Source organism: Choloepus didactylus, chromosome 2 (assembly GCF_015220235.1).
Source record: "Choloepus didactylus isolate mChoDid1 chromosome 2, mChoDid1.pri, whole genome shotgun sequence".
NCBI classification, from domain to species: domain Eukaryota; kingdom Metazoa; phylum Chordata; class Mammalia; order Pilosa; family Megalonychidae; genus Choloepus; species Choloepus didactylus.
Genome location: NC_051308.1, coordinates 140,163,416 through 140,224,363, shown reverse-complemented (window position 1 = coordinate 140,224,363; position 60,948 = coordinate 140,163,416). Strand labels below are relative to the sequence as shown.

General features: G+C 40.5%; 1 long non-coding RNA gene and 1 pseudogene across 1 annotated transcript; both read right to left on the bottom strand.

The window, feature by feature from the left end:
• Positions 1-5,075: 5,075 nt before the first annotated feature.
• Positions 5,076-15,845, bottom strand: LOC119526951. The gene is made up of 3 exons (XR_005215291.1): positions 15,801-15,845; positions 13,794-13,906; positions 5,076-5,127 (listed from the first exon to the last, which is right to left on the bottom strand). It is a non-coding gene; the product is annotated as an uncharacterized LOC119526951 (long non-coding RNA).
• A 14,115-nt stretch (positions 15,846-29,960) lies between these two features.
• On the bottom strand, positions 29,961-32,219 carry LOC119513475 (annotated as a pseudogene).
• Positions 32,220-60,948: the final 28,729 nt, after the last annotated feature.

Below are 60,948 nucleotides of genomic sequence, written 5' to 3'. Positions count from 1 at the left end.
AAATGACCAAGTCCTAGTTCCCTTGCTGTGCTGAGTCATTGACTGGGAGCTGCCCAGGAAGAGCACAGAAAGACTTGAAAGCATACGAGACTCCTGAAGTTGCAGACATCTCTAAACTGTCAGCTAACTACACTCCTGTAGTTGGCACAAGCTATTTTTCAAAGGGAGATCTGAGCAGCACAACTGCAAGGCTGGCACTGTTGTTGAGAGGCTTCTTGCTCTTTTCAACCCCACCTTTTCATCTTTGGGTTTATTCAATGTCTTTATTCATAAAGTGTGGTAAAAAGAGCATTGGATGAGTCTGGAGACCTGGGTGCTACTTCCTATTGTTTTGATGAAAAGTCTGGGACCATGGACAATCCATGCTACCTTCCTGTGTCTCTGTGAAACTGCTAAGGAACTTCCCAAACCACAGCACCTCAGAGTTTAAGATTTGTTCTGGGATTGCTAGGGTTCAACAAAACACAACTGTGGTATCTTTCAGGAAGCATGGCTTTTCTTGCATGGCCTGGGGGTTGAGGATTGTGATGTTTCATGTCCTTCAAATGCTCTTTGGTCTCACCTACTTTTGCTCATTTTCATTTTATTTGGATCTGTTATGTAGAAAATCTCCAATCCACGTCCCTTAATTCACTCCTTCAAGATTTATATATTGAGCACCCATTATGTTCTAGGCCCTGTGCTAAAAATGAAGGTACAAAGATGAAAAAGACATAGTTTCTGCCCTAAGGAGAGACCCCTGTGAACATGCAATTGCCATACAGAGCATTTAGGGCTGTGACAGTGGTTTGCTTGGGTGCTGTGGGAGCCTGTTAGGATGGGTTTCCAACTCAGTCTTGGGGTGGGGAGGATGAAGGGAGGCTGTCCAGAGACAAAAATCATGGCTGAGTCCTGATGGATGAGTTGTCAGACAACTGTGGTGGTTGGAGGCATTGTTGATTGAGCAGGTGAAGAGAAGTCATTACAGGCAGAAGACATGCAAGTGCAAGGTTTCAATGGGGAGAGAGGAAAAACTGTGATTATTTAGAGCATAAAGTGACAAGAAAGGGGAAGTCAGGAAGTGTGACTGCAGCCCTGCAAAAGAGCCTGTCCTGAGAGCAATGGGGAGCTACAAAATGGGTGAAAGTAGCAATCACAAAGATTTGGCTTTCTCACACCTGTTACTGTACACTGGATTGTGGGGAGAAAATTTACCACACTGGTGGCCTGTGTTCAAATCCACCACAGCCATGGCCTGATTGTGCTTTTGTGTCTGTACTTTTGTGATCCCACATCCAGATGAGAGGCGTTGCTGGCTGGGGGGTTAAGGCACTTGAGACCTCATTCATGCCGTGCCATTTACTGCCTTGCATCAAACGCTGCAAGTAGAAACTTATCTTCAGTTTACGCCATCTCCCACCACCCTTTCTGCTCTAGAATAAGGTCCGATTGAGTAAAGCGCCCTTCTACGCTCCCCAGTGCCTTGTGTACTTGGTAGTAGTTCTAGGAGTCCGGAGCCTCACCAGCCAGAGAATTTGTTAGCTATGCAAATTCTCGGGCCCCACCCTAGACCCACTGACTCGGAAACTCGTAGGGTGGGGCCCAGCAATCCTGTTTTCAAGAGGCCTCCAGGTGATTCTGATGAACGCTAAAGTCTGAGAGCCACAGATTTGGGGTAAACTTTCATAAAAACTTGCTGCACCAAACCTGAGAAAATACAGGCTTTCTCATCTTCCTCTGCTCGTTGCAGCGTCGGAGTATTACCAGCAGAGGGCGCCGACGGACCTGCCTTTTTTCTTGCTTAGTCGCCGAGCCCGACTAGAGGGTAAACACCAGCAACAGTAAGTTCTATTGCAGAAGTAAACTGCAAATATATGAAAAAGGACTTCAAAAGGCTGCGGTATCAAAGTGGCAGTTAAAGAGAAGGCAACACTCAGAATCGCAGCTGCAATCAGGTGTCCCAAATTCCGAAAACATCTTGGGCTGAAGCATTTCTTTGAGCCCTTTGATATACACGAGCCTTCCGTCTTTCCTTTGTTCTTTTTTCGCACGTCAGGTTTTATTGCTGACAAGCTCCCCCGCGTTAAAGGCTTTAAATCTGCAGGCTGCACCCCTCTTCGCGGTTCCGCATTGTTCTGCAGCCCTTTGCAGTGTTCATGGCCAAGTGTGAGCTGAGAATACGCCCCCACCCCGCAGCCCCCACTTCTTCAGTCGGACCCCGCCACCTTTAGTCCTGCCGACCACCTTTTGATCTCCTGTGTTGCGTCTGTGTCCCGCCTCTTATTACTCTAGGTTGGCTTCCTCCGTGTTGGGCAATTCCTTGCCGGAATTCCGGCGCAGTGGTGTTTTGCAGTGAGTCGTAGAGGCGATGGGGACCAGAACTAAATCCCTCCTTGAATACTGGGGCGGAGGGTGGGCGTTAAGACAAAGAAATCCAACCCCAGGCTTCCCTTTCCCCGCTGCCTGATACTGCATATCCGTCTTTTACTCCGTCACACCCGCATCAGGAAATCTGGGGATGGGGTGGTGGGGACAGAATGGCTTTGGGTTTGCATTTGTCTTAGCTACCCAAAAAAGAGAAAACATTAACTCTGGAAAAGAAAAGATTTGATATATAAAAGAATTTGCACTGTCTGTGCTAGTAAGCAATTTAGAAACCTTTCTGCAATCGTGTCTGGTAGATTTCATCCCAACAGAACTTAAAAGACTGCATCTTCCAAAGCAGTGTAATTCAAAATAATGAGGCTTCATTAGTTTTCAAATGTTCAGAGTATCTACTCTTGCAGGCAAGGAAGGTGATCCTGTGAGGGTCTATTTAGGGCCTAGGAAACACTGCCTACAGATGTAAGAAACACATTTATAATTTTAAGAATATACAAGGGATGCCATTTGTCAGTTTACATGGAGGTGTTCATAAATCTATTCTAAACAACAAATTCAAATGGAAAATGCTCCATGGCTCTCCACAAGTGGAGGAAAGATAGGCAAAAGAAGGGTGAAATCATTTAAAGCATGCTTTCATGATGACAGATTTGACGCAATGAACTCATATGATGTTTTGCTCCTGAGGGCTGGGTTGTCTCCAGTTTGCAGTGAATGTATTTTTAAATGATGGTTTGTAACTGTAGAGTTGTTATCCTGGCTTTAGAATAATGAGACAGAAAATATTGAAGACTCATGGGCCACTCCACAGCTCTTTTTGATTTGTCATTATGATATAAATGAATTTTGGGTTGTTGATTTATTTATATATTTTGACAGTTCCTCACTATAGTCTAAAATTCTGATGTTATTTTTTTTCATTTTCTGGTAACAGGGCACCTGTTCTCTTTACCCCATTTTATTTTCATTTCCAACATGATGATTAAAACACTTTCCCTCTACCTTCACTTCCAAAATGGTGATTAAAATACTTTCCTTTGTCTTCATGCCAATGAACCAATGCTTACCACGGCATCCCCAGGAAAATACCTGGCATGTAGTAGTAGCTCAATAAATATTTGCTAAACAACCTGAAAGATTGCGCTCTTGTGACTGTACCAAATTCCTTTTGCATCTTGATGCTTCTCATATGGCAACATTTATTTTTTCTGAGGAGGGATGGCACCCCTTCCCTCTCAATAGTTACCTAGAGGGGAATTGTCCTCTCAAGAGTCAGTAGATTGTGCTGCTTGTTCAAGACCCAGATGATGTTTATTGTGTGGCTCTCAGCAGAGCTCTCTGTCTTGCTTCCTCTTTTTTTTTTTTTATCTTCATTTTATTGAGATATATTCACATACCATGCAGTCATACAAAACAAATCGCACTTTCGATTGTTCACAGTACCATTACATAGTTGTACATTCATCACCTAAATCAATCCCTGACACCTTCATTAGCACACACACAAAAATAACAAGAATAATAATTAGAGTGAAAAAGAGCAATTGAAGTAAAAAAGAACACTGGGTACCTTTGTCTGTTTGTTTCCTTCCCCTATTTTTCTACTCATCCATCCATAAACTAGACAAAGTGGAGTGTGGTCCTTATGGCTTTCCCAATCCCGTTGTCACCCCTCATAAGCTACATTTTTATACAACTGTCTTCAAGATTCATGGGTTCTGGGTTGTAGTTTGATAGTTTCAGGTATCCACCACCAGCTACCCCAATTCTTTAGAACCTAAAAAGGGTTGTCTAAAGTGTGCATAAGAGTGCCCACCAGAGTGACCTCTCAGCTCCTTTTGGAATCTCTCTGCTACTGAAGCTTATTTCATTTCCTTTCACATCCCCCTTTTGGTCAAGAAGATGTTCTCCGTCCCACGATGCCAGGTCTACATTCCTCCCCAGGAGTCATATTCCACGTTGCCAGGGAAATTCACTCCCCTGGGTGTCTGATCCCAAGTAGGGGGGAGGGCAGTGATTTCACCTTTCAAGTTCTTGCCTCCTCTTAACTGTTAAAATATCAGGGAGATATCCTGGCTGTTTTCCCTCCCTAAATCTTTACAGTTGAATGTGTCTGTCATCTCATTGCTCCTGTTGAAGTGTGGAAGATATGGCTCCTAGGTGCTTGTTGTGCCAAGAGAAAGCCAGATGAAGCTTCATTTGGAGGATCAATTAGGAAAGGTTAGTTCACGTGGCAGCATCAGAAACCCATTTGTTGGCAGTAGGTTCCTTGGGCCCAGACCTTTGAATATTCCCAGTGGTCTCACTCAGATTACTTTTAGAATTTCAGTCCCTTGTGTTTCAAATGTCCTAGGTCCTGTGGCACAAACATCGGGGGTGGAGGATGGGCTGGCTTAGGTGTAAGCCTGTGCTGGTGATTCAATGTAATATTCTGTTTGACTGCCTGCACCTCTCCCACAAGCCCAGGGAGGGACACTGATTCTCTGACTGAAAAAATAGGTCAGTCCAGCTTCAGATTCTAGGGACATATTGTCTAGAACATTGGGGCAGAGGGAGCCTTAAGCTGGGAGGTTGATGCTTCTGCACAAAGCCATCCTCTGCGGGCTTCTCTTTCACTTTAGAAGACTCTAAGACCCAGTCCTAGGAACTAGATACTTACCTCATTCTTTGTGTCCAACTTCTGCTTACACCTCTGTTCTAGTAACCCAGTCCTGGTGCTGACTCCCCATAGGGCCTGATCTGTTGACTTCTTTCTCTGCTCAGTACCTACAGATAAATTAAGGAACTTAAAAATCACCTTCTCTCACCTGCTCCATGCCCAGTCACCCCAAGACTAGAGTCTTGCTCCAGAATGTTGGATGCTACTCTGGGTGCCTGCTCCTGGGTCCTCCTGATACAAATTGCTGCCCAGATGCAATGCTCCAGTTGCCTGCTTGGACTTTCCCCTGTTGGGAACAACTGGACTTCATGATGTTGAAACCCTGAAATTCATACCTCTTCCTAGTATTTACTTCAGCCAAAGAGATCTATATGCTTTCAGGTTCCAGCTGTCCTTGGTTTGGCCCATTTCTCTAGCATCACCCCTTTCAGAACTTCTTCACTCAACCTCCAAAGTAACTTCCTAAAGACAAAATCTGATACTATCTCCATTTGATTTAAAGGTTCCTCACTGCCTTTGCAATAAACTTCAAATCCCAAGTCACAGTAGTCACTCACTAGACTGTAGTATGGTGCAGTCTGGTGTAGTGTTTCAAAGCATAGACTCTGGAATCAGACTGCCTACATTCAAATATTGGCTCTGTCACATGCTAGTTGTGTGATCTTCTCTCTTGGCCTTGGTTTCCTTATCTGTAAAATGGGGATAAGATATTTACTCATAGATTTGCCATGAGGATTAAATGAGTTAATATATCTTAAGATTTAGAATAGTTTTTGGCATTGGATAAACACTATATAGGTGTTAACTATTATCAGTACTCAAGTTTGGGTCTCTAGCCATTCACTTTTACACTATACTCCAACCAAGCTGAAACACCAGCTATGGGTTGTGTTATGTCCCCCAAAGATATATTCAAATCCTAACTTTCCAGTCCTGTGAATGTTACCTTATTTGGAAATTGGGTCTTTGAAGATGTTTTAGATAAGATGAGGCCAAACTGGATTAGGGTGGAATCCAATCTAATATGATTGGTGTCCTTATAAGAAGAGGAAAATTGGGCACACACAGACAGACAGAAGGAGAACACCATATGATGAATGAGGCAGAGAATATCACGGATTGCCACAAACCACTGCCAGAGGCCAGAAGAGAGCATGGAACTAATTCTTCCCTACAGGCTTAAGAAGAAGCAAGGCCCTGCCAACATCTTGATTTTAGGCATTTAGACTCCAGAACTGTGAGACAATAAATTTATTTTGTTTTATGCCACCCAGTGTGTGGTACTCTGTTATGGCCGCTCTAGGAAACTAAGACAATCTTCTTGAACATTTTATTTTGTGTTTGCAACTGTGTTTGTACTGTTCCCCCTGCATGGAACACTTCTCTGGTTTCTTCAACTAGCCTAACTTATACTCGCCTTTCAAAACCCAGTAGGATTTCACCTTAATAAGTCTTCCTTTGCCCTTCATGTGATTTAGAAGAACCTACCATAGTGTACCAGTGTCACCTAATGTCACAGTTATCACACTGTTCTTTAGCCTAGCATTTACATATTGTCTCACCGGCAGGATTTAAAGCATCTCCAGAGGCAGGGAAACTTCTCATGTTTCCATCTCCCAAACATAAGGAAGTGATTATAGGGAGTAAATACTCATTCAGTGAATGAATCCCATTGCTTGCCTAGTTCTGGCTATGACACTGGTGTCCTAGACTTTCACAGGAGCCAGGCTTGACTTGTCTTTAGTGTAAACCCAGACTAGTTCAAGCCAGAGGCCTCTCTGAAACTAACTGAGTCCCTGGGTGATGAGAACTCATTGCTGGGGTTTTACCATCCAGGGTTTCTCCTGATAGTAGGAGCTCCTTAAACGTCCTACCTTTCATTGGGCCTATGATTCCAGTATTACCTTGGCTGGGGGAGACAGTGCTTTACCTTGGGGACAAAGAACTCGACAAAGTTAGGCTTGATGCAAAGTGTGTGACCCTGACTGACACAGTTGAAGGGGTTCATCAGAAAATCCAAAAAGAAATATCCTGACTGGCAGAGACTTCTAGTTAATTAAAATGATCTATTTCTGCTTTTTACATGGGCTGTGAGGACGACCTCAGCTTAGAGGTGGAATGGATAGCAGAAAGGAGCCTGGGACCCCGAATAACATAAAGCCACCACAGCAGCCCTGTTCTGCCAAACTCTGGCTTTTGCCAGTGCTCTTTTTCACTTTCTGCCTTATGCAGCTATACCTAATCCAACGGATCGGGTGTGTGATTTGTTTTTGTCCTAGCAGGGACAGGTGGAAAGCTGTTGAATGAATTCTGCCTCAGATTAAGCCTCAAATCCACTCTTCTGTCTATTCTGGGATTCTGCAGAGCTCCAGCCCAAGGAAGCCTTTGGCAATCTCCTTGTTCTTGCCTATGTGGACTCCTATCTTCTTCTGTGTAAATCCTAACCTCACGGCAATCTGGTTTCATCTGGCTTTAACTTGGATCTGACCTCCTGCCTGGTGACAGATCTACTGCCCAGCTTGCACTATCCATGACTTCACCACCAAGCCCTAAGTTTCTGATACTGGCTACTGCTCTGTATCTGCAACCCTTAGCTCTTCTTAGTCTCAAGATTCACTAGTAGGATTAGCATAGAGTGGGAGAAAGACACCCCCACTCCCACCCCTGTCCCCCCAAATTCTGCTAACAGGAATTTCTTCTCCATGAACCCATGGGAACAGCATTTTTACATGAGCATAATATATTTAAGGCTGCAGTGTCATATCTCTCAGATGCACACTTTCTGGTTGGGTGAGCCACCAGGGACTGCCAGTCATTTAGAGCTCACTGCTGAAGGTTGGGGGTTACTATTTCATGTTGGCCTAATGATTTATGAGGAAAACCATTTTGCAGCTGTCTTAAAAAGACCGTAAATTGAAGGAAAGCCACAGCCACGTGGCCTTGTACTCTGCTAGCATGATCTTTGGCAGCCCAGCCTCAGCTTTGGGACGTTTCCTTTCCTAATGCTAACCTTAATCACCAGCATAATTACAGTCTCATAGAAATGATTACATCCTTCCACGATGAGAACTGATCCCATCAGACTGTGGGTTTCACGCCTTGCTCCCTGCAGCAACCCATAGGACCACCCAGGTACACAAAGGTTACAACTGCCTCATTAGACCTCAGCGAGGGGAATTTGGGGTTGAGGACCTTGTCTTCCCCAAAGTATTCTTTCATTCAGGGTTATATTTTAATTAACCCTCAATCCCAGGCAAATATTTGACAGCCTACTTGAAGGGTGTATACAGATTTGCTTGTTTGGCAGAAATTCAGTGGCTCGCTTTTAAGCTCGTCAGTGTTTCTCAACCTGGGACCTTGGAAAATAGCCAAACAGCAGCAGCAAGCCGCCTCCTATCTGCTTGCACTAAGGTGGCACATATTGCTGTTGTTTCTATGACAACTGATTAATTTTTCTCATTTTTTTTTTTTTCAGTTCCTAAAAGCTGCCTATGTGATGGACAGCAATGTGTGGAAGAAATTTGCTAGGCAGTGAGGAGCCTGGTAGATCACCGAAGCAAACGTAAACAGCGGCTTTATTGTCTTCACAGTGCCGGCTCTTTGTCTCTGTATTCTGTTCCATTGTTTGCCATGCAAGTCACATCGAAGCAGGAATAATAGCTGCTAGGCTGAAAAAAGAGAGACCGCAGCAATTTGTATGCACTCTCGTTTGAACTCTTGGATTTTGGGAGGCAGTTTTGCTGCGTTTTTTTTGTTGTTTTTTTTTTTTTAAATTTGCTGTTCAGCTTCTTGTGCTTAATGAGGCCTTTCAGAAGGGAAAACTAGCAAACAACAAAACAAGAGTTCTGCCCTTTAAGCAAATAATTTCTAAATTCTTCATCAGAATACAGTTGTGCTAGGTGTGAAACAGTGACTTTTAAAATACAGCCTTAAAACTGTAAGCAAGCAGGAAATTCTAAATTAACCTTAAAATGTAACCTAAAGCAGCTTTTAAACGTAATCTTAAAACAGGAAGTAGGCAAGGGGTGAAAACCTTTAGCCTCCCAAAAGAGCAAGATGTAAAGTCTGCAAAAATATCTAAATGTAAAGTTTGCATCTCCACAGGTGTCACCTAGTTCCTAAAGGAAATAGGAAATAACTAAATTACTGAAATTCCCCAATCCTTTGTTACATGTTAACTAAAACGATTAATTCTCTTTGTCCAGCTCTAATGGGTTTAGCCAATTAAGGAATCAGGTTTGGGGGAAATTGCCCCAAGCATCCCAGATATAGACAAACCTTTCATCTGTCACTCTTGTTGCATGTTAATTAAATGATTGTCTCTCTTTGTCTCTGAACCTGTGTAAAAGCCAACTGAAAAAACACTTCAAGGAGGCAGATTTGGGAAAGCTTCCCCTGTCTCCTGCGGGCATAAATAAACCCTTTTTCTTTCTCACCCTGGTTCGGTGTGACTTCTATTGGCTGTGCCGAGTGATGAACCCAGATTTGGGAAGTGCCCCTTCTACAGGTGTGCTAGGAAGGTGACTTAAGGATCTCTATATTTGTAATCCACAGTGCCTACATCAAATAAGACCAATTTTCCGTGTGGTTCCTTTAACATTCCATTTCATTAAATGAGGAAGCTATAGGAAAAATTAACTTTCTGAGGATAATTACCCAATTAGTTAAATAACTCTGGTCAATGATTCCCAAACTGAGGGCTGAACATCTTCAGAATGGTCTCAACATTATTGCAAGGAGTGGCAAAACTATTAGACAATCAGTGTTGCCCATAGTTGAATAGATGCTATTCCCACAGATTGTTAATTCTATTTTTCTTCTGTGTATAGATGCTATTCCAAATGCAAATTTATTCTAAAAAGCAACTAAATTAGTAAAAGATTTTGGTCATTGTTTCCCCAGTCAACAGATACAAAATATGTACCTGCTATAATGGGGAAAGGGTGTTAATGTTTTCAAATGATAGATGAGGGTTCTCATGGTAAAAATATTTTAGAAAAGTCTCTCTATAATTTTCCCAGTTTGGTAGAGAAGTTCCCGGAACATTTTGGAGACTGGGAAGTCAGATATCTGAAGAGACACTTAGAGATTACATAAGCTTTCTGGGTAGCAGTATTGAGATCATTTTATAGAGAAGTTTAGGTACAGAAAGGTTAAGTCCTGGGTTCAAGATCACCTAGCCAAGAAGGGGCAGAGTGGGGACCAGTTTTGCATCTAGGTCTTGACCCTCAGCAGATGTAAAGGCTTGGATGATAGGGAGAGAGAACCCAGAAGTTGAAGGGGCTTGACTTAGATGATCTCTCTGAGTCCCAACTTTGATATTCTGAGGGTTTGTCTCATAGAACAAGTGGCTTGAAGCTATCTAAACTGACTGCTTCAGAGAGCTGCAAGTGCAGGGATAATAGCCAAGTTACCCCAGGAAGCGGTACCTACACTTGGCGAGAGAATTTGTTTCTTAGGATCCATCCAGTGAGCTTCATTACATCACAGTGGATTGGGAATTTGCTCAGAAGGAGCCTTCTTTTTTTTTTTCTTTTCTTCTTTTGATTCATAATTATATTAGTAGTAACAAGCATTGCTTGAGGGCTCAGAATTGGCAAAATTCTCAGTTCTGTTAGAAAGGGTTAAATTTAGCTTTCACATAGAGACAGCAGGAATAGGGAAAATGGTGGCAGAACCAGCTTAAACAAGCCCTGTGGTAAAGGGAAGAGAGAAAGAATCTGCGCCAGCTCCTTATATGGAAAAGTAACCATGGTTACTGGAATGTAAAGAGATATGGGGTAAAATCAGAGGTGGGAACTCCCAGCAGGAAATTTAAACTGAATGAACTCTCTTGGATAGGCTGTACAATTCAAAATCTCAGTAATGAGCTAGTTGGCTCTCTCGGATAGGCTGTACAAATTAAAATCTCAAAGACGTGCTAGTTAGTTCTCTTGGATGGGCTGTAACCTCTGTAGTACCCAGCCAGTGGGGAAATGGGAGGGACTTGCACATTAGGAATAGGAGATTAAAAGATCACCATGTTCTTCCTCTAGCACGCCAGCCCACCATATTTTTGGCTGTGTGCCCTATCTTGCAAGATCATAAATAAATTCTTTTCTCCTCCAGAACCGAATGAGTGTTTATTCCCTTACAGGTACCACTTTATTTCTGACAGTTCCAAGAATGCACAGTGGATTCCACAAAGGATGGAGGCTAAAAACATCTGAATTATGGAACAGCCTTTGTTTATCTGTAAAATGGGTTTGAAGCTAATGATTTCCTCTTTAGGTTAGTGATGGTGACTAGCATCCTATGACTTAAAAGCAGTTTGCTTAATAATTGATTGAATTTAAACCTAATAGTCTTAGGTTTGTGAAACCAGTTCAGTGTAAATGATAGAGCAAATAAGATAGTTAAAAAATGGATTGCTACTTTTGTTAGCTTTTTTCTTCAAAGAAAAATAATCATATGAATATTAAATTCAACTGACTTCCTCATATAACTCATAAGAATTGATATAAAAGATAATTGACAGTTCATCTATTGAATTGTTAAAACCTTCACTTTGCCCAATCTTCCCCTATAATTTACATTCTAATTTGTTCTTTCCTTTCACTGGCAAACATTTAAAATGAGTGGTATATATCCACTACTTCCAATTTAAATTTAATTTAGTTTTATAAATGTTTATACATGTATAATTTTTTTCAAAGCATAAATGCAATAATATCATAGATTTTTTTTTAGTGCAATTTTTTTTCTTTTTCTCTTTCTTTTCTTGGCTCCTCCATCCCCGTGTCACCCTCCACCATGTCAACAACCTAGTATGTATCCTTCTATATACACACAAAAATATGCAAAAATATACATCTGCCTTTGTCAATTCATATACATGCCTGGATTTTGAGGGCATCTCACTCCTCCACTACAGAGAGGTTCTGTCCTCCCCACTTTTCTGTGATGCACTGTGCCGGTTTAGATATATTACATCCCCCAGAAAAGCCATATTGTTTAATGCAGTCTGATGGAGGCAGACTGATTAGTCCATTGATTAGGGTGGAACCTCTGATTGAATTATTTCCATGGAGGTGTGGGCCCCACCCATTCAGGTTGGGTCTAGATTAGTTTCCTGGAGTATTTAAGAGAGCTAAGAGTCAATCCAGATGCTTGCTGACACTTGGAGATGCATGGAGATGTGAACAGAAGGATGTTTGGAGATGCTAAGCTAAGAGATGAAGCCCAGAGTTTGCCCCAGAGAGGACCTCCAGGTGCTTACAGAGAGATGCCCTGGGAGAGAGAAGCAAGGATGCACAGGGGCTGTGAGACAGGAGCTAAGACAAAAGCCCAGAGACCTTTTGGAGAAAGCCACTTTGATTGAAACCCAGGAGCAAAGAGACAGCAGACCCCAGCCACATGCCTTCCCAGCTGACAGAGGTGTTCCGGATGCCATTGGCCTTCCTTTAATGAAGGTATCCTCTTGTTGATGCTTCAGTTTGGACACTTTCATGGCCACAGAACTGTAAATTTGTAACCAAATAAACCCCCTTTATAAAAGCCAATCCATTTCTGGTATTTTGTATGACAGTAGCATTAGCAAACTGGAGCTTCACTGATATCTAGTCCCCAAATCCAATGGCTCTTTGGTAGTTCACTTCTTATAAAAAGGAGAGCAGCTCCCATGATTGACAGAACTTTGTGTCATATATTATAAAAGGCAAAAAAGTACCTAACAGAGATCTTTAATGATTTTCTTCCATGGTCAAATACTGTAACAACATTATAGACTCTAAGTTGAAAAATACTGTGATCTCTTTCAAATGTATGATGATCCCTCTCAAGTAACCTTATTTAGGTTCACTAGCTTATGGCTGTGAGTTCTATCTTCCTCTCCACTACCTGAGTATCATAAGGTCTCATTTTCCTTCCCTTCTCCCCTTCTGAACCAAAGGCAATTCATGGGGGGGTTGGGGTCTTAGGTTGCGTTCATGTACAAAATAATTTTGTTCTTTTGTTGTGTAAAGAAATTTGGGTGTGGTAACCCCAGACTCTGGCTGGTGAGCATGGGCCTTCTTCCATCCTACAATTCCATCCTTATTCCCCACCCCCACCCCCCAAACTTGACCACCTTCTTCTTGAAGCTCTCTTCTCACTAATCTTTCATGATGTTTCACTCCTTGGTTCCCTTCCCACATTTGTGGGTATCTTGCCCCTGCCTCCTCTTTACAAGCACTTGGGAGCCCAGCAGAGACTATGATGTTAACTATCATCATTTGCAGCAGCACCCAAATATTTATGCTATCCCTGACCTATATTCCCCATAACATGAGCCACTCAGTGGATATTTCAGTTTAGCTGCTCCACTATTGCCTCCTTTTCACTTATTTTAAGCAAAATCATCATCTTCTGTTCCAACTCCCACTTCTTTATTTACCCTTTACTAATATCCTATTAAAAATGGCCATTCCAGGCACTGAGGTGCAAATCATTAGCATGATATTTCTAGCTTAATACTATCTCTACGTCTGATTTGTTGCTGATTTAATGCTAATTGTGATAAGAAGTAATAACAGCATGGCTAATGTCTCAAACATGACAGCAGTTCTTTTCTCAATTATATGGAGTCCCAAACAGGTATTCCTGGTCAGTATACAACTCTCCTCTGAACACTGTGCAGGGACCTGATCCAGGCTCCTTCCACCCTTTGGCTCTATCCTTTCAGAGGCTTCGTGGTTGCCAGAAGTAGGGGAAAAGTACAGGGAAGATCATGTGTGGGAAGCTTTTTGGATAAGACCTGGAAGTGGTGCTGCTCAATTCTGTTCACACTCTTTTGACTGGAACTCAGGTACATGGCCAACATAGCTGCAAGGGTAGCTGGGAAACATAGTTTAGCTGGGTATCCTGGACCTGGAAGAAAAGCACATGCAGAAAAGCTGGCTGGTCTCTGTCAGTTTCCAAATCCTGCTGATTGCTCTTTTGTAGTGTTTCTCACATCCATTCCTTTTGCCTATTTCCATTACTACTGCCTGGGTGCAAGCCATTATCCCATCACACATGGAGCACTGCAATATCTGTTGAATTATTTGTCTTTCAGATTCTCTCCCTACTTCCAGTCTTTTCTCCTCTAATGAATCTTGATCTGACAACCAAACCAAGCTTTCTAAACTCCTCAATGACTCCATCATGCATGGCATTTGAAGAACCTCCACAGTCCCCCTTTCTGTCCTTATCTTGGGCCCATTCCTGTAGTCAAATCTACCTACTTAAAGAAGATTGTTTTCCTGTTCTTTCTTACTCAGTTTCAATCCACCTAACATTAAAGAGGACATAGGACAGCAGAGTCAAAAGACTGACTTAGGAATCAGAGTATGTCCAAATTGTGACTCTGCCACTAATTAGCTGTGAGACTTCTCTATGCCTCAGTGTTCCTTTGAAGGAATTGTGAAGTAAAACCTACCTGTTGTGTGTCTTGAAATAGTAAAGAGCTAGCGTAGGTAATGCCCCGAGTGGATTGCCTGATACCTAATAGGTACTCATTAAGTGAGTGACTTGCAGATATTAAGAATGCCCTCCTCTATCTGTAACCACTCAAACCCTGCCCTTTCAGCAAGATTTTGTCTAAGCATCTTTAAAATTGCAAAGCCTTCCCAGTTCATTCTAATCTACAGTGATGTCTTCCTGTTCTGAACTGTCTCATCTACTTATTTGGTATTTAATCTTGTAATGTTTTATGAGATTTTTGTGTGCATGGGAATTTTATTTACAACTTTTTCTGGAAATAACTCTCCTGTGGAATTTCCTCTGTGAGCTTCTGAGACTTGTGACTGTGGTTTATATCCTTTAATCTCTAGTGCTGCACAGTGATGGTTTCTTGGTAAGTATTTCAATAAAAGGTGTTTGATTTAATAAACATGCTTCTGGTGTTGACTGTTGTAGTCATAGACATGGAACAAAGGGATCCTGTTTGGGACATATAGATATTCATTTGGGCAGGTTTTAAAGAACCTGTTTAGAAGGTATTGCTACTCAGAACCCAAGCTCATGGTTATGAAGGAATTGATAGAATGTGACAATTCCTGTTGACAGCCAGGCACCCCTACCAGGAACTTTTGAACACTTCACATTAGTAATAACTTCCTTGCAGGGTAGTGGGGCTCCCCATGAACAGTTAATTAGGGGGAGCTGTTTCATTATGGCAAAGTGGTTGCATTTAGAACAAGCTAAATAAGAAGATTAAAATCATTTTCAGAAGAAACGTTTCCTGGATATTAATACATTAGCTGTAAATAATGAAAGATAATGAGAACATTAAATCCTAGCAACAATATATTAACTGCAGGGGAACTAATTTGTAAATGAGTGCTTTGCTTCTCTCTGAGCAAATTTTCATCTGCTGAATGGAATGCTGTGAATGACCACCTAGGAGAGACTTTTGGTAGTTTTTATAGCTGAATTATCTCAGGCTTGTTGCAATGTTTGGGGTTTGACTATTTGGTAATGAACCCCCCCCCCCCACTTTGGTGAGGGGCAAAGAGACGCTTTTTCTTTTTTTTTTTTTTTTTGAATTCTCTTAAAAAAAGATTAAAATTTCACTAAATGCTTTCAGATAGTATATTTTTAAGTCATGCCCAGGAATGGATTAAAAATGCAGTGGGTTTCATTGACATCCATAGATGGGGCATCCATACATAGGTGGGAATGAGCCAGGGGAAACATTGCTTGGAAAAGCCACTTTTCCAAGACCTGGCTTACCCTCTCCCTTCTGTAATAAGGTGGCTCTAACAGTAGGGGAGCTACTTACGGAGCGGAACCCAGAAGGATGTCAGATGAGGCACCAGAATCTTTTCCTTGCCCTCAATTTGCTCCTGAAATCCCACTGTGCAGGAAGAATAGGGGAACAGGCAGTGAGGAGAGTGAAGGGAAACACGGAAAACTCACCGACGCTCTTGCTTCCTGCGGCTGGGTTTTGAAAATACATTATAATGAGTATTTAAAGGCTGGTCTCAGGAGACTAGCAAAAGAACAAGTAGTGTTTTGTGGAATACAGTGTCGGCGGGTAAGGGAAAGTTTGGATTCTCTTTGACATTTACCTTTCTTCCTTTTTTATTGACCTCAAATTTGAGTTAAATTAATATTATTTAACCTACTCCAGATCTTTGCTCTTGCTAAATATGCCACAACATATCCTTTTTAATTTTCTGGGAAGAGAGCTGGAGACACTAAAGTCTATTACTGACTTACTAGGGCTGAAAATTAGTAGCAGAGCCAAGAAGAAAATAGAAAACTGGGGATGAACAGCTATTTGCTTTAACTATTATATTATTTCCTTTGTTCTCAGTGAAGAGCTTATTATGTTGCTAGGATACATTCTGGTCACTGCTGAAAGGCATTGTTTTATGTACAATGAAGACACTTGGCTTGATTCATTGCCTTGGAGTATTAATAATCATATTATTTCTTTCTCCAAGTCAGAAAATTTTATAATTCATTGTGGGTGTTATAGTCAATTAGTAAAAATTAGGACGGTCCTATAGATTACAGAATTATTTTCTGCAGGGCCCTCTTTAGTGATTACAAATCCAGTTTCGGTAAATCTTGGCACAGACAAAACAATTATCTCAAGCCTCTAAAAGACGCTATGCTTCTCTCATTTTTTCTCTATATTGGCCAGTAAATTCATTATTATTATTCAAATGTCAAATTGCATTTTTTAAAAAATTGTACACACTCCAATATTCATGTATAAACTTAGAAATTTAGTAATTAGAGTCTTTCTCTAATTAATCAGCTTGCAGCTTAAATACCCAAGCAAGAAAAACTGGGAAAAGAGCACTTCCAAAACCAGCATTGCATTTTTTTTCTTGCACAGAAATTCTAATGTTAATTTCTTCTGTAACCAAATTTTATTGAAATATAATGCAGCTTGGCATATGATCCTTTAAAAAAATACTATTAACTGTTTCTTGTTCTCTGTCTACTCCTTTGTTAGGTAATGAGTATTAGGTAGGTTTTTTTTCTCCTTTTTAAGCATAAGGGCAGAGTGTTTCAAGCCTGTGAAAGTGTTAGTACCATTTAAAATCCAAAATGTGAAAGGTTCAACATAATTAACACAGAGTAACAGTTTGCTTCACAGCATTTTGAAATTGACATATCATAGACAGTTGTATTGCTCCTCAGTTTGGTAACATTAATAAACTAGTGCTTGTAATTTAAGAGTAATTATGAATCCATCCATGTGTGATTTTCTAATGAACTCAAATGAAAAATCAGCAGTTGGGACGCATTCTTTAGTTCTTAATTGGGAACAAATAGCAAGTTTAACAGTCTTAATTTTCATCAATTTCTTTCCATTGTATCGCTCTTATGTAATGGTATGACAAAGTCATTGCATTTAGAGAACGCTGAGTTTGACAGCTCAGTACTTGGGGCTGTGAAATCCTTTTCTCTGTCACTTTATGAAGCAGTGCTGTTAATCATGTAATAAATTTGCACTTGACAGAAATAAAATGCTTTGAGATCCTCGGAGAGAAAGTGCTGTAGAAAATTATAGCACACTCCGTTCTTCCAAAGACATTGTGAGGAAGACACGTGGCAAGTATTATTGGACTCATTTAATATCTAGAAATGTTTAACATTGTAGCTGACTTACCCAAAGCCTCACTATAAGATAGGAAAAGAATGTAGGTACTGGATTCTTGACACCCCCAAAAGACCAATGAGAATATTGGTAAATAGATAGGGTACAGGGAAGCCCTTTAAGCCGAATACTCAAAGCCATCTCTCTGATGGGAACTTAATGTTTTCACCACCCAAGAGATGAGGGAAATGGCTCCCTGTAGGCTTGGTTCTTTGGCCCTCGGCCCTTTACCTTGGGTTCAACTCTTGTCCTTTGCATTTCTGGGTTTCCCCTCCTCTGATAGGTCTTCTTAATGCAAGGGATGACAGGCAGTCTTCGGGTATGGGGTTAAGTACCACAAAGGTAAGTTGCCCTTATTTGTTCTTGCTAATGGTTTCTTGCATTATTTTATTTAATCCTCACAACAATTCTGAGTCATATGCTATTATTATGATGTCCATTTACAGATGAGTAAATTGAGGTTTGACGATTTCTCTTTAGGTTCTGATTTATCCTTTGGACCTAGGTTCCTGCTCTTGGTATAATTTCAAATCCCTTTGACTTCTTGTTACTCTGACCAGATCTTAAAATTTTCCCTTTACCAGCTTGGCTTTCCAGGTGTACAGGCTCTCCAAATTAATCTTCATTGAGCTCATTCTGCTTCTGCAAACTACTTTGTAGAATTTTCCCAATGCTCACAACTCTTCCTTTGAAATCAGTTGCTCACTAGAGCATGCTGGCTATTTTCCCTCTCTCCTCCATATAATTTCCCTACCTCTGCTATTTCTTCATTGGGATTTTGCCTAGTCTTAGAGCTAGCCCAAGTTCACCTTCATCAGATACAATGTCTTGTTATCAGGACCAATTAAACAAGTGTTAATATATCCTGCAGCCCTTGGTACAGTACAAAGCCAATTATATATCTGGAAGGTGCCTCGTAGGATTAGGTAGCAGTAGTATTTCTCACTTTTATGGCTTTTTCACACTGATGAGTAGACAATTTACTAGCTTATTTTATGGGGTGTGGGGCCATTACACTATGGCTTGCTATGGTCAGCATCAGTGGGATATAGAATTTGTGCATTAGTTATTATTCTTTTGATTTCAAGTTAGTACTCTTTTGGTTTTGGGTGGCAGAAACCCAACTCGAACTATCTTAGGCAAAGAGATAAATCTATTGGCTCATTACATCCAAGAAAGAGTGAAGCAATTCTCATTCAGGCTACTTTTTCTGCATAATGGGAAAATTGGTTGTCCATGGATATCAAGTTTTACATTTACATTTTAGGCTCCCTGTTCTAAATGGAAATATAAGAATAGATTCTAGTTGGCCCAGCTTGGCGCGGGTGCCCATCCATATTATAACCAATATTGTCTAGGAAGGTGGGATCCAGTAAGAATATGGCAGCTCCAAAACACCGTTTCTACCTGCTTAAGAGAGTACTTCTCTGGATGCCAGCCACATGCTGGCAGGATGGAGAGGTGGCACCAACTGATCCCATCACTCAGACCATTATTCCATGAGTTGCAAGAAGGAGGAGTCACCTAGAAGCTTCCACACCATCAAGCCCTGTTTTTAGGATCATAGATTGAATTTTATTGTCTTCCTTCTCATGAGCCGCTCAGGATTTATCCTGTCATGCCTCAGGTCCCAGTTTGCTTACTCCCTGCTGTTATTCCAAGGGCGTGCATTCTCATATATGGAATTGATCCCCAACCATCCATCCTCTTTCCTCTTCCTCTCAATTCTTGTGTCTTCTAGAATTCCTGATCTGTGATCAACAACCTCCATTTCTTTGTGAACATTCCCTTCATGTCCTCACTTTAATTGGAACCTACTTTGTTCTCTTCTGACACCATTTTCCCTGCAGCCCCCTCCAGGGGAAGCTGTTTTTCTTCTTTCTTTGTCTCTCATGCCTTATGAAAGGTATAAATATCCTTCCGTGTGTCTCATGATAATATTTAAATAATTTCTCTTCCATTTTTCATTCAAAGCCCAAGTTCCTCATTTCTTATCAAGTTCAGCTACACCACCCACTAGAAGCTTTCTAAAATTGACCCCTGATCACTCATTTGTTGAAGGCTTCAGTTCCTTCATCATTATTTCCATCTGCATTCTTACTCCTTCCTGTCTTTCTCTTTCCCAAAATATATTGTATAAAGATTTACTTCTTCATCTTCACTGCTACCGCATTAGCTCAAGTTACTTTATCTCTGCATGAATTACAGCACTAGTTCATTAGCTGGCCCCTTTACAACCCTTTTTATCCCCCATAGTTTCAAAAATGAAAATCAGGTAACGTCACCATTCCACTTCCAACTAATACAGTCTTTAAACGGCTATATGTAGCTCTTTGAGCAAATTACAAGCTCCTTACAATAGGCTTCAAAGCTCTGGGTGATTTGACTCTTCCCTGTCTCTCCAGCTTTATCCCATATGATGCTCCCTAGTGCCCATCACTTCCTAGTCACATTGCTCTTATTTTCCTTGTGGAAGATGAGTTCTTTCATTCCTCAGAGATTTAACACAGGTTGTCAGCCTGGAACCCTCTCTCCAATGAATTACCCCTCACATTCCCTTTGCATGGTTGGCTGCTGCCTTTTTTTAAAAAATGCAATTTTATTGAGATATATTCATATAACATACAATCATCCAAAGTGCATAATCAGTTGTTCACAGTATCATCATATACTTGTGCATTCATCACCACAATCTTTGAACATTTTCATTACTCCAAGAAAATAAAATAAAACTTAAAATAAAAAAGAACATCCAAAATATCCCAGTCCCCTCATCCTCTCATTATTCATTTATTTTTTAATACAGTTTTATTGAGATATATTCACACACCCCACAGTCATCCACAGTGTGCAGTTATTCACAGCACCATCATATAGTTGTGTGTTCATCACCAGAATCAATTTTTGAACCTTTTCCTTACTCCAAAATAAAAATAAAAACAAGAAAGAATACCCAAAACTTTCCATCCCCTCCACCCCACCCTATCCTTCATTTAATTTTTGTCTGCATTTTCCCACACATCTGTCCATACACTGGATAGAGGGAGTATGGATAGAGGGAGTATTTCCTTCTATTGGCTGCCTCTTATCTTTCTCATCTAAACTGTAGTGTCACTACTCAGAGAGGTCTGCTCTGGCCAGTCTATCTGAAGTGGCTGTGGTGGACTGAATTATGTACCCTAACTTGGACATGTTCTTGATCTCAATGTGCATTCCCATGGGTGTAAACCCATTGTAAATAGGAACCCTTGAAGATGTTATTTTAGTTAAGGTGTGGTCCAACTGAATGAGGTTGCCCCTTAATCTGGATTACTGGAGTCTTACAGAAGCAGAAGAAATTCAGACATAGAGGGAGAAAGCCACAGGGAGGAGCAGGAATAGAAAGAAGAGGACATTGCCATGTGACAGGAAACCCAAAAAGCCCAAGGACTGCCAGCAAGCCAGAACACTACTGACCCCAGGAGGAAGTCTTGCAGCATCAAAACTGTGAGCCAATGAATTCCTGTTGTTTAAGCCAATGCATTGTGTGGTGTTTGTCTTAGCAGCCTGGAAAACTAATACGGTGGCTGTGGCTTTTTCCTCCCCTGTCACTCCTCTCTGTCACCCTGCCTTGTTTATTTCTTTTATAGCAATTTCACAATCTATAATTACCTAAATGAATATAAGCTCCATGAAGGGAATATCATGTTTGTCTTGTTTTCAGTCCTCCATTACCTGCCCAGGCCTAACAAATAGAAATTATTGAATAAATATTTGTTGAATGAATTCTATTTATTGTGTACCTACTGTGCTCTTTTAAATTAATATAGTCTATCATATGCCCTCTGAGAACTGAGACGACTATTAGGTATGTGAAGGGGCACAAATAAAGTAGTGTTATTGGGCCTAAGAGCAAGGCACCTACATTATAGGAAGGTGGACAACTCTTCATCTTTCTGAAACTCATCTGCTTTGTAAACTGAGAGGATTAGACTCAAAAAAGATCATGACCTTTTATTTCTTCCGCACATTTATGGTCACAACACATTCTCATTGGTAGCTTCTCTCTGAGCATGGTGACTGTTGTTGGGGGATCTCTGCTGAGGAGGTTTCAACTTGGTTCAACAGATTCTCCATCCCTTTCCTTAAAATAGAGGACTTGGTCATCCTCCAGTGTCCCGGACAGTTGTGCTTCATTTATGACACCTGCCTTCACACAAAGTTATGTGACTCATCCAATAGCCATTATGGAATATTTTATCACAGTTTCAATGACAGAAGGATAAATATAGGTGAAATAGTTTTACGACATTTCTTTATTGAATGTATATGTGTTAAATGACGTTATGCACTGAATACTGAGTTAGGCTCCTTGGAAAAAGTGGTGAGCCAAAGCACATCTGGATCTTATTCCTATGGAGCTTTCAGGCAGGTGGGTGAGATAGATATTAAACAAATGACCTCAATAGATGTGTAATTACCTAAATTCTTATGTAAAGAATTTGATCTTTATGATTTGTTGGAAGTCAGTGTGGCATTTATAAGGAGTAACCTCACCAGAGTTTGGATGTGAAAGTGTCACTCAGGCTGCTGTTTGGACAATGTGCTGGAAGAGGGTTAGGGTATAGAAGACCAGTTTGGCAGGCTATTGTAAAAGTCTTTGTAGGAGATGATGGTAGTGTTGACTGGGGGGTAGCAGTGAACATGGTAAGCAGTGGGCGTATTGGAGAAATATTCAAGCCAGATTCTGACTTGTGGTACCATTCACTGAATCTGAGAACACTGGAAGAAAATTAGGTTTTAGGGGGATCATGAGTTCAGTCTAGTACACATTGAGATCAAGATGCCTTGCCATTCAATTGGAGATTTCACAGTGGGGAGTAGAACATATTGTTTGGGAGTTTAGAAGAGAAGTCAGGCCTGGAGATAAATATTTGATGGGCCATTGGATCTATTGACATGTAAGTCAAATGCTATTTCAGTGGCATGTTAGCTCATGAAACAGACTGAAGTGAGTTTATTAGTGAGTAGGAGGTGACAAACTGAAACTGTGTGTTGGACTACACTTTCAAGAAATTAGATGAAAAGGGCAGCAGAAAAATTGAGCATGTATAATTGTTGATGGGAAAGAGCCAAGTAAAAGGGAGATGATTTATATGGGGGAGAGAAGTTTCCAGAGAAGGGGGCAAGTGTAGGTTCCAAAGTATTAGTAAAAGAATTGGTCTCAGGGAAGAGGGTCATCTCCTTCAGTATAAAAAGAATGAGGCAGAATATGGGTACACGTTTGGGAGTTCTTAGGTTGTTTTTTTCCTCATAATTATTCAGTCTTTGTAATTCTTCCAATCCTAAACTATAGATGAGGGAAGAGATTTCCCCAGTATTTTGCTTTTGTTATTATTCACTTTATTTTAAGGACCACTTACAGTTTCCTTAAACCTTCTATTTCCTTTGTTTTGCTTCTCAAACAGCTTCAGTAACATTTTCCTTTATTCAAATTCTCATTTATGACCTCTATGTAGGACTGAGACAGATTGGTTAACACCTGAAAATGAACTCCTCTAACAAGGTATTTATGCTTGTTTCAAAAGAATACAAGATAAGAAGGGTCTATACGGCTTTTTCAGAAATTGCATTTACTTGATAAATGATTAAAATATTATATTTGTAATCATTATCTTTAGTTCCTGGATTAAAATTAGCAGTCTTGCTGGTTATAGACAAACATAATTAAGCATGCAACTTTACTGAAAGCAACTGAGAATTTGGGAAAGGACAAAGGAAGCAGAAAACTGTGTAATTTCAAATGCATAATACTTCAGTCCTTTGTGTTAGTTAAGTCTCCCTAACCTCCTGTGAAAGGAAATCTGCCTAGAATTCTAATTACTCTTGTATCCAAAAAAAACTGTCAGGTATACAGTCCAGCCAGAGCATTATTTGCAATTTGATTGCTGAACAATTGATCAGTTCCATACAAGGGTGAACGATTCTGTCTCCAAGGCAACAAATAGTTAGACTTTACAATTATTGATCCAGTCACTTTGGCTACCTTTGGTGAATTTATATTGATAGATCACAATCCAATAATTGTTTGGTGATTCCATTTTAGTGTTAGTCTTCCTTCTTTATGGGTAACAGTATACAATCCCTAAACCTTGGGGGCTAAGGCAAATCCTTTCTGCTGATCATCTTTATGGCAAAAGCATTTGAATTCTAATATCGTTTCCTTTCTCCAAATTCAGTATCTGCAAAACACAACACAGGGAGTAAAAATGTCCTATTTCTTAGCTACTCTTCGTTTTCATCATCAACTCCTATACAGACAGTTTTCCTTTAAAAAAAAATGAACTGACAGAAAGAAAAAACAACACAATTATTTAAGGAGACACTGATTTCATTCCCTTTCTACTCTTGACAAACTGTGTTGTGTATTTCCAGAGTTCATCAGTCCACAGTTTTATTCTTTGGTGCCTTCTTAAGCATCTGACATTTGCATGAAGGTGCCAGGTTTTTCCCACCTGTCCTTGTACTTTTACACAGTTAGTTGACTTGGGAGATTGTTCCTGGTTATTTATGCCAATAGACGGTCTTGTTTCTTTCCTTTCTTTTATGTGACTGTATATACATCAAACATCTAGTGGGTCTATTGTCTGCTTGCTCTGGGATCAGTCTGATGCTACATGGTGAGGTAAGGAAGGAGGAGAGCAACTGCAAGTTATGCTCCCAAGGAACAAAGCCTCCAATAGCAAATGCAATTATGTGGTATTCAGTGACAATACTTCCCACACCCAAACTGGGGACATGTGATCGGATGAAAGATTGTTTCCTGATCTGTGAATTTATTTACCAGAAAAGTCTTACAGAATTATATAAATGAAATTGCAGTAATATATTAATGAATTATGTTCAGTAAAATAAAGCAGTTTAGTGAAATTGAGATTTTCCTGAAAAAAACTGGGTTAATTTTATAGGTTGAAGTAAATCTAATTTATTTCATTTCATTTCACTTCATTTTAATTCAACATACATTTCTTGACTACTAACCCTGCACCTGGTACAAATGTGAATGCAAATCCCTCATCCAACTCACTGTCTCTGGGGAAGAAAGATAATTAAACAGCTACATGGCAATGTGATACTTGCTGTGCCAGAGGAAAGCACAGGATGCTTTGGGACTGAGGACAGGGAATGCCCAACTTTTGGAAAAAGAGGCTTTTTTTTTTTCAAAAAAGCTCCAAAAAGGGAGGTAGCACCTGAATTTAATCTTGAAGGGTGAGTGAGAGTTTGCCAGGCTGAAAAAGGAGAGGAAGAGAGGAAAAATATGTAAAGGAACTGAAGCACGTATGTTTGGAGAATTCCAAATCACTGGCCATGGTTTCAGGCTGGAGGTCCTCTAAGATTTTATGAATGGGGCGGCTCACCATGATGTGGAGTTACAGAAGAAGCTTTCACAGAGGAGATGCAATTTGAGTTCAACCTGTGCATAGACAAAGTGAAGATAGAGAGCATCCTAGATGGAGAAACAGTATGCTCAGAATATCCAGTATAGGAATGGACATGACATGTGGGGGAGGCAGCAGATAAACCCAGGTTGTTTGGACTGGAGGAGTTGGGATAAACCGGGAATAGTCGGTGTTCTCTTGAGTGCTAACCAGAGGTGACTAGTAGTGGCTGTCTGGAATGTTATACTGAGAGGGATTCTGAAATGGACTCGGGGAACAGCAAGAATTTGTGCTGTGATTACTTTGTAATGTCTGCTAATGGCAAGAAAAAGCGAGCTATTGGCATATATGCCATGTACTTGATATTCCTGCTATAGGTATCCTATCAATAGAACTTGTATATGGAGGTATGCTCTTAGGATATTCTGGAGAAAGCTTAGTGATGTGTTTCCTTTTTCCACTTCTTAGATGATTGGAAAATATTGATAGTTATTTTTTCTTCTCTATGCTTCATTTTCTGTCTTTATCAAAGTCATTTTAAAATACCTTACCATAGAAGATGAGGTTTTATTATGTTCATATATCTACATATGAATCACTGTAATGTTCTCTTTGTTCTTTGAATGAGTTCCCGTTATAAGTTAGAAAATCACAACATTATTTTTAGAGCAAGAAATAATTTAAACAGTATTTTACTCTACCACTTTATTTTACAGATGAGAAAACAAGGCTTAAATTAATCAATTTGACAATATATATAGTAAAGTTGAAAATTCACTTACCTTAAGACCTAGCCATTCCATACCTAGATAAGTACCTTGTGGCCATGTTTCTCAAAGCTTTTGCCATCATGACACATGTTGAAAATGCTAATATTCCTGTTGAATGCCCATTCCCCAAATATCACCAACACCACCTGATGAGATAAAGCTGAGTTTTTTGTTTATCACACCAAGGAAGAATGTGACTTACACAGAAATTTGGCAGTAACTTGGAGAGAGGAAGGCAAGATGAGAATTTATTGAGAATTGGAAGTCTGGTTTAAGGTGTACCTTTCAATGTGTGGACTTGATTAGAATTGGGTAAGGATCCTGATACAATTGTTCAGGATTAGTGGAAACAACAAGGTAAGAATTTTGAGGCAAGAAATTCGAAGAATCTTAGGTTGCTTTCCATTGAAGAGTTGAAGGATTTTTCAAGACATTTTTATAATGAACAATCAAATCATTTTCTTGGGCAAGAGACCTATGGCTAAGTAAAGTAATGCTAATGAAGACAATGAAATAGAAAAATCATGTTAATGTAGACAGTAAGGAATGCTCTCCATTCTAATCCTGTCTGAGATGATTTCAGGTCTTCAATTCACAGCACACACTAGGATACAATGCACAGGGTGAAGCCATGGACCAATGAGAGGCTCTGTCACCCCAGGCCAGTCTGAGGGCTGGAGTGACATATTCCTTGGCACACCCATAATCCATTTGTGGCCTAAGTGGTCAGCTTACTGGTTCACAGTCTCTGTCCTAGATAAATGCTCATATATACACACAAAGAGAAAAATACAAGAGCATTGTTTGTAAGAGCATAATATTGAAAATCACCCTCAGTATCTACTGACAGGAGAATGGCTAGATAAATTTTGGTATATTCAGATAATGGGATGTTGTACAATCATGAAGATGAATGAGATATAACTACACATAACAATATAGATAACTCATTAACATAATCTTGGAGGGAAAAGGCAAATTGCTAATGAATATACAAATGTACCCTTTACACATACTGACAATGTTGAATTTAACATAAACCCTATAATCCTGGAAAACAGGTACAGGTTAGGAAAGCCCCCATGCTTTGTGTTACTGACTGTGGTAGTTTGGAGGCTATATGTACCCCAGAAATGATCGTGTTCTTTTAATCCATTCCTGTGGGTATAGACTTGTTGTAGGTGGGACCTTTTGATTATGTTATTTCAACTGAGATGTGACTCATCTCATTCAAGGGGATTCTTAATCCTCTTACTGGAGTCCTTTATAAGAGGATAAAACACATAGAGATGAAATTAAAAGAAGCTCACAGAGAAAGCTCCCCAGAGAAGCTAAGAGAGGACCCACAGAAAACAGAGGGGAAGCCACTGAAGTCAGAAGCTGAAAGCAACGAAACCTGGGAGAGAAGGACCAGTAGACACTGGCCTTGTGCCTTCTTCCCATGTGACAGAGTTATCCTGGATACCAGCAGCCTGTCTTCAGAGTCATCCTGTTTTGGCCTAAGAACTGTAAATTATAAGTTAGTGAATCCCCATTGTAACAGCCAATCCATGTCTGCTTCATTGTATTCCGACAACTTTAGCAAACCAAAACATTGACCAAGACAGCCTTAACTTCTCCTTGGCTTGACTGAACTTTAGGAGACTTCTTGATTCTAGGCCCCTGACTTCCCTCACCTCAGTGTAAATTCAGGAGATAACATCATGTAACTGACATGCTCCACCTCTTGACCTCCTACTCTAGTCCTCTTTCAGTAGCCCATCCCAGTCCTTAATAACTCTCCTGCCCTCTGCTTCAGCTGAGTGGAGCCCTCTATTCTCTTAGTCTTCCAGTCTATTTCTCTATCACAAATGCCTTCTGGTCTCCCTTCTGTACTGAACATAGCTTTGAACGAAGTCATTCTTGCCTGTTTCACATTTTCCGGGTCAATTTTTAATTTGATTATACAAAATACTTCTGTACATCGATTAGCATAAAAACTTATGAAAAAATATAAAGAAATACATGTGAAAGATAAATAAAAATTTGGGGATATTGGTTATTGTGCCCGTTTCAATGTATTATGTCCCCCCAAACACCATTATCTTTGATGTAATCTTGTGTGGGCAGACCTATCAGTGTTAATTAGATTGTAATTCTTTGCGCCCCACCCAACTGTGGGTGATTACTCTGACTGGATAATTTCCATGGAGGTGTTGGCCTGCCCGTTCAGGGTGGGTCTGAATTAAATTACTGGATCACTATATAAGATCAGACAGAAGCAGCAAGCTGCTACAGCCAAGAGGGACACTTTGAAGAAAGCACAGGAGCTGCAGATGAGAGACAGTTTGAAGATGGCCGTTGAAAGCAGACTCTTGCTCCGGAGAAGCTAAGAGAGGACAAATATCCCAAGTGCAACTAAGAGTGACATTTTTGAGGAACTGCAGCCTAGAGAGGAACATCCTGGGAGAAAGCCATTTTGAAACCAGAACTTTGGAGCAGATGCCAGCCATGTGCCTTCTCATCTAACAGAGGTTTTCCGGACACCATTAGCCATCCTCCAGTGAAGGTACCTGATTGTTGATGTGTTACCTAGGAAACTTTATGGCCCCAAGACTGTAACTGTGTAACCAAATAACCCCCCTTTTATAAAAGCCAATCCATCTCTGGTGTTTTGCATTCTGGCAGCATTAGCAAACTAGAACAGTTATCTTCTCTATCTGGGAGGAGTACAGGGGGCATGAACTGCAATGGTTATGCTGTTTTTAAAGCTAGGTGATGATTTCACAGGTGTATATATTATATATTATATATTATATATATATATCCATTTTATATATATATATTTTAAATGCAATTTTATTGAGATAAATTCACACACCATACAAACCATCTGAAGTATACAATCACTGGCTCACAGTATCATCATATAGTTGTGCATAAATCCCCATGATCAATTTTAGAACATTTTCATTACTCAAGAAAAGAAATAATTATGAAAAAGGAAACCCAAATCCTCCCATACCGCATATCCCTCCATAGTATTGGTGTCATATTTTTAAATACCTTTTTGTATATCTTAAATATTTCACAATAATTTTTTAAACATTTAAAAAATTAAAAAAGATACTGAAGCTCAGATGAATGCATGATTTTCCCATGGCTTCACAAATCAGACCAGGATCTGGGATTTTGATTCTCTGGGGAAAAATACCATAAACCCTAGGGGTTACCAAATGGATATTTTCTCCTCTGGAACCAGGGTGAATTCCTCTGGATATGGCCTTTTGTTTTGTGTTTTTACAGACCTTGATGGCCTACATAATGGATGGGGGGCAAGAGAAATGTAGGGGTAAAGGAGCATGTGCATGGTAATTCAGAAAACACTGTTGCTAACCTCTTAGAGCCGGATTTTTGTACTGTCTTCAAGTAGCTGCTATAAGGGCTGGTAGTTGCTGCCATTCTCTGAGAATAGCCATCCTGGGAAAGAGGTGGAGAGAGATGTGAATAGAGGAGGCAGACCATAGAGGAAAACTCAGTTTTGCTGGAGAACCTGGTGGCTGCCTGGAAGGGAGATTTGAATCCACTATTATTTTATGAGACAAGACCATCAATTTCTCCTTGCAAATTGAGTGAATGTTCTAATATTGGGGTCTGGGTGTATAGATTGCTTGAGAGACAACTTCTCAGGTCATGAAATCAAGTTAAGGTAGCCACAGTCAAGCTATAAATGCAACAATTAAATAATAAACATGAATAAAACAGGAAGAGCTCCTGGGTCACATTCAAGTTTTCACTTAAATGTCCAGTGGAAATGCCTGCTGGAGTACTATTGATTTTAAAAATGAGTTTGGTAGTGTTTATCAATGCCATCCTTTGGGTATAAAACTGCATCTTCTTTATTTGCACACTTTAACTTCAAGAACAAAATAAACAAAAAACACCTCACAATATGCAACATCCAATCCCCTTGCCAAATGGGATGAGGCTCATGGCTCTTGCATCCTGCCTTAGACACAACGACAGGAGAGAGGGGGGGAAAAACCCACTAGACATCAGTAGATGGAGCCAAGTGGGAACAGTGCCACTTAGGCTGCTGTGGGAGCCAGGAGCACACTATACACTGGGTACAAGGTTTGTGGATAGAAACTTCTACTCTACTTCCATGCAAGAAGCATGTTTGCCACTCTCAAGGGGAGGTGGGGGATCTTACCAGGAGCAGAAGCACTGGGTTCCTCTGCTGTCACTTTGTCTTCATCAAAACCCAAGCCTAACTTGATCACGTGGTAGATGCAATTTGAATGGGTCTGGGGATCCTTGAGAGAGAAGACAGAGGAGAACAGCTCAGTTTCAAACAGCAGCACCACCAGGTCCTCGACTGCCTTGTCATTCTTGTCTGTCTCAACTTTTGCCACAGCATCTTAACAATAAGGTGGTCAGGGTTGATCTCCAGGTCCTTTCTGGCCATCAGGTAGCCCATTTGTAGAGTTGTCCCCGAATTCCTGGGTTCTGCTCCATGTTGGCTGTCCAGCTTTACATGCTAGTTACAATGAAGCAGGGGAAGATACAAGCCTTTGGAGATTGTCACCTTCTCAACCTTTTAATCCAAGATTTCTTTCAGGAGCCTGCAGAGGTTCTCAAACTTGGCCTTGCTCTCCTCTGTTTTCTTCTTGTCTTCCTCCTCATCAGTAGCTCCAAGCCCTCCTTGGTAACTGAGACCAGGTTCTTCCCATCAAACTCCTTGATCTGCTGCACATAGTGCTCATATAGGCTCAGTCACATATGCCATCTCAAAACTCCACTTCTGCACTTGCTTCTCAAAAGCAGAGTTGGCCACCTGCTCTTTATTCTCACCAACAGATGGACTTCTGTGTCTCCTTCATGTGAGAGACATATTAAAAAAGAGAAGGCATCTCATCTCCAGACTGGGAGTTTGGTAGCACAGCAGCTCAGAAAGGTGTCACTGGTTGCTGGAGTCTTCATGGATTCCAAGCTTCAGGTTTTTAGAGAATGCCTCATAGAATTTCTTGTAGCTGTCCCTGTCTTCTACCAGCTCAGAGAAGAGCTCAAAGCACTTCTTAACAATGTTTTTCAAATAACCTTCAAGATTTTGCTCTGCTGCAACATTTCTTGTGAGATGTTCAGGGGCAGGTCCTCAGAGACAACCATACCATGAATGAAGTTGAGATATTCTGGTATCAGTTCATCGTAGCTGTGAACTGATCCATGAACACATGACAGACATAAAGCTTGATGTTGTTCTTTTTCTTCTTGTTCTCAGAGAGGTCCAAGGAGGCCTGGTTGGGGATGAACAACAATGCCTTGAATTCTAACTGACCTTCCACGGAGAAGTGCTTGACTGCCAGGTGGTGTTCCCAAACACTGGTAAGATTCTTGTAGAATTCTCCATATTCCTCCTGGGTGATATCATCAGGGTTTCTGGTCCAAATGGGCTTGGTCTTGTTCAGTTCTTCTTGATCAAGTTATTTCTCCTTAATCTTATTGATTTTCTTTTTCTTGTCCCTACCACTCTCATCCTCTTCATCTGACCACATCTTCAATCTTCGGCTTCTCTTTATCATCCTTACCTTCTTCTTTCTCACCTTTCTCTTCCTTGGCCTCATCATTACTGATTTCCTTCTCTTGTTCCTTCTCCAAATAAAGGGTGATTGGGTAGCATGTGAACTGTGAGTGCTTCTTCACCACTTCTTTTACCTGCCTCTCCTCTAAGAACTCTGTCTGGTCTTCTTTAAGGTGAAAGATCACTTTGGTAAACTGGCCAAATAGGTAATCTATGGTCATAACAAAGAGTGAAGGAACCCCCTGCAGAAGACTCCCAGACATATTGCTCATCATCATTGTGCTTTGTGATTATAACCACTGTCTCTGCCACCAAGTAGGCAGAATTGAAGCCAACATCAATCCCCAATCATGGAGATGTCTGCAGCAGCCTGTAGTGCCTCCATAAATGTTTTGGCATCTGACTTGGCAATTGTTCCCAAATTATTTATGAGATCAGCCTTGGTCATGCCAATGCCTCTGTCCACCAAAGTCAGGTACATTCCCGGGGGTTGTGGATGATGTCAATTTTCAGCTCCATACCACTGTCTAACTTGGAGGGGTCTGCCAGGCTCTCATAGCAAATCTTGTTCAAAGCATCAGAAGCATTAGAGATCAACTCCCAAAGGAAAATTTCCTTGTTGTAATAGAAGATATTGATGATGAGAACAAAAGTTGGGCAATCTTTGCCTGGAAGGTGAGAGTCTCCATGTCCTCCTTTCCATGGTGCACTTCCTTAGGCATCTTGAAGGGAACAAGCTGCAAGTACCAGAGAGCAAAGTGGGAAGGTAATGTGTCCTGGTTGCATTTGGTAGAAAGGCTGCTTGGTGACTCAAGAGCTATCGATGCTATTTTAATTCAATGAATCTGCTACTTAACTTTCTACAGCATAACAAAGGGGATATAAGTTAGTGTTCATGTAGAGATTGGCTTATATCCCAATTTGACATGGAAAAAACTCTGGATGATTGGGAGCACATGAACAAAGCAATTATTTTCAGTGTCTACTCAGAAATTTTCTTAAAATTAGAATGGGCAATGGAAAGATTCTGGAAGAATTGTGAGATGCTTGATAGAAAAGGCCTAGATTGCTTTGAAGAGACTGTTGGTAAAAATATGGACTCTAAAAGTTTTTCTGAGGAGAACTCAGACAGAAATGATGAATGTGTCATCACCAACTGGAGGAAAGGCAATCCTTGTTTCAAAGTGGCAGAGAACTTGGTAAAATTGAGTCCTGATGTCCAATGGAAGGCAGAATTTGAAAATGATGAGCTTAGATATTTGGCTGAGGAGATTTCCAAACTAAATGTGGAAAGTGCGGCTTAGCTTCTTGCAGCTTATAGTAAAATGGGAAAGGAAAGGGATAAGCTAAGAACTGAACTCCTGGACCCAAAGAAACCAGAAATTCATGATATAGAAAATTCTGAGCTTCCAGAAAGTGAGCCCCAAGAGAATAGTGCCTCATGTGAGGATTTAACTGAACATGGAAGAGCCAGCCAGCCATGTCAGTGGGAGACAGGATTGGAAATGCAGCTATTCAGAAACAGTTTGTGGAAAGTTCTATTGTCTGATGCTTGGGACCCCTGCGTACTGCATGCGAAACCAAGTTTTTTTTGTGAGATCTGTGTAAGTGGAACCACTGCCAGCCCAGACTAAAAGGGACAGATTGAAGGAAAAATGACTTAAAGGCAGAACTATATAAGCTGAGATCTGGATCAAAGACATCTTCTCTGGGGAAGAAAGTGAACCCATACATTTATGTGGAAAGGATTTGCAGAACTTGCAGAGGGCAGGCTTTCTGCCTGTTTGTTCAGGAAGACTGCTGCTGCTCCAGTCTTCAGAGGGGGTAAAACACATTCCCCAGGGATTGGGGAGAGTCTGGCCATCATCCCACTCTTCTGAAGGTGTCTAGCCTGTGTGCTGGAGATTGCAGAGTCTGGCTGCCACCGCAGTGCTTGAGAAGGGTAGGGCCTAGAGTTCAGCTGCTACTCCAATTCTGCTTAGTGAGGGTGGAGCTGAAATCATGACCATCACTCTAATGCTTGGAGACATTGGGGCCCTCACCCCAGTGTTTGGAGAGGGCAGAGCCACTGCACAAGCCATTGGAAAGGGTTGGGCTGCTGCTTCATCAAGCCAGAAGACAAGGCATCATTCTATGGATGACTCTCAGATCTTGAAATCTAATGAAGTATGCCTTGCAGGGTTTGGGAACTCTTTGGGATCCATGACCACTGTTTTCCTCCCAATTTCTCCTTATGGCAATGGGAATGTTTACTCTATAACTGTCTCTCCTTTGTATATTGGAAGCAGATAACTTGTTCTAAGTTTCACAAGGTCCACAGTCTGAGGAGAATTGTGCTCCTGGGTAGACCACACCTGTAACTGATTTTGATGGGACTTTGTACTTGATATTGTTACTGATCTGATTTAAGACTTTAGGATATTGTGATGGAATGAATGTATTGCATATAGAAAGAACATGTCTTTTTGGCCCCAGAAGGTGGAATGTGATGGTTTGGAAGCTATGTGGACCCCAGAAGATCATGTTCTTAAAGCTAATCCATTCCTGTGGCTGAAAACTTACTGTGGGTGGAACTTTTTGATTAGATTATTTTAGTTGAGGTCTGCCCCAAGTGGGTCCTGATCCTTTTACTAGAGCTCTTTATAAGAGGATGAAGTTCAGAGAAAGACACAGAAGCTCAGAGAAGACAAAGAAACTGAGAAAGAAAGCCACAGATGGAGCAGCCAGAAGCTGAGAGCAAAGAAGCCCAGGAGAGAAGGGAGAGAGTAGCAGATGCTGCCACGTGCCTTGCCATGACACAGAGGAGTCCAAGATTGCCAGTAGCTGGTCTTCTGGGAGAAAGCATCACCTGCTGATGCCTTGATTTGGATATTTTCAAGGCCTCAGAGCTGTAAGCTTGTAAGTGAGTAAATCACCATTGTAAAAGTCAAACCAGTTCTGGTATATTGAATTTTGGCAGCTTTAGCAAACTAAAACAGATAATCAATTCCTAATTCTTTAGTCAATATGAAAAAACCTCAGACATAGTTAGAACTAGGCTAACCCTTGAAGCGTGTGGTGGTGTGGAGCTATATACCCCAGAAAAATGTATTCTTAAGCTTAATCCTTCCCTGTGAGTGTGAACCCATTGTAAGTAGGATCTTTTGTTGAGGTTAATTCAATTAAGATGCAGCCCAACTCAATCAGTATGGGTCTTTTTTTTTTTTTTTTTTTTTCCCCTGTAGATGTGAATTTATTCACTGCCTTGTGAGAAACATACATAACTCATCATTGGTGATGCATTGAACCACTGGTCCCATAACACAACTCAAGCATCAGAATCTCCTTGGGAAGTTATTAAAAGCACATTTTTTTATCTCCAAGTCCCTGGCATTCTGATTCTGCCTGATGTGGGACATAGGAATCTGCATTTTTAAAAAAAGTTTCCCAGGTGGCTTGAATATGTAGCCTGGTTCAGAAACCACTGCTTAACCTCATTGGAGATCTACTTTTTTTAAAAAAAAAATTCAGTTTCATTGAGATATATTCACATATCATACAGTCATCCATGGTGTACAATCAATTGTTCACAGTACCATCACATAGCTGTGCATTCATCACCCCAATCTATTTTTTGAACATTTTCCTTATACCGGAAAAAGTAAAAATAAGAATAAAAAATAAAAATAAAAAAGAACACCCAAATCACCCGTCTCCCACCCTATTTCTCATTTAGTTTTTGTCCCTATTTTTCCACTCATCCATCCATACATTGGATAAAAGGAGTGTGATCCACAAGACTTTCATAATCACACCATCTGTCACCCCTTGTAAGCTACATTGTCTTCAAGAGTCAAGGCTACCGGGTTGTAGTTTGATAGTTTCAGATATTTACTTCTAGTTATTCCAATACCTTAAAAAAAAGTGTTATCTATGTAGTGCATAAGAGTGCCCACCAGAGTGACCTCTTGACTCCATGTGGAATCTCTCAGCCATGGAAACTTTATTTTGTTCCATTTCACATCCCCCTTTTGGTTAAGAAGATGTTCTCAATCCCATGATGTGGGGTCCAAATTCATCCTCAAGAGTCATATCCTGCATTGCCAGGGAGATTTAAAATCCCATGTAGGAGGGAGGGCACTGAGTTCACCTCCCAAATTGTCTTAGCTAGAGAGAGAGGTCCACATCTGAGCAACAAAGAGCTAGTCAGGGGGAGACTCTTAGGCATAATTATAGGCAGTTTTAGCCTCTCCTTTGAAGTAACAAGTTCCATAAGGGCAAGTGTCAAGATAGAGGGCTCCGTATACCAAATCATCAGTCCTCAATATTTGTGAGAACATCAGCAACAATCCAGGTGAGGAAGTCCAACACTTCTGCATTTTCCCCAGCATCTCAGGAGGGAGGTGGGGCCCTGCATATATATTTTCATTCTCTGTCCAAATTACTTTGGGATGTGTCAATATTTCACACTAACCTGAACAAACCTACCAGGTCTCACTTCCTATTCAAAGTTCCATGTAATTATGGTGTTTGAACAAACCATAAGCCAACAAAATACCATTGTTTAAGCCAATCCATTGCATGGTATTTGCCTGAGCAGCCAAGAAAACTAAAACACAGTGTTATTCTGAAGCTTTCTAAGTGCTTCAATTAATATTTGCTATGCCAAGTGACTTAGGCCCAAATGAAGTACAAAGTATTCTAACATTTTTACTAAGATCTTGCCCTGTAACTTGGTTTTGCTTTTAAAATAATTAATTAATTTTAGTCTACTAAAATTTTGAAAACCACAGATTACATCGTTATTTGCGTTACACTGGTGGTTTATCACAGATAGATTTGTTTGGATACACGTGTAGTTGATGTACATGTGAGAAAAAAATTTTGTTTGACCTTTTAACCTACTGTTCTAGTTTGCTAATGCTGTGGAATGCAAAACACCAGAGATGGATTGGCTTTTATAAAAAGGGGGTTTATTTGGCTATACAGTTACAGTCTTAAGGCCATAAAGTATCCAAAGTAACACATCAACAATCGGGTACCTTCACTGGAGGATGGCCAATGGCATCCGGAAAACCTCTGTTAGCTGGGAAGGCATGTGGCTGGTGTCTGCTCCAAAGTTCTGGTTTCAAAATGGCTTTCTCCCAGGACATTCCTCTCTAGAAAGCTTGCTCTTCTTCAAAACGTCACTCACAGCTGCACTCCGTTCTGTCTCTTTGAGTCAGCATGTTTTATATGGCTCCACTGATCAAGGCCCACCCTGAATGGGTGGGGTCACACCTCCGTGGGAGTATCCCACCAGAGTCACCACCCACAGCTGGGTGGGGCACATTGCAAGCAAATCTAACCAGCACCAAAACGTCTGTCCCACAAGACCACAAAGATAATGGCATTTGGGGAACACAATACACTCAAACCGGCACACCTACACAAACTTCCATCTTTCATATACTATGGATTTATGATCTGAAAGATCCACACATATGGCTTTATAGAGAGAGATCATCTGGGTTCTTGGAAACGACAGAAGTATGTTTGACTGAGTGTTTGAAGTCAAAGAAGGATGACAAATGTAAAGTCATTGCTTGCTATTCAAGGGCTGCTACCCACAGTGACTTGTAGATTTTTTGACTCAGGATTGAGGGGTGCAGGTGGGATGAAAATATCATCTTCACAATATGGGTTACTTTAGACGCAAGATGATTTGCGAAAAGCTGGATGTCAAATAAGAGTTATCAAATAAAAATCATCTAAGTAAAGGAAGACATTTCCTATAATGCTCTTTTATTTAGAAGGGGAGTCAATGTATCATATAATACAGCATTTTAGAAATATTTAGCCTGGATTAACAAAGACTGGTAGTAACATTGCATACAAAAAGCTTGAAATCCCTAAGCAAAAAATGGTACAATTCATTTGGGAGAAAATGCATCACTTTTGTGACATTAATTACTAATTTCCAAGTTCCAAATTTTTGTTATGTGCTGCCTGTCAGTGCAAGCCCCTAATTTCCCAGTTGCTTAATGTGGCATTAGTAGTTTCTAACTTGAAATTTGTTCATGTGATTTTTATCTTTAAGTAAATAATCTCTTGACTGCAAATCACTTTGCATATACTGTTTCTTTATTAAAGATTTAAACAAATTTTACTTCTCTTCCTTTTCTTTCTGTCTCCCTTCTTTCCTGTCCCTTCCTTTCCCATCCCTTCTCCCCCTTTCTCATTTTTTCTCTTTGGGTTCCATAACCAATAAAATCCCAACTAGCTAGTAAACTCAAGTTTCTAGCAGGTACTTACTCTTCAATAAACAAAGTTGGGTGTGGGGCTGAGTGGGAATAGCTTCATTTAGGAAGGTAATGACTTTCTGGCTAAGGCTCCTCATTTCATGAGGAATATCAGACAAAAAGCAATATATACATATATATATATATATGTATATATATATATATGGAGTGGTGGGGGGAGAAGGGCAAGATGGATATCTCTACTGGAGTCTTGGTTTCTCAAGATTACTACTGTCTGTAGCTCTTGTAAGAAAGCAGAGTGTGTTTGATTGTGGACTCTTTCCATGCAAACCTCACAAGGGCAGGCACCTTATCTGTTTTCTTTGGTATCTGTAACATTGTATTGCACTAACAGGGGCTAAAGAAGAAGGTTGCCTTCCTTGGTTCCCCGGATCATGGAAGCCCTGGGAAGGAAGGAAGCCCCAGTGGTAGCTGGTATTGTACTTGCCTGTCCAAGTGAGAGGGAAAATGAATCTGGATTTGATTAGATTTAAAAAAATTGCCATTTCTGTATTTTGGTTATCAGGGGACAATTTAATATTTTTACATGCATAAACAGAACAAAACCTTGTGGAGTTGTAGTTTATCTATGGACCTCTAATGCACCTTGTTTCATTACTAAGACAATCTAAAACTTGGGGCTGCAAACACTCAATATCAGCAAATAATACAAAAGGTGCCTTCTCCTGACAGTGTAATTTCTCCCTGATGTTTGTTAGGATTCCCTTAGTGAATACTAAAGCTACATTTAGATCAGAAAATGTAAAGCTTATAAGCAAAACACAGTCTTTTGCCTTTTTTGTAATGGGAGAGGAATAGTAGTTTTATTTGATTGGTTTTACAGTTTCTGAACAGTCATTGTCCCTTAATATATATTTAACTATGATTTTGGGAATTAGGAAAAAAAGGGACATTTTAGGAAGCTTCTTATTTATTACTGCAGAAAGATCAGCTTGTTTCAGAAATGGGCTTGCTTTGGCATTTTAGATATTTTGTATTCAGTCATCTTCTTGTAATTTAGTCATTGGGTAGACTATATTAGAGATAGAAGACCTAAGCAGTAAATTTAGATCTGAAAAGTACTAGCACAGTTAAGATACCTGTGCCTGGAATATGGCAATAGAAGGACATGCCTTTGCAAAATAAACAGGTATAATAAAAGAAGTTATATATACAAGTGGAAGCCTTACAGTGAATTATCCAGTATCCAGAGTAATTCTTCAAAGTTGTAAATGTAGTTTCATTCATTAAAGCAACTTAGACAAATTGATAACAAGAACGTGTCAAAGTTTAATTTCAAACTTGCAGGAGAGAATAAGTTTCTGGAAAAGCCAATTCAAAGATTCTCTCTTGGTAAAGATATTTTACATGAAAAAAAGTGATAACAATAAAAGAATGTTATCAGGCTCCTTATAAGATTTATAGTCAGTTGGGTTAGTGTGTGTGACTCCCTTGAGGAGGAATTCTTAATTTCAATGAAGTCTACCAGAAAATTGTTTAAGTATTTTTATCAAAAATGCTATTTATTACCTATAAGGAGCTGTGTATTATATCTTATAAAAGCCAGGTTTGGTACAATTTTCTCTTAAGTCAGTTCCCTACTTGTAACTCTCAAATTGGTTCCTGTACTACTTTAAATACTTAGAATAAAATCCAAACCCTCTCAAGACCCTATACCATTTCCTATCGCTTGACTTCTCCTGCTCACTGTGCTTCACCCTGTGCTTCCTTCTCGCATCTTGACTGTGCCAACATTCTTCTGCCTTGGGTCTTTGCATTTGCTGTCCCCTCTGCCTGGAATGCATGTCTCCCGTATAACCACATGCCTTGTCCCTCATTTCATTCATGTCTCTATTCTAATGTGGTCTCATCTAAAATGACAATGCTCCCTGCTTCTTTCCCTACTTTGTCACCCTTTATCTCATTAGCCTGCTTAAGATTCTGTACTAGTCAGTGTTCTCCAGAGGAACAGAATCAAAGGATATCTATCTCTGTCTGTCTATCTATCTATCTATCTATCTATCTATCTATCTATCTATCTGGTCTCTCTACCTATCTACACACACACACACACACACTCTCTCTCTCTCTCTCTAAGATTTATTATAAGGAATTGGCTTATGTATCAGTAGGGGCTGACAAGTCTGAACTCCATAGGGCAGGGTGCAAGCAGAAGTCCTTAGTTGAATTCCGCAGGGGAAGCTGACTGGATGGAAATTCTGGCAAGAGCCAATATGAAGTTGAGGAAGAAATTCTTCTGACCTCTAAAACCCTCAGCTCTGGCTTTTAAGATCTCCAAATGATTGGATGAGGATACTATCCACATTGCTGAGGGCAATCTCCTTTGTTGATTGTAGATGCGATAAACTGACTATAGATGCATATTCCATCTATGATATATCCTCACAGTAACAAGCAGGACAGTGCTTGACCAAAGAACTGGGCACCATAACCTAGTCAACTTGACATGTGAAATCAACCATCACAGATTCCAAATGCTACTACCTGGCATACATTTCCCACCAGAGCATAAACGTCATGAAGGCAAGGACTTTGTATTCAAGGACCTAGATCAAGCCCTGGCACATAGTACATATGCTTAATAAGTATTTTCTGAATGAATAAATAAATAGGATAGAACATTTTGTAAGGATAAAAGGTAGTGTTAATGTTGAACACTTCGCCAGAAAAGGAGCCTAGATGGTCAATTCTCAATAGAAACTTCAAGATATGCCTCTCCATAGTCACTGGAGCTCTAATCTGGCAAAGCAGAGCATCTAGTGGTAGCTGGATAAGTAGAAAAAATACTCAATATAGTGTTCAGTAGTCCAAAAACCCATTTATTAAGATCACTTCACTCAAGCAGTCTTGAGTTGTTCTAAGCATAAAAGGCCCTTGTTAAAATAACTTGCTGTTGCTCTAATCTCAACAACAACAACAACAACAAAAAGTTACTCTGTTTCCAGGAACTCTCCCAGAAATGCTTGCAGAAGGATGCAGGGGTATCGCCATATGGTCTGATAATCAGTGCCTATTTCTTGCGAAACAAGCCTGAATGAGGGGAGGACTTCAAGGTAACAGCTTTTTCTCCTCTATTTTTTTTTTCTTTTTCCTCTCTGCTTTCTTCTGGATCCAAGCCATTTCTTTGTCTGTTTGGAGTTATAAAAGCCCAAAACCACTCTTCTCACTCTGAACTGGTCTTGGAAAGTTATTTTCCTTCCAGTTCCTTGTTGCTGCATCTTCAATAAACTCATCTGCTAACCCAAACAAAGAGACTTGTTTCTCTGTATGATGCAGGATCAGGTGGGCCTGATTATTTAGGACCATGTTTTCTGATAGTAACACTAGTACACTCATGTCTTGAAGATAATTTCATCTCTTATAAGTTTGAGAATACAGTGCATCACTAACTGGGGTTTAACTATGACTGTTTTGGTTTGCTGGAGCTGCTGGAATGCAATATACCATTTACACTGGGGTTTTTTGATGGGGTTCTATTAGGTTACAAATTAGTTCCAAGGCCATGAAAATGTCCAGATTAAGGCATCAAGAGGAAGATATCTTCTCTGAGGAAAGGCTGCTGGCATCTGGGGCTCCTCTGTCACATGGGAAGTCACATTGTGACATCTTCTTGTCCTTGTCTCCTTGTTCTGGTTTGTCTCCAAATGTCTCTGGGCATTTCTCTTTCTTACACTCATAAAGGACCCCAATAAAAAGGATTAAGACTCACCCTGAATGAGGTGGGTCATATCTCAATTGAATAACCTAATCAAAAGGTCCTACCCACAATAGATCTGCCCCCACAGGGAACGATTAAAAGAACATGGCCTTTGTGGGGTACATAACAGCTCCAACTCAGTACAATGACCAACAAATAGAGAACATATTGGTAAAATGATGGTGCTCAGAATCTTAAGGAAAAGTGACCCTATCATCTTGGAGTTTGTGGTGTTCAAGGATGGTGGTTATTGTCAGACATAAACACTAGATTTGGGGAAATGAGACTAAAAGACATGAAGAGAAAAGATAAGTATTAGCTCCAGTGTTAAAGACTAATTGGGAAGAAACACAAGTAGGTCTAAAAAACATAACTGTGACACTACAATCGTAACTGTCATCAGTGAGGATCTAAAGACGAGCTCATATAAAGGATCCACAGGCAGCATATTCACAAAACCCTGAAGGAGGGCCACACAGCTAAGAAGGAATACAAAAGAGTGGCATAAATCAATAACACCAGTGTTGGGAAAACTACAGGCAACAAGGTACTGAGACTCCCCAAAATGCTAAGGACAGCAACATTTTAATTTTGATTTAACTTGTTGGAGACACAAAAACAAGGAATGTTTCTGACCTGCCTGAAACCTGCTTCTTGAAACAGAAGTTGTAATGTTAACTGCTGATGACAAAGAGAAAGCAAAACTACTCAACTTCTATGTTGCTGCTATATTTTTCACTCACAAAAATAATTTCAAAATGGGAAAGTCCAAATAAGCAACATTCAAGAGGAATTCCAACCTAGATATGCCAAATGATCACAATATGATAAGCCCAAGTCAACAGTAGTCCTGAAAACCTTAAAGAATACCCAGATCCCTATCTGAGACACTATAAAAGTTTCACTCACTAAGTTTATTCTTCAGAAACTTAAATCCTTCAGAGTACCTCTTCAAGAACATCAACTAGATGTGTCCCCTTTGCTCATAAAGTTGACATCCCTTTTCAACATGAACAGGTTAGGGTGGTCACTGCCTAGACATCCTTGAAGAACAGGAAAGTGATTAAACTAGAGGAAGGGGTAGCAACAGACAAAATGGAATTTAACAAAGGATTATGAATACTGAATCTTCATATAATTTTCTTTTTCTTAGTTGCTAGGGTATTACAATAGCTAGAAGGAAAGAACTGAAATGGTGGAACTGTAACATAGCATCCTTTGAAAATTGTTCTATAGCTACTTGTTAAACTGTAATTTGAAAGCTATACCTTTTTGGATGTATGTTATATTTCACAATAAGGAAATAACCAAAACTATGGTACTATAACTCGTAACAACTTTGGAAATTTCCTATGTATCTGTTTGTTAAGTCACACTTTAAAAGATATTTCCTTTTTGTATATATGCTATATTTCATGATAAGGAAATAACTGAAAGTGTGGAACTGTAACTTATAATATTCTTTGAGATTTGCCCTCTAACTACTTGTTAAATTGTGCTTGGAAAGTTATCACTTCTATGTATATCTGTTGTATTATACAATAAAAATATGATTAAAAAATTTATAAGAAGAACATATTCCTATATAACAAGCTCCACAAAGTTGCAAATTGGGCCACAGTCCACATGGTTTCATCCTGATTGCTTTATGAGGAGAAAATATGGCAAATGGAACACCTTTCAAATACCTCATGTTCAAAGCACCTTGTCATCACCCACCCACTATTGATTTCGCTAGGATTTTTTTTTTGGTAAAGGGAAAAATATTTGCTTTAGGTATTTATTATATATATATATTTAAAATATGATCAGTATGCTTTTTGAAAGGAAATTTGAAAGTTTGTTTAAAACTAGAAAACCTTTTTAACTTGAATGTACATTGTGGTTTGGTTGTACATTGCTAGACAGCTGCTGTGTCACCTCCAAACTGCTTTTATTTAGAAGATTATTGCCATCATTTATTTTTCTAGAATTTTAATGTGTTTTAATGTTGGATGTGTCCCAGAAATTCCGATGAAAATATGGCAAAATGAAAATATTTGTAATTATTACACATATAACACTGCTCTGAACTTATACTTTTATATATAGCCTATGAAGTCAATACAGAAAATATATATGTAATGTCTCCAAATATTTGAATGTTGTTTTCATGCATATATACATGGACAATTATGCTTTTTTTTTTTTTTTTTTTTACCTGAGAATGTCTAATTCTTTCCTTCATTTTTTTTTAAATCTTCATTTTATTGAGATATATTCACATACCATGCAGTCATACAAAACAAATCGTACATTCGATTGTTCACAGTACCGTTACGTAGTTGTACATTCATCACCTAAATCAATCCCTGACACCTTCATTAGCACACACACAAAAATAACAAGAATAATAATTAAAGTAAAAAAGAGCAACAATTATGCTTTTAATCAATAAAAGTGTTATTTATCATAAAATTAAAAAAAAAATAAGGAACTGCAATCCCAATTAGGTTAGGATAGAAAGGAGAGAACTAGCTGTTTTTAAGGAGGTCAAATCCCAGATCCAGATGAATGATGACATTCCTGGGCAGCGAGAGGACCTGCAGGTGGGAGACCAAACCATTGTCTAATCTTTGTGGAATAATCGTGAATAAGAAAATGAAGACATTTAGAGATGCACCATGTTGTAGCAATTTTCCGAAAAAAAAAGAAAAAAAATTCTTTCTAAAAATTATGCACCACTGAGGTGACCATTGATTTTTATTATTAAAACAGATTGTTAAGCAGATGGCTTGTAAACAACTCAGAAAAGAAAGTGGTGGTCACTAGTTATCATCAATTGCCACTATCCATTGAAGTGGTGGTCACTAGTTATCATCAATTGCCACTATCCATTGTTACATCCATTTTCGTGACACTCTTGCCACTAAAAGTAATTTGTGTTAAAATCAAGATCATTTTCTTTTTGGAACAGCCACCAACTGGTGGATGAGAGGAGCATCTGAGACACACTTGATCTTGATTTTATTAAGGTATTTGTGTTTGATGATACCTATTTTTAATTATTTACTAAATATGTCATTCCCTCAAATACAGCATGGCCCAAGCTGAATTTCCGATCTTCCTGCACAGAAGCTTTTCCTCTTAATGTTTTAGCTGGGCTACCGAAGCCCTGTATTCTAAGATAGAATCCTCAAGTCCTAGATGCTTTGCTCCTTTTTGCCTCCTGGATAGTGTGTTACCTCTTTCTCACTGTTCTGGATCATAGTCTATGCTGCCGCCAGAGTTCTCTAAAAGTAGATCTCATTGTGCTTAGAACTTGGCTGGTTCTTTGACGTCCATGGGATAAAGTCTTAGCATCTTAATTTGACCTACAAAGCCCTTCACGGTCTGTTCCTGACTGTCTTAGCAAAAAGATTGCCTGCCAAATCACGGCATACAACCTATGCCCTTGCTACACTGAAATTTCATTATTCTTATCATTCCTTGCCCTTATAAATGCTCTTCTTCCTGTTTACTATGTCCTTATCTCCTTTTTTTGCCCAGCAAACTCCTACCCATACTTCAAAGCTAAGCCAATTTCACCTTATTTTCTGATTCCCTCAGGCAGACTTAGCTATTGCCTTTTTTGTGTGTGCGTGTTCCCTCAACAGCTTCTCATATCTTTATTATTGCATTTATCAGATTGTATAGAAGTTCCTTCTCTACCTCTCTCCTTCCACCAGCCACTGAGATTGTTAAGAGCAGGACTTTATGAAATACCTATTTTTTCTTCTCCCTTGTTACTAGCATGTTTCATTCACACAAGAGATGCTCAATTAATGTTAAACATAAAACAAGATGGAGAAAAGTGGATTCATAGTTATCTGAACAATTACATCCAAAGAGTATGGCTTAATGCATGATTGAGACCATGTCACTTGAATTCATTTACTTTCCCTCTTTTCTACTTCAAGATTTCTATTAATCTTCATCCATCCTGCTCCCTGCTGCCTCTCTTCACCCTCCTGTTAGTCACCGAGGCCATTCCCTTTGAACAAACCTCCCTTCTATCTAGTTATTCTGTTTTCTATGACTCTAGCTCTTTTCTCTTTTCATAGCCAAACTTCTTGAAAGTATAATTAATTCTTGCCCTACAGTTTTTTGCCATGCACTAACCTCTTAATACCCTGGAATTTGCTTTCTGCTTCATCATTTTACTTAAATAATTCTCTTGAAGTTCATTAATTAATGCAGTCACAACATCTAACATTTTCTTGACCTTTATCCTTCTCATTCTGTCTAGAGCATGAGTTATAATTTGCACCAACCCTTTGACATTTTCTCCATCTCTTATCTAAGGCCTTACCAAGCTATGATCACACAATAATGTTTTATATTCAAATTATTATGATTTACCTATAGTAATTCCAGGGTTTCACTAAGCTTTCTTCCCCTACATCCCTGGAAGTTCCAGGAAATTCTTCCATGTTTCATAGGTTTTACCTGGTTGTCATGTGTCAACTTAGCAAGTCATTCCTCCCACTGCTGTCATTTTCAGCATGTCCTTTCTTGCCATCTGAACTTGGGCTATCCCAGGTTGCTGGGTTCTCTATACACTGTTTTCTTGTTTAATTGCTGCACTGGTGACTCCACTGCAATGACCTTGGTGAGATCCCATTTTCCTGAGCATTGATGTCCTCTGCTAGTGACTTCTGCTTATAAATTAACTCGGCCTTGGGGAGGGGAACATTCCTTCCCTCAAAGCATAGGACAGAGCTTACAAATTACCACTTAAAATGACTGCTCTTGAGGCCTAAATGCAAGCATGAGACTGACCTCAGAAAACCTTACTAGGCTGGCACTCAGGGGATATCATGCCCCCATAATGAGGCCTCTTCTAGAGAGTCACACCCTAACCTGATGTGATGCTGTACCCTACTTCTTGTCTCTGCCTCTTTGCTCTTGCTATTTAGCCATTCCAGGACCATATTCTTACAACACAAAGAGTGAAGGAAACACTTCTCTCTTCTAGTGGCAGCTAAAACGATCCCAGGGAGAGTCTGACATTGGCTTGACTTGGCTCATGGACCCTCCCACAAGGCAGTATGATTGGCCCAGTTAGGCGGGGACCCATCCCTCTGGTCTAGAGGACGAGTCTTTCATCAGAACAAGTGGATGTGGAATCTTTCTGAGCCAAGAATCCATTCCAATATTTGTGCATACCATATGCCCAGGACAAATGCAAACCCAAAGCCATTCCCTGGGAGTTAGACACTGAGGGGAAGTTTTAAAATGACTGTTAGTGTGGAGTTTCCATCACACATAATATCCCAACCATCTAATTTCTTTCTTTCTTTCCTTTTTCTTTTTAAAAGCAGTTCTTCAACTTCCTCCTTTTCTGGCCTTTCTGCTTTCCATTCTTTAAAAACAAGGTTCTTATCCAGCTTCTCTTACATCTGTATCTTTTTGCTCTTCTGTGTCACAGCTTCAAAAACAACCTCTGTACAGCTAATTAAATATGTTTAGTATTGACGACCTCCCTGAGCTCCAGATATTTTCTTGAAATATCAACCCAAATGTCTCATAGACATCTTAAATTTAACATTATTGAGAGCTACCCCTTTCAGGCAACATGCCGTGCTGAAATGGTATATTCTGGAGCTTCTAAAACTATGTTGCAGGAACAATACATTCTTTTTGCAAATTCACTTCTAGACCCAAGTCAATGAAAACCCCTGGCTCTCCACCATGATCTCTTGACTGATCCCGGGTTTGGGTAATTTTACCCCTTGGCCTTGAACCCTGGGTTTGTGTCCTGGGTGCAGACTCTAACCTTTGTTTCCTGCTGGCTCCATATTTCTGCTTTCATCCACAACTTCCAGGGACTGTGGATCTTCAAGCTGTAGGCACCATTACCCAAAAGTGTGAAGGCAGAGGTGGGACAGTTTTTGTCAAATTACTGTAGCCGGAATTCTTACATTAAGTGGAAGCTTGTACTAAATCATCTTTAAGATCCCCACCAGCTTCAAGAATCGTTGATTTTATAGGATAAAATGCTTAACATTTTCTTATATGGCTATATTTCCTTGATTTAGCTGAAAGTCTCTGTCATTTATATATGTGTTTTTTGGCTGGCATTAAATTTTCTTTATGGATTTGTTTGAAATAAATGGGTCATTACCTGCAGCTTGGATAGCTTTCTGCTTACATGGATTTTCCTGGCTTTGATATTTGTTTTGGTAGAGAAAAACTCCTGATTAGCACAGTGGCAGAAACTGTTTATTTTCTCAGGTATTTGTTTCCTCCTTCCTCCACAGTAATAGTATTTTCAGCTGGATACATAATAGCTTCACTGGCCTCTCAGCCTCCTTGGAGCTGGGTATGAATAAGTTCTGAATAGGAGAGACCTGTGATCTGGGCAACTCCTGTATGCCATTAAGGGAGGTGGCTTGCCCTCCTTTTTTGTTTTTCCCTTTCCCTGATGACTGCCATGCAGATATGGTGGCATAGCATCTTGGGCTACAGACACAAGTGCACTAGTCTAAAGATGACTCAGTGACAATGTAGGAGGAGCCTGGGTCCTGACATCTGGAGCTACTTCCCTATGAGGTCTGTGAGAGAGAAAAAATTTCAATCTTGTTTAAGCCGCTGTAATTTTGGGTACAGTTTTATCAGTTAACACTGTATCCTAAAAAGTACATTTTTTCATAATCCTGTAGTTAAAATCTTTTCTTCTGTGTATCATGTAGCTAATTGGAGTTCAGTTATGTAAACAAAAAGAGCTTTATTGAAAGTAAATTCAATTGATAGGCCATAGAGCCTGCACAAACAATAGATTTCTGACTTAAGGAGCCAGGTTTGTGCATAAGGAGAGAAGAAACGGGAGCTGGCATTTATTGAGCATCTATTAAATATCAAATACTGTGTCAGGGCTTTGCATACAATATTTCATTTAATCTATGACCTGGGTCTGTTATCCTCATTTTGTAGCTGAGGAAACTGAGGCTTAACAAGACAGTTTAGCCAACTAGCCAGTAAGAGTGGAACTAGAATTTAGTCTCGGGTCTGATTCCAAAGGCTTTTCTTGTTTCTTTGCTAGGGAGGGGTGGAGTGAGAGTTATAACTGTGGTGAAGATCTGGAGAGGGGGACAACACAGCAATTCATGAGGGGTCTTATTTATGTGAGGGCTTCCCGGGAAAAATGGCACATGAGTTATGAATAAAGGATAGACTTGGGATGCTGGCATGTACTCCCTCCAGCAGGGTACAGGGAACTAACTTTAATTTAGCAAAGTCGAGGAGCCTAGACCCCTGTCCTTAGGTCCTGGATGGTTTTCTGTGGGGAGGAAGCATTTTTAAGTGCAACACTAGCTGATGAGGCTCAAATAGTTTCTTATCCTGGTCCTTGGAAGAGGGAACAATAAACAAGGAGAGTCTACTTTTGGGAATTTAATTCAGAGCAATATTCACTCCAGGACCAGAAAGAGAAATCCTCCTGTAACTGTGAGGACTCGACAATGGCAGCCTCTTCTTTTAATCCAGGGGCCGGGAAGAAACTGTCAGAGGACAGTGCCCCCACGCGGTAGAGAAAAGAATAGCAATCACTAGGAAAATCAAATTTGCAACCAGGAGAGGGCAACAGCCTTCCTGAGACATTGGGAACTCGGTGCGGGAGGATGAGACTTGGAGGTGAAAGTGGGGTAGGCAAACAAGGGCTGTTTTTTCAGTAAAATACTATATGGAGGTGTCCTAGTTTGCTAATGCTGGAGAATGCAAAACACCAGAGATGGACAGGCTTTTATAAAACGGGGGTTTATTTCACTACGCAGTTACGGTCTTAAGGCCACAAAGCGTCCAAGACAACACATCAGCAATCGGGTACCTTCACCGGAGGATGGCCAATGACGTCCAGAAAACCTCTGCCAGCTAGGAAGGCAGCCGGCGTCTGCTCCAAAGCTCCGGCCTCAAAACGGCTTTCTCCCAGGACGTTCCTCTCTAGCAAGCTTGCTCCTCTTCAAAACATCACTCCCAGCTGCGCTCTCTTTTCTCTCTTTGAGTCAGCTCATTTATATAGCTCCACCGATCAAGGCCCACCCTGAATGGGCGGGGCCACACCTCCATGGGAACATCTCATCAAAATTATCACCGACAGCTGGGTGGGGCACACTCCAAGCAAATCTAACCAACACCAAAACTTCTGCCCCACACAAGACCACAAAGATAATGGCATTTGGGGGACACAATACACTCAAACCGGCACAGGAGGTTTGATGTAGCTGGAAATAAGAAGTATATCATGTTTGCAATGGGATGGTTACCTGAGTCTTTAGTTATTTCCAAGCCTGGGGAAGGGAAAGTTACTTGCAGAAGCTAGAGACAGTAGAAGCTCATTCTTTAGACATGCAGGAAAACTTGAATTGCGTGGCTCTTCTTTAGTGAGAATTGTGGCCCATAACCAATAATCCCTAATGGCTTAGGAAGCGTAGGAAAAATTTGCTTTGAGTTTAGGAAATAGGGAGGGTGGAGGTAAAGAAAAGAACCAGCCAATGGAATATTGGTTTCCAGAGGCACGTTAATTAGCTGAAGTGACTGAACATTGACATCTGGAGCCCGGGGTCTTTAAATAAACCTAAGCAGTTCAAAGCTGGATTCTAACTATATACTATGGCTGAAATTGCTGACCTGGGTATAGTTTATAACCTTTTCGAACTTCATGTCCCAGGAAAGTAATCTCATGATTTTACTACCACCAGGATGAACATTTTGTTCTCACTGACTTACTCCCAGGAGAAAAAAAACTGAGACATTTCATTAGAGACGTCAATCATGGCTCCTGCCAGCCCACAGTCTTTTCTCAGTGCAACTGCTTTGCTTGTAGCTACTGCTAGGAGATTTCTCTACGCAGACTGTGTTGTTTTGTTTTCTTCCCATAACTGCCTGTCTCATAGCTATCACTTGGACAGAGGTGGGCACATGACCCAATTAGCCAGTGACCTATTAGCTTATTGACCCAAGATTAGCTAGGGGCCAGGCAAAGTTATATCTCTTCTTTTAGAGCAATACTAATGCTGAAATGATGCATAGTGGGCCATGAGGTAGAGTTGGTTCCATGAGGTTGGTGGGGCCCTCTGTGGGTTATGAAGAAGAAGACATGTGGTGGGTGGCAAAGAGTTTCTGTCAGAGAGGCTATATGGCATGTGAGAGAGCATTGGAGAGAGCTGCCAGTCCCTGGGATTGCCTTAGTTTCTGATGGCTTCCTGGTTCCAGGTCTAGTTCTATTTTCAGTCAGCATCTATGTTTATAAACATGTGTTTTTGAGGTAATTTGTATGTCTTCCTTGTAGTAGAAAGAGCAAGACTCAAGCAGAGATAAAGGAAAAGCAGATGATCCTGTGATCATAGGCCAGGAAAGCCTCCAAGTCCTTGGATGGTATTGGGGATTGAATTATGTCCCCCACAAAAGGCATGTTCAGGTCCCAACCCCTGGTCCTGTGGGTGGGTATCCATTCATAAACAGGACCTCTGAAGATGTTATTAGATTAAGACTGAATGACAGTCTTAATCCAATATGGCTGAAATCATTATAAGCAAAGGAAATTAGACAGGGGAAGATAAACACTGGGAACACCCAGAAGCTGGACATCAACAGAACCTGGAAGCAGAACCTGGAACCTTGTGAGAGCAAGTTGCAATATTAACATCTATACAGAGCTACAGAGAATTAAGGCTGTAAGCTTTTTTTTTGCTATCACTTCATTTGATCCTCATAATGACCTTTGAGGAGAGTAGTAGAGTAGGCATTATGATTGTTCTTATCTTACTTATGAGAAAAGTTGATGCTCAAGGATTTAATGAGTTACTCTAAGCCATCTAAATGATTGATAGAGATGTGGTTTGAACCTAGGTCTGTCAGTTCAAAGTATCTGATTTTTCTCATCAGGCCAGGCCTCTTGGCCAGGGTTATGTATCAGAATCACTCATGGTGCTTTCAAAATACACTTGTGCCTGAGCTTCCTCCTTTGAGATTCTCAGACCATAAACCTGGGGAAGTCTGGGCACCTGTGTTTTTTAGGGATCTGTATATGAGTGTGATGGGGGCATGTCTTGTTGAGAACTACTGCATTGGACAACACAAGCTCAGCAGCCACTCCACTGTGGTGGTGCCCACAAGCTGGTTCATAACCTTCAGCCCTGAAGAATTCCCACAGCACTGAGGGAAAGACTAATGAATTATCTTTCACTCTCAGTGTATTGAGAGTATTTAAGGGATGACTGGAACTGCCGTAGTGTCAAGGGATGATCTGGGGACTTTTACCCCCATTATCTCCGTAAGATGCCCATTCTTTGATAATGATAATTTGCATAATGCTATCTATTATGTGGAGTATATGTTTTGAAAAATTTTCTATTTTTAAAAACTGATTTGGAACATATAATACAACCCCAAACCATGGACTTGCTATACAGATACAGCTTCGAGGCCACTTCCTTAGCTCCCTTTTCAAATAGATTGCTACCACTAAACCCCTTCTATGTAGAAATCCTGGAGCTATCAGGAAGGCTTATCTTGTGATGCTTAAAGAGGAGTTATTTCAGTAGTGCATAAAAAGACAAATAACCTTAGCGAAAACTCCAGAAGTCTCTCGACTGCAGGTCCTTCTTGATCTGGCATCAGGCTGGAGCTGCAAAGAACCAGGAGCCTGACTGGTTGGAGGCTGTAGGACATTGACCCCTGAATCCTTCCTTAAAAGGCTGGCAGCTGACCTGCCTGATGCTGGAATGCAGGGTAATGACAATAGAAAGGTTCCCCCCAAAACAAAAATGACCAGAGGATCATAGGAAATACAAGGAAATGGAGGGTTTAAGGAGGAGAAGGTCCATTTGGATTTTCCCTAAAGAGTTGCTATTTTCCTTTGATTAGGCTCATAAATAATAAAGAAACATCCTGGAAAGCAGAAAGGTTATTAAGATGCCAGGGGCTTAGAACCCTAAGTTACTGATGATGATCTGGTACTCTGGACATTGGGATATTCTGGAAGCACTGGAGTCTGGGCTTTGGAGTTTGATTTCAAATGGTATTGATGATACAAAACCAGGTGTCTGCAGTCCAAAGCTTAGTAGAAGAGGGACTGCTCTTCCTCTAGTTACATGGCTTAGATGCCTATTAGGTGCTACCTAACATACCTTGAACATGAGCACATATGGTAGCTAATATTTACTGCATGTTTAGTATGTGCCAAGAACTATGCTAATGTAAAGTCAGTTAATCCTAAAAGATATGAAGCAGGTGATAATATAACCCCCATTTTACAGAAAAGGACATAATGGCTCTGGGATGCAGCTTGTTCAAAAGTAGATAGCAAAAAAAAAAAAAAAAAAAAAAAAAAAAAAAAGTAGGTAGTAAGCGATATTGCTGAGATAAGAGCCCAAGTCTGTCTCCAGAACTCCACGATGCTCAGCTGGCAACCCACAGAAGTTTTCTGTAGCTCTTTTGCAGACTCCTAACCATTCTTTTTCTGGACTCTCCCCTAAAAGAAGAACCAATGCTAGGAGTGAAAGAGAAAACTGCCAGCTTGTTCCTGAGTAAGCTCAGACAAATTAAAATGAGTAACAAGGGGGCATAGCTCAAGCTAAGAAGTGCTGGACATGGGACATACACTGGGGGCACCTGGCAGCCAATTTTGCAAGGGCAGTTCTGTATGGCTTTTCTTGTTGCCCTGGCCTGCAAACTTTCCATTTTCTATGACTTGATTTTGGCACCAATGGAGCCCAGGATTCACAATGGAAATTAAGTGCAAGGGCCCAATGACAGATGTTCCTTTTTTCCTTGAAGGAAAATAACATGTAGTTTAATAGACCAAAACATATGTATTAGACTCTTCAGAGGGTAAGCATGTGGGTACTCCCCACCTCCTTCAAAGAGCGCTTATCTAAAGCCTTGCTTGCACTTTTGCCATTAATTGCAGGTGACAGCCTCTGCCTTTCCCAGCCCTGCTAAATGGCAGTCACTGTGGCTCTTTATCCTGAAGTTTCTACCATTCCAGGGCCTGGAGTCCATCCTGACCAAGGCCACTGGGACATCAGGAAAGAGTCTTACTCTAGAAGGCCCAATATCTTTGGAGTAAGACGGGATATATATGAGTCTCCCAGGCCTCATGCTTCTTTCATCCTCCTCGTGCTTGCCCAAGCTGTGGCCTGATTCCTGATCACACCCCAGGGACCTTGGTGAGCCGACACTCTGCCTGAACTCCTGAGGGTCTGACTCTGTCCACTGTAATCCCAAATCCTGGTTGGGTTTTACTCTGAAATCTAACAAATCAACTGGAGACTTTAGTCCTCTACTTTTCAAACTCTGTCCCACTCCACCCATCAGCTCTAACCCCTTTGGGCTCTGAGCTTAACTTGAAGAACCACTCTGGGGTCTGGGATGTGGACTACTACTCACCTTTGCCATGAATAATCAGGTCAGTAATTTGCTCTACTCTCCTCCTATCTTTTCTTACTTCTCCTTCCTGTCCAGTTCCTTCCTCTTCCTATTTATTTCCTCACTCAGGAAATTTCCTAATGAATCTCTTAGTTCAAACTTGTGTTATTTGGTCATTGACCAGTTATTTTTGAGAGCTTCACTTTTCATTTGTCAGGCACTGTTCTGGGTTCTGATGAATCAATGATGAACAAGTCATAACTCCTTCTCTTGAGCAACTTATAGTCTAAAGGAGCAATTAGACTCTTAAATAGATGATTACAGTATAAAGTGGTAAGCAGAAGATAGATATATATACAGACAGCATTATTGGTGGGGAGGAGCATATCACTCAATGAGTGGAGGCCAACGGAGGCTTTTGGGTATTAAAGGATGGAATGGAGATAATGAAAAGGAGATTCCAGGCAGAGAGGAAGCATGAGCAGAGATTTGAAAGTAAAAATAGCATCTGTATATGTTATGGGTTGAATTGTGCTCTCCTCCCCCCAATATGTTGAAGTTCTAACCCTTGATACCTGTGAATGTGACATTATTTGGAAACAAAGTTGTTGCAGATGGAATTAGTTATGTTCAAATGGGTTGAGTGGGATGGGTTCTCAATCCAATATAACTGGTGTCCTTATGAGAAGGGGAGAAGAGACACATGCAGAGGCAGAGGAGAAAGCCGTGTGACAGTGGAGGTAGAGACTGAAGTGCTAGAGCTGTGGGAGCCAAGGAAGGCAGGCCAAGGATTGCCAGCAAACCACCAGAAGCTAGGAAGGAGCAAGGAAGGAAGGACCCTTCCCTACAGGCTTCAGAGGGAGCAAGACCCTGCCGACGCCGTGACTTCTCACTTCTTCCTTCCATCCTGTGAAACAATATATTTCTGTTGCTTTAAACCACCAAATTTGTGGTAATTTGTTACGGCAGCCCTAGGAAACGAAGACAGTAGTAAGAAATTACGAACATTTTTGCTATGCTGGAGAATAAAGATGAATCAGGGAGTAAAAAAGGAAATTGGAAAGATAGACAAGGGACATATCATGAGGGGCTTTATAAGTAGGGTTACCATATAATTTTTCCAAATTACTGACACTTTTGAGAATGAGAGGATCACATAACTAATTATTCTGGGACAACAATTAAAAGCTGGAACTGTCTGAGAATAACTGGGACACAGCCTCACCCCACTTTTATGACAGGTTAAGGAAATTGAACTTTATCTTGCAGGCAATGGAAACTGAAAAGTTTTGAGTTTGTGACTGCTTGGCTTCTGAATGCCCTTTCTGTTTAAGGGGGTGGATATTCCCTCCTACAGCTATTAGGCAGGTCAGGGGCATGCATGCAACTCAGCCTTCGCCAAATGGAGGCTCTGGCCTGGGACTTTTAATCCAGGGGGTTAAAAGGGGTTGAATTCAAGAGTGTGGTGAGGAACAGCAGTAGTGCCGGAAGTGGTGATGCTCAGAGCAGAGTTCAAAGCAGACCATTTCTAGGTCCCATCTTGGCTGAGATTTGTCTCCCTTGACACACGAGCCTTGTTCTCTAGGCTGTACATCGATTCTCTGGCCTCTGTGATCCTTCCGGCACATTTCTTTTCCAGTTAAGTAAGCCAAAGTCAGTGTCTGTTTTGTGCGACTAAGAACATTTGTTTGTGAAGTAGTCTTAAGCTCAGGCTTGTTTGGCAGTGGTACAGAGGAGCAAAATGAGGAGGGCAGTCGAACACAACTGCCCTCATGAGGGGGAAAGTTCCTCTGCTGTGTTCTGAGAGGGAGCTGTTAAGGCTGTTCACAATAAGCTGAGCAATCATCTTCCTCACCAAGCGAAGCAGAAAAAGAACAAGGCCCTCCCATGAGTGCCTTCCCGGAGGCCTTGAGTGACCACAGAGAAGGACAACAGCTAGAGGCAAACCCAGCTGGCCCTGTATTGCTGCTTTTGGGCACATTGACAGCATAGGGCAGGGAGTCTGATACAGGACTCCGGGGATGTTTGGCTTAAACTTTTCAAAGCCCAAATTATGCTTGCCGTAAAGAAAAGGCACAACAGCTCTGCAGTGTCCAGGGCTGTGCCTTATGTGAGCAGTAAATTCTCATCAAGAAGAAGGAATGGAAAGTTGCATTAGGCAAAGATAAATAAAGATGCCATTTTTATCCGATCTTAAAAGGTCTGGCTTTAAGAAAAAAAAAATCAGTGTATGTTTTCTGCTTGCCTTGATTAGGCGAGTCACTGAAGCTGTGCTTCCTGTATTTTCCTTGTGGCTTGTGTGTTCACTTTGTAATCCATTAAATTTTATGGTATTAGCAGAGATTTGAAACACCAAATTTAATCAATAGTCATTTCTCCTGCATCAGCGCTTTTGCTCAGTGCTCTGTATATTAAGCAGTATTTTAGCATGTTGTCTGACCTTTACCTTATAGACTGTACTTCCCAATTATAACTTCTCCTGTTTTGCCTTGATATATATCCAAGGTCAAAGGCTATTAATAGCACTTGTGAGTTTTCCCCAAAGGTTCATAAAAAATGACCCAGTGTTTGGGAACCAGGATCACCCATGCTTTTGGATGTGGGCAGAGTTTGGCTTGGCAGCCTGTGCCTTCTGATGCTAGGTAACCTGATTTTAAGTTAAATCACTCCACATATGATTGCTAGGATTCTGACACGCTGTCCAAGTTTTGGCCACTCTAGGCCATCAGATCTGAGGGCAATCATTTGATTTTCTCCCCATGTCCATGTTTTTGTACTGAAAAGTTAGGCTTATACCTCCTGCTGTCTTTTCCATCAATGAACCGTCTTTTGGTGGTAGAAATCTAAATCTTAAAGGACCCACTACCTGGGATCCCCCATGGGAACAGGATTCCTTTCATTGCCCACAGTGCCCGTTAGCTTTGGAAGTGTTCAGACCTCACTGCAGTTCATAGGTCAGTAGATTTGCATTTGGGAAGATATTTAAGAGGCTCCCTGATGGGACTTCTGTCACCTCTCTGAGTCAAATGGGAATGAAACTCTAGCACAGGCTAAAAGATTGTATATCTGATAGGCTTTGTTTATTTCCAAAACAACGTCTCAGTATGAGTCATATCTGGGAGTTTGATAGGTCACATTATTCTCAGTGGCTCCCAAGTGAGAATTTTGTTCGCGAGTGTGTGTCAAGTTCTCCTCAAGCTAACGTTTGAGTTTGCAACAATAGCTTCTCTGATAATATCTCTACCTTCAGTTTCTCCCTTCTCTGACCTGAGCGTTTCCACGAATCATTTTCCAAAATGTGACTCTCCTCCACCTTCCTCCACCTCAGTACTTTAGTCCTGTCTGTTCCATCAAGTGCACACAGCCTGGAGCGTGGCCTGCACAGTCTTCCCCGAAAGAAGCTCATTTCACAGGGGAAACTTCTCATTGCTTCCTTCCGGGCCTGCAGGCCCTAGCACCCTATCAGTGTGTCCTCTCAAAGGCATTTCTGAGGCTCATACACTGGGACACTTACATCCTTGATTGGAATCAGGGGGCTCACTGTGAATAAAAGATCTTGGGGTGTGGGAGGTGGAAGATCAGCTATGTGAACTTAGCAGGTTCTTTAATATCTCTAGGCCTTGGATTCTTCATTTCTCAAATGGGGATCATATCAATAGGTTGTTGGGAAGATTCAGTGAAATGGCATTTGCATAACATTCAGCAGTGTCAAGAACTTTGAAGGATCTGATATTTTACACTACTTGCAGACTAACAAGTTAACCTGTTACAGTTTCAAGGACGGTAGCGAAGGGCACACGACTCCTGGGTTAGGGACTCCCAGCTATAGCAGTAAAAAAGGATCAGCAAAGAGGCTAGTTACCTGTGCCCCACTTCCCACAAGGCAAAACAACAAGAACCAGTTGATGCCTGCCCATATGGTGGATTGAGTTGTAGAAGAGAAACTCAGATCTTACGGAATTTAATTTTTTATAATGGGCAGTAAGTAAAGTTGCTCTGAAGGGAGATAGTTTTCCAAGGCTGTTAGAGTTACAAGTATCCTTGAAAAAGTTGTCCAGAAAAAGGAGGTCATTGCCTCTGACTGCAAGATATTCAGAAATGCAAGAGACTCATGGAGAGTTTTCTCCCAACTTACTGAGTGATAAGCTCAATAGATATTAGCTATATTTATTGTTAATAAAGTACTTAATGTAGCGCCTAACAGATAAGTCCTTAGTGAAGTGGTTGCTGTTAAGAGCTAGGCCTTTATTTAAAAATAACAGGACTCAATTTCTGCCACTGAGCTATTTAATGCATATTCAGAATCTATACCAGAGCCTGATGCACAGTAGGCATTCAATATGTATTAATTGAAGGAATAAATATTATATGTAAGAACACTGAAAATTATACTAAATATCAGCTGTGATTATCAGACTGCAAACCATGTAGTTTTTCTTCCTTCCCCTTCCATGATATAACCTTTTTTCAGAATATTTTGCATACAGTAGACCCTCAACAAATACAGTTTGATAGTTAATAGTAAAATAAATAAAATGCACAGACAATCTTCAGGTTTTAATTATGGCAGTGACTTGTACTTTCCCCCCACAATGTATTGTGTTAAACTGCTGAAAAGATAAAGTAATTAGGATTTTAAATTTCTCTCCATACCCTGGTGACGGTACTATAAAATGGTGAAATGTATTCCTTGTCATGCTATTGTGAAAGTTCTGAGATTATTAAAATGGCTAAAAAAGGTAGACAAAAAAAGAGAGGAGAATTAAAAACATAAATAACACACAAATTGGATAAGCAGCTCTAGAATAAATTGAAAGTTGATATAAGCTCAGGAATAGTCCTCCTGTTTTCCCCATGGCTATTTACCAGAATTCATGTACATTTCACAATAACAAATTTTCACCAAATCACCCCAGGTCATAAATCTTCTAACTTCCCAAATTAAAATCTCCAAGGAAAACCCAGGAGTCATTGTAAACCAATTGCTCAAGCCTGACCGCAGTTTCCCATTGTCTGGATATTAAAAAAAAAAAAGGGGGAGGGATCCATTTGGCTGGGGTTGGAGAAGAGTCACAGGCTGATGATGCAGGATTGGGCGTGGGAGGAGGAGGTGAAGGGTAACGGTGGGTGTGGGGTTGGGGAAGGGGTCTAGGACGCTGTAGGCTGAGGGCACTAAGTATGGTTGTAGCCAGAGGCCTTTCATTTGACCTGGGAAAGTCTTTCTGTCTTTTGATGCGTCAGATTCCCTATGTGCAAGTCAAGTAGGACTCCAATGCGTGCTTTAAAGAACACTGTAATAGATGCGGTGAGGCTGAGGCACGGCAGGTCAGACTGATATTATTATTGCACAGATTTGGTATTCATAAGGTCATAGCACTGGGCTGCTGCCTGTCAGTTTGTTTAGTTTTTTTTTTTTTTTTTTAAATCTCTGAGGCAAGTAATGAATAAAAAAGTAATAATGTGCCGTGTACCACCTGCTGTTCTTTAAACTATAGTTAAATTTCCCCTGATAATTTCTTTTTCATTAATCCTTTTTTTTTCTATGTTAGGATGTCTTTGGAAAATTGCTGACTTGGCAGCTGAAAATATTTTCTTGGCAAGTCCTTTGAAAATGTAATTGTGTTAAAGTGCCCTTTTCTTATCATTGCCTTTAAATAACTTTTTTTTTTCATTTTTAGTTCTCTGTGGGAGAAAGAATAAAATAAATGGTGCATCTTTATCCTCAACACATCATTATTTTTGAACCATTGGAGACCAGTGAAATTTTCCATTCTGAGGGATTTTAGCCTTAAATCAACAGCAAGTCATGAAGCATTACCCACAGGCACATCATTGCATGCTTATGAGGATGGTTCTGGTGTCTTCCTGTAGCCCATCAAGCATGAATGGGCTGCCTGGGAACAAGCTCCAGGAGCAAGAGTTTCTTACTTCCTGCCATCCCCACCCTCACATACTTAGGCCTACCAATAGGTTGCTCAATACTCTGTGAACTTCAGGGATGCAAAAACAATATGCCAATTATAGTCGCATTTTCTGACCTTAGCTTATCAAGAAACGCAGAATTGCATTTTTGTGGAGCCACTGTTTCAAAATTGATTTTTAGGCAATAGTTAATTGTGATTCTTTTTCCCTCCACTGGGAATTTGGGGTAAGGAAGAACAATATATTTCTCTTGATATCTTTCTGAGATAGATAAAAACAAATGGAGGCCAGTTTCTGGATGGCCTCAAGGTCACTCCCAGGCATCCAGACTCATTTTGTCCCACCCCGCCAAGGTTTATGCTTAGCTCAGTGATCCTGGCGAAGGGAAGGTAGAATCACAGAATTGGAGAGCTGCAAATAGCCTACCCTCATTTGTAAATTGTCCCTGATGCAGACCAAGGGGTTGGGTTCTTGATGGAGCCCATGGAAATGACTTTGGTGCTTTTCTCTGGGCCTTGAGGCTCAGTGTCCCACAGAGAGCACTATTTTTTCATCGTGCAGCCTGTGCTTGATGGGAACTCTGACAAAGTGGTGGCATAGCAGGAGCCTGAAGAAAATCCACAGAGCTTGCATTTGTTACAAAATACTGAATTGCCAAGTGCTAAATGAGATTATTTTCCATTTTTTGCTCTCTAGGAGACAAGAAACAAATGCACCCTCAAGAGGGTGGAATTAGAGTTGGGGATTGGATTGAAGGATTTTGAGTTTCCATATCAAAGAACAGAAGTCCTTGGGGGGTGTAGAATTTGCAATTTGATCTTAATAGGATTAGTACTTGATATGTAGAATCATAAATACATATCTCCTGGTCTAATCCCCATAGAATTACATATCCTTCCTGTATTTGTTTCCTATTGCTCTATAATAAATTACCACAAAATAGTGGCTTGCAACTATGCAAATTTACTATTTTACAGTTCTGAAGATAAGTCAGAAGTGGGTCTTACAGGATAAAATCAAAATGTCAACAGAGCTGCATCCCTTCTGGAGGCTCTAGGGGAGAATTTATTTCCTTGCCTTTTCCAGATTCTGGAGGCCACCTGCATTCCTTGGCTCGTGCTCCTCCCTCTATCTTCAAAACACATCTCTTCAACCTCTGCTTCTGTCATCCATGTCCTTCTCTGATTGTAACTCTACTGCCCGCCTCTTATAAGGACCCTTGTTACTGCATTTGGTCCAGTCGGATAATTCAGAATAATCTCACCTTCTTATGATCC